General features: G+C 38.1%; 2 protein-coding genes across 3 annotated transcripts; one reads left to right on the forward strand and one right to left on the reverse strand.

Annotated features, from left to right (window-relative positions):
- Positions 1-947: 947 nt before the first annotated feature.
- chpfb (chondroitin polymerizing factor b) lies at positions 948-15,400 on the forward strand. The gene is made up of 4 exons (XM_079883755.1): positions 948-1,439; positions 3,105-3,672; positions 8,077-8,259; positions 11,399-15,400. Exons 1-4 carry the CDS (start codon positions 1,138-1,140, stop codon positions 12,659-12,661), a joined length of 2,316 nt encoding a protein of 771 aa, XP_079739881.1. The 5' UTR covers positions 948-1,137; the 3' UTR covers positions 12,662-15,400.
- Positions 14,846-50,284, reverse strand: asic4b (acid-sensing (proton-gated) ion channel family member 4b). 2 transcript variants are annotated; one of them, XM_079883756.1, is made up of 10 exons: positions 49,156-50,284; positions 25,344-25,488; positions 22,372-22,499; positions 21,933-22,086; positions 19,813-19,866; positions 18,091-18,244; positions 17,458-17,549; positions 16,593-16,672; positions 16,304-16,483; positions 14,846-16,218 (listed from the first exon to the last, which is right to left on the reverse strand). In XM_079883756.1, exons 1-10 carry the CDS (start codon positions 49,741-49,743, stop codon positions 16,117-16,119), a joined length of 1,677 nt encoding a protein of 558 aa, XP_079739882.1. In that variant the 5' UTR covers positions 49,744-50,284; the 3' UTR covers positions 14,846-16,116. The 2 variants fall into 2 exon arrangements, with proteins under 2 accessions (XP_079739882.1, XP_079739883.1); XM_079883757.1 differs by lacking the exon at positions 19,813-19,866 and having other exon boundaries at positions 16,084-16,218.
- Positions 50,285-72,089: the final 21,805 nt, after the last annotated feature.

Here is a 72,089-nt window from a genome sequence, read left to right on the forward strand (position 1 = left end):
TTATTTGCCTATATGTATCTGATTTTTGGGAACAATTGGTGTGTGTGCAAGGCATAGCATGATTATGATTGTGTGTGTGTGTGTGTGTGTGTGTGTGTGTGTGTGTGTGTGTGTGTGTGTGTGTGTGTGTGTGTGTGTGTGTGTGTGTGTGTGTGTGTGTGTGTGTGTGTGTGTGTGTGTGGTTTCAGGGAACCTGAATACACACAGACTCACGGGGACCTAAATTGAGGTTCCCATGGGGAAACAAGCTTATAAATCATACAGAATTTTTTTATTTTTTTTTTGAAAAATGCAGAAAGCATTTTGTGTGTGTGTGTGTGTGTGTACACATATTGCATTTTGTATTTGTAAGGAGCAGCTATCAATCACATTAATTCCTAATACAAGGTATCTTTTTCAGACACACACACACACACACACGCAAAACTTTCCCCTTAATGTAAAAAGAATCTGGACCCACAAACATCACACAAAATTATTGTAGCCTATAAGCCAACATTTGACAATTGACTAACACGCATTGTGTATTGTTATTTGTAGTAGTAGTATTAGCCAATGTTTTCTGTATTTGTCATTTGCTCAATGCTGTTTAACTTCTTTTATCTTTTAGAATAATTTTTCTTCTTTTTAAAATTAAAATGTTTTAAAAAAAAACTTTTTTTTATTATTTATTTGATGAATTATCTGTTGGTGAGCGCCCCTTCATTCTTTATGCGCCCACATGTAGGATTACAATTATAGTCTGAAACAGAATGATCGCCCTCTAGTGAAATAAAGAAAGAGCATAAACTTTCCAGGTCAAACGCGGTTTCCTCGCATTATCCCAGGGCAAACGACCAAATTCGCTTTTACTCCTAAATTATAGCTGCAGTTAATGATAGGTTTGCTGCGGTCTCCTCCCCCGTCCATGCCTCTGTCGAATGGCAGTCATCAGCGCTTCAGTATTTGCATTGACTGACGTCTGGTTACTAAAGGGGCGGAGTCCGGAGCGATGACACGTCAGAAGGCAACAGTCACGTCTCTCTTTATAGGTGCGAAGAGAGAGCGACGCAGTTCCTCAGCCTCGTTCTCCTAAAAGCATCTCCTCGTTGTGCTGAGGAGCGGACAGTCCACTATTTTCTGCCGACGACAGAAAGCATGAGAATTTCAATGTTAGTTTCTCTCATCAGGCCGACCGGGCCGATTATTGTGGGCATCTCTCTGGGATTCACTCTGAGCCTTCTGAGCGTCACCTGGGTGGATGAGTCCTGCGACTCTGACTGGATGGGACCCGCCGAAGAGATGCTCATAGGGCAGCCTGGGAGCTCGAAAGGGGCCCGTAAACCTAGTTCGATATCCACTGGCACAACTGACAACGGAAATGTCGAAGAGGATTTTGAGCCAAGAATAGTGCCTTATAACAAGCCTGCTCAGGAAGGTCCTCCCAAAAAGGTTTTCAGGTAGGTGTAGCTCCACCAGTGATGCTATACAGTGCCCAGCCTGAATGGAGCCTGTTCGGTCTATTTAGAGCATGCATGCATGAAAGGTAGTAATTAAAACATTAAAAAAGGAAACAAGAACTTATGATTAAGACAGAAACACTATTAAAATAAAACAGCATCCAGAGCACTTTTTTTTTTCTCTTTGTAGCTGTAGAGCTTTTCTGCAAGAAGTTTGCTGCTAAACTAAAGATGCCTGTGCACATTTGTGAATGGGGAACTGGACTAGGACTCTGTTTATTTATAGAGTAAAGCAAAGGCTCCTGATCTTGCCCCTTGGCCTCTGGAAGCGGATGCGGCCTAATTATGTCATCGGGTCACATAAAGTGTGCTGTCAGTCAAGGATCAGCAGTTCAGTAATCTGAACTAGCTTCAACAACTCAACAGTGTTCTTAAAGACACATAAACATAACATTCATGATGTCAACACATTGTAGAAAACATTTTTTTTTTTATTATAGTTTGTGCTAAAATGACAAATATTGTTTGGCCACTGTTAAAAATAGTTTTTAGTAAATAGTGTAAGAAGCTTCAATAATATTTATTTATTTTTATATTTACAGTGGTTGCTAATAAAGTTACCACAGTCTTATTTTAGTAACTTCGAGAGTAACATTTTAAGGGATTGTCAAAAGTGATGTGTGAAGCCCAAGTATGGTAAGCCTATAATTTGTCCTCTGCATTTAACCCATCCAAGTTAGTGCACACACATTAGGAGTAGTGAACACACACACACTGCAAACAGAGGACACACACCCGGAGCAGTGGGCAGCTATTTTGCTGTGGCACCCAGGGAGCGATTGGGGGTTAAGATGCCTTTGCTGAATGGCACATTAGTCATTTCATGCCATCGAACCCGCAACCTTCGTGTTACCAGTCTGACTCTCTAACCATTAGGCCACAACTACCCCCCTTTTCCAGGTAATATTTAGTATTATACACAGTATAAAGTGTTTGAGCATGAATATATCAGATAGGATGGCATCTGCATCCATCCATCCTTTTTCCAAACTGCTTGTCCTATGTAGGATCGTGGAAATGCTGGAGTCTTTCCCAGCATCTCGGACCATAGGCAAGGAAACACCCTGGATGGATGGCCTGTCCATCACAGGGACATGGTATCTGCTGTTTGAGAAGTCAGAAAAAATACATTTTGTGTGGAAAACATCTTTATTTCTCATATGCCTCGTAACTGAACGTGACATGCTTGTTCAAATGTGTGGAAAGGAGGTTTGAGACCATAGAGAATTTTCTTTTAATAACTTTGGCCTAAATTTTCCTCACACAAAGCTATGCATCATATGGTTTCAGATTTTGGATTGTCTTTTTTTTTTGCTTTTAACTGTCCTTATATATGCAAAGAGTTGCATGAATATCATTCACAAAATTATTTTGTGTTTCATGGGAAAAAATGACAGCAGGCAAGTTTAGATTGTCACCGGGGTGAGTCAATAATGACCCAACTGCTGCCTATTTTGGACTTCTGTGTGTGGTATGTTATAAATGGTTGGGTTGGTTTATTTGACCAACCCAGCTGTGCTTGTGAGTTCCTAATGTAACTGTGCTGTGATTCAAATTTCTTAACTCTTCATGTTAGTAATTCATCCTTCATCTTTTTCTTTTTAGATCCAAGTATGCCAGCACAGAGCTTGGAATTCGTGAACGTCTCTTTGTTTCAGTATTTACCTCCAAAACCACCATAAACACGTTAGCCGTGGCCATCAACCGGACCCTCAACCACCACCTGGATGGCCGGCTCATCTTCTTTACAGGCACTCGCAGTCGTAAACTCCCTAATGGAATGTTTGTGGTCGTCCACGGTGACGAGCGTCCAGTCCCAAACATGTACCAGTCTGTCCGATATCTTCTAGAACATCGCATTGCTGAGTATGATTGGTTCTACCTTGTCCAGGATGATACCTATACCCAGCCCGAAAGGCTGAAGACTTTAGTAAGCCACCTCAGCATTGACCTTCAGCTTTACATGGGCCACCCAGGAGAGTTCATTGGAGGTGAAACCCAGGGAAGGTACTGTCACAGTGGACCAGGATTTCTACTATCCCGTGCACTACTTCTGAAGCTCCAGCCTTTCTTGGAGCAATGCAGGACTGACATCATAAGCGTCAGACCTGATGAGTGGCTCGGCCGCTGTATCATTGATTATGTAGGCATGAACTGTGTGGAGGAATATGAGGTAAGAGTTAACTGGGACTCAAACATGCTTTATGACTTCTATGCAAGATTGGTATAAGCATTGAAATGAAAAGTCTGTCATTGTTTACTCACCCTCATGTCTTTCCAAGCTCGAATTGGCTTGCTTTCTTCTGCGGAACACAAAGGCAGATTTTTTTAAAGAATATTTCAGTTGTTTTTATCCATTTTGTGAAAGACCAGATTGAAGTTTCATTCCACAGAAGAAAAAGCCAAACAAGGTTGTAACAATCAGTATTATTTTTGTATCAGATTAAGATACTATTATAATTTATATTCATAGTTTGAATTAATTTATATTTTTCCTTTACATTTTAATAATTTTGTTGTGTTTTTGTCATTTTTATTAGGTAAAAACATATATCGCTTTTATTATTTTTTATTTAAGTTTTAGTTATTTTAGTACATCAAGTTAAACTAAATTAAATTGAAGAATGTTGCTTGTAGCTCAAATTAAAAAAAAGTTGTTTTGTATTTTATTTTATTTTATTTCAGTTATTTTATTTTATTTCAAGAAACAAAATGTTTTTTATGGTTTTAGTTTAAGTTAACTATAATAACCCTGGTGACCACATGAGGGTGAGTAAATGATGACAGAATTTTATTTTTTTGGATGAACCATGCCTTTAAATCTAGTGTGACTTGCTCTGGATACGAAAATGCTATCCAGAGCAAAACAATCAAAATTGCATTCTCTTTTCATTGTTTATATTCCAGTAACTTTCCATTTCATTAGCTTTGTTTCTATTTTGTTGCAATGCAATCTCATGACAGCATCTGCTTTTCCCCTGTAATCACAAAGGCAGTTACTTTTCTCACATCATGAGATTCCAATTAATCACAAGCTAAAATAGTATCTATCCCAGGGCAAATGTGGCTGAGAGAGCCGAAATGAGCTGAAGGAAGGGAAGAGGCGGGGGGATTGGGGGGCTCAGAGCCTGAACTATGTACAGATCATCCTGGCAAACTCTAAAAACAGGCCTGTGTTGATAAAGTAGACTTTTCATGTAGCTGGTTTTCCTTAGTTGGCAATGTTTATGCTGGTCACAAATGACTACATTTTCCACCTGGGGTCTCTAGTTTCGACAGGAAACCACATTACCCAAGGGCCCATGCTTTATTGAGAGGGTGCGCTGTTATATATTGAGAGGCTCAATGCACCAGGGAGGCCAAATATTCAATAGTTCACAGTATTTTTCAAATTCTGAGGCAGGTACATTGATATACTCAAACAAGCTCACACAGTCATGTGAAAATGCTCGGCATATGTTCAAAACATTTATTTCACGTAATCAGCACCGAAGGCAGTATAGAACAGTGTATATATCTGGTAAAACGTCATGGGCCCTATTTTAACGATCTATGCACATGGTCTAAAGCGCACGGCGCAAGTTCACTTAGGGTGTGTCCGAATCCACTTTTCCTAGTTTAACGGCGGGAAAAATGGTCGGTGTGCCTGGCGCATGGTCTAAAAGGGTTGTCCCTATTCTCTTAAAGGAGAACTCCGGTCAATTTTAACATTGAGCTCATTTTTTTGTACATTTGGAGTGCAGTCAATACAGAGAACAACGACAAAAATCGGTGTTGCCTACACCGAGTTATTCTATTTTTAAAATTTGCACCCTGTTGACTTCAATGGGGCAAGTACTAAACCTGCTTTTAGCCTCTTAACATCCTTGATGTGTCATTACAAGTGCACAGAAAATGTGAGTGATTCCTTCTGAGTGAACACGAGTGAGTCTGACTGCAGTAGATGTGAAAGATATGTATAAAAATGATGTTATTTAAGCCAGCGCAAATACCTTTGTTTACATCCTGTTTTTCGGTTGAAGTCCAAAGTAGTCGATTGCCGAGTTCACGCGCGTGATCATAGGTATTAAACCTATGCGTGTGAACTCTGCAATCGACTACTTTGGACTTCAACCGAAAAACAGGATGTAAACAAAGGTATTTGCGCTGGCTTAAATAACATCATTTTTATACATTTCTTTCACATCTACTGCAGTCAGACTCACTCGTGTTCACTCAGAAGGAATCACTCACATTTTCTGTGCACTTGTAATGACACATCAAGGATGTTAAGAGGCTAAAAGCAGGTTTAGTACTTGCCCCATTGAAGTCAACAGGGTGCAAATTTTAAAAATAGAATAACTCTGTGTAGGCAACACCGATTTTTGTCGTTGTTCTCTGTATTGACAGCACTCCAAATGTACAAAAAAATGAGCTCAATGTTAAAATTGACCGGAGTTCTCCTTTAATGAGTAATGGGTGTGTTTTGGGTGTAACGTGCAATAAACCAGTGTCATTTCCCATTCCCTTTAAAATCCAGTTGCGCTCGCATCATGGCGGATTCGCTATTCGCTACAGAAATTTGTAAGCAGAAAGACTGAACGCGTCTCCAGAGTGCAAACGGATCTGCTAGTGCGCGAGGTTAAAGCCATCTATGGGACAAGCTGGATTCCACCATATCTTTATGTACACAAGATTAATATTTTACATTGTAATCCTTTTATTTTTAATATTTGGCATATTTGTGTGCTGCTGCGTGTCCCTGTTTGTGTAATAAGCAGAGTGTACGCGCGTTGTAACCCGCCTATAGGCGCATATTACTAACACGCCCTTTAAATAGCAAAAAAAAAAATTGCGCCATTGACTTTAGACCAGATTTCAGTTGGTCAATGGTGCAGTCTATTTCAGTTGCCTCCAAATAGCAACGTGCAAAACAATGCACCTGAACACACATCGTTTTCAGACCAGCATGGGCGCACAAATGGGCGCAAATGCATTTGCTATTTTGCAGGACGTGAAAATGATAACTGCGTCGGGCTGAAACTAGCAAAAAACACTTGCACCGAGTGTATGATAGGGCCCCATAAGTGTGATAAGCAACGGTTTGTGAGATGGTGTGTTAAATGGGATTGGACATGGGTGCTGGCTGCTGGCTCCTTAGTGGATTATACCCATTTCAATGATTTGGCATAGAGTTGAAGGAAGACCTCCACACTCTTAATAGCCTGATCTGATTAGATTCAGGTTTCTGCATGACTTAAACTAACGGTCAAAAGTTTGCTGTCTGTACTTTAAAAAAAAAGAAAAGAAATTAATGCTTTTATTTAGCAAAGATGCATTAAATTAAATCAAAAGTGACAGTGAATATATGTTAAAAAGTATTATTTTTATAAATCAAATGCACTTATATTTTAAATAAATGCTGTTCTTTTGAACTTTCGATTTATAACAAAAATCCTGAAGAAAAAAACTGCATCACAGTTGCAATACTACTGTTTTCAACATAGTAAAAAAATATTTCTTGAGCACCAAAGTTATCATATTAAGATGAATCCTGAAGGATTGTGTGACAGCAAGACTGGAGTAAAAATCAGCTTTGCAATCACAGGAAAAAAATGCGTTTTAAAATTTATTAAAGTAGAAAACAGCTACTTTAAATTGTAATAATATTTAATGATATTTTCTGTTTTTACTGCATTTTGCAGCTTTGGTCAGAGTAACCCAATGTCTCTTGCAAAATAAATCTATAACCGAGACAGGGTGTATGTTACAGGGACACAAAAATATGACCATACTTTAATTCTACTGCAAAAGCAGTCATAAATTATTAAATGAGGTTTGTTTCATTGACAAGCAGTAAGGGTATCTATCAGGATGTGCTACCAAGGTTAGGGGTTAGTATTTGTTTCAGCAGGCAATCAGAACGGTTTGCACTTAACTGGTTTAGGGGAAAAAAATAATGCTGGAAGCAGATAAAGCTAAATTATTATCACTGTAAACTGTATGAACATTAAAATCAAAGAAACAAATAATTTCTGTTGCTGGAAATAGCAGAAATAATGATTTCTCCTGTGATCCACAGAGAAACAAACTCACTGGCTTTCATTAGGTGAGCTATCAGTCTCATGCAGGGGCAACATATCATTAAACTAGGTTTAGGACAGTCTAGTTAAGTTTGGACCTTTTGAACAATGACATAAAAGCAGTGACCTGACCATAAAGCATCAGTAATTCACACAGACCTGAACATGCTGTTTGGATCCAGCATAAAATAAGTGAGTGTCCAGACACCAGGATTACTTGAATGGAATGATGTACTTCTTCCTGTTCTCGGCAGGCCAGCTGCAGACATGCTGAGATTTGTGCAGTTAATTAGCATGGTTACAACAAGACATTAAACGGCTTTACTGCAAATTGCAAGGGTCTGCTGACTAGAGCTGACCAGAATTAACCTAGAGGTGCCGTCTATGCAACTATGACCACATTCTTGTTATTGTGCCAAATGTTGAACTTGAAGCCTAAAAAAAAAAAAATACATGTCATTTATATTGTATACAATATATTATTCTGATCTAATTTCAATCTTGCTTTACCTTAGGGGCTGAATTATAATTATTTTACTATGGAAAACCATATGGACCTTCCCAGAGTGGGGAATGATGGATTCCAGAATGCTCTCACTGTTCATCCAGTGACCAGTGCAGAGCTTATGTATCGTCTGCACAAACATTTCACAGAAATAGAACTGCAGAGGACCTATGAGGAGATTGAAAAACTGCAGGTTAGATTGTGCTGAATTCTTTACAACTTAACAAATGCATGCATATATGTGTGTTTTATTTAGCTCTTTATTTTGTATACTTTATTCATGCATGACATTGCTTTAATATTGCTTACAAAAGGCAATCAAATCCAGCATCAGTACTGTTTATTTTTTTTTTCATAATTTTTTTGAAAGCATGCATGCTACATTATACCTTTACCTTGTCACTGCATGGGGCAGTACCCTCAAAGGTACACCTTTTTAATGAATCTACCCCTAAATAAGTGGTTCTCATCTTTTTTGCCCTAAAGCAATGTTTCTGAACTCCAGTCCTCAGGACCCACCTACCAGAATGTTTTAGATGTCTCCCTATTCAACAAACTAAAAAGGTAATAAGTTTAATCAGGTGTTAATTAGTGAAGCATCAAAACATTCTGATATGGGGGTTCGCCAGGAGTGGAGTTGATAAACACTGCCAAAAAAGTACCCTAATGCTGAGTTCAGACTACATGATATCAGCTCGATTTTGTTTTGACGTAGTAGAGTATCATGGTGATTCATAAACGACAAAGGCATCGGGACACAAGAATCGACCGTTTTATCTCGTAAAGTGAATCATAGTAGACGATAACCGATGTCGCGTCTGTGACACTTCATGTCACGACAGAAAGACTAGCATGTTTCATTTTTTTCTGTCCTCTACAATGGGTTCTGTCACATCTGTGATGTTGACCAATAGGAGCACAGAAGCTCTTCCGTGCACAGCTTTTAAACATGGCGAAACGAAAGAGAGACAATGGTATTGGTAAAATTATGCAATGGAGGAAGGTTTGTGGAGCTATGGAAACTATACTCCTACCTTTATGATGTTTCCTCAAAGGACTACCACAACAGAGTGAAAAAAGATAAATGCTGGTGAACTAGTGGTGAGTACTGGAATTAGCATTACGCTAACATGCCGCTTCGGTAGCCATTATTTGTTTACGCTCTTGTTTCCGGAAGTCAGTCGCTAGTTCCACCTTCTCCATGACATCATGTAACATCTAGTCAAAAATGTCAGACAAAAATATTGTGCAGTCTGAACGCAGCATAAGGTACTATTCCTGCTGAAAAATCCAGAATTGCTGGTCACCAGCATAAGGTATGTTTTGCATGCTGGGATGGGTTGCTGGTTGCTGGTTTGCTGATCCCCATAATGGGAAGCTGGAGTGCTGCACCAACTACACCAGCTCAATTTGTTTGAGAACAGCATGATAATGCTGGTCCTCCAGCTAGACCAGCACTATACCAGCTCTAACCAGCATAAACCTACCTGGACCATCATGGAATTCATGCTGGTTTATGATGTATTGTTCAGCAGGGATACTATACCTTACAATATTAATATGTAGGGGAGACCGGGGAAAGCTGCAACACTTTTTGCTTTTCTCTCAGTTACTCAGAGACTATTTGGACTAGACCATCTGTCTGCTAATTACCCATACCATTTAAAGATGATTACATATGACATATCGTTCACAGTATTTATTTGAATGGAAGAAGCCAGATGATGCAACTGACCCCAACCCAGGGGACAGTTGCAACACAACCAGGGATGGTTGCAACATGTTAAAAATACCTTAAATTTCACTAATTAAATTTAGCTTTTTGTCTCAATGAGCATAGAATTCTGAAAATATTAACTGTTTTAGGCCTACTATAATATTATAGTATTATTTATTTATACAATGATATTATTGTAGCCTATTATTTATTTAGTCATATTTATCAAATAACAGTTATTGAGTTTTGTTTGTTTATGTGTAGAACATAGATCTACATAGATTCAGTGTGCAGATGTTACAGATGCTATTTAATCTCTACATATTTCAGTGTCAGACAGGAAGAATTGAACAATTTGCTATGCAACAAACTTTTATTAAACATGCCATTTATAACTTGTTGCAACCGTCCCCAACCCTATCAGCCATGACAGAACATCATATGCCTGCTAGACACACTGACTTTGACACATGCTAACCATGTCACTTAGAAGTCAACAAAACAATAATTTAAACTAAATAAGTTTGGATTAATTCATACAAAATGTCAGGACAGTATGACAAATGTACTTGCATACCTCCAAAACAATTTTTGTTCAATGAATGCAGCAGCGGATGTTGAATATGTCTTCTGTCTTCTTGGTGGGGGGAGGGTCTAACTGTGCATGTGCAGTATGAGTGTCATCACTCTAGCATGTTTCTGATTGGAGGAATAAGACTTGTTGCAACTGTCCCCGGTCTCCCCTACCCTTAAAGGGATAGTTCACTTTGAAATTAAATTTTGGTATGTTTTAGCTTACCTCAAGGGCATCCAAGATGTAGGTGTCTTTTTTTCCGCAGTAGTTTCAATTTTGATATTTTTAGGTCAAACCGTTCTTGTCTGTCAGTCATATAATGCAGGTCTGTGGTCACTGTCTCAAAGAGCATGCACAGAGTCCAAATTAAAACAATTCCCCATCGTCCAAATTAAACAATTCCCCATCGTAAGTACACATTGATGGCCTAAGACACGAAACGAGCGGTTTGTGTGAGAAAACGAACAGTATTTATATTGTTTTTACCTCTTGTACACAGCCACGTCCAAGTGATCTGAAGGTGCGGGCGCTTCCTATTGTGTGACGTGTACGCAGACTGGTGCATAGATATATACAATAGATGCCGCCTTGGCTACGGCGTAAGAGGTAAAAACGATATAAATACTGTTCGTTTTCTCACACAAACCGCTCGTTTCGTGTCTTAGGCCATCAATGTGTACTTACGATGGGGAATTGTTTAATTTGGACGATGGGGAATTGTTTTAATTTGGACTCTGTGCATGCTCTTTGAGGTGGTGACCACAGACCTGCATTATCTGACGGAGAGACAAGAACAGTTTGACCTAAAAATATCAAAATTGAAACTACTGCGGAAAAAAAGACACCTACATCTTGGATGCCCTTGAGGTAAGCTAAAACATACCAAAATTTAATTTCAAAGTGAACTATCCCTTTAAGGTGCTAATGTGAACCCTTCAAGATGAAAGTGACACACAATACAGTGGATTGTATTTTGATTGTATTTTTTTTAAGTGTAATGGCTTTTTTTAACTTTTCATGCACCTTACTTTTCACCCTCAGTCTGAGATTAAGAATGTCAGTGAAGTAGCAGCGGATGGAAACAAGAGTGCTCTATGGCCCATTGGCATCACTCCTCCCTTTGAACCCAAAAGCCGCTTTGAGGTACTGCGTTGGGACTACTTTACCGAAGATAACCTTTTCTCCTGTGTTGACGGTTCCCCTAAATGCCAGCTCAATGGCGCCGATCGCGATGACGTGACTGACGTCATCAGGGTCGCTGTTGAAGAGCTCAATAAAAAATACAACCCTTTTGTACAGTTGAGCTCTCCACGGCTGGTGAATGGTTACAGGCGCTTGGACCAGACACGAGGGATGGAGTACACCTTGGATCTGCAGGTCCAGGCCACGACTGAGTCTGGTCACCAAAAATCTATCGCACGCCGTGTACACCTTGTGAGACCCCTCAGCCAGGTAGAGATTATCCCCATGCCTTATGTCACCGAGGCTACACGAGTTCACGTCCTCCTGCCCCTCACTAGTTACGAGTCCCAAGTAGCACTGCACTTCTTAGATCACATTTCATTCAATTTGTTTGAGACTGGTGAGAATGCAGTTCTTAATTTCCTGTTCACTTACGAACCCGCTGAGGCCCAAAAAGTGAGTACAAATGATGTCTTTTCAGAGGTCAAGGCTAAGATCACCGCAGTTGAGCGCAGATATCCCAGCGTCAAGGTGTCTTGGATCAGCATAAAGACAGAAAATCCTGGCGTCCTGCGGATCCTGGACATTGTTTCTAGGAAGCACCCGGTAGAAACACTCTTCCTCCTGGTCACAGCTGACACAGTGCTCAACTCCGAGTTCTTGAATCGCTGCCGCATGAACACCATCAGTGGCTGGCAGGCTTTCTTTCCCATCCATTTCCAAGACTTTGACCCCAGTGTGGCTTATCCAGACCAGGTTCCCCCTGCCTCACACGACCTGGTCCGGGAAGCGGGCCACTTTGACCGCAACACCTTCGAGGAGGCGTGTTTCTACAACTCTGACTACATGACCTCGCGCACACGGATGTCCAGGGATTTGCAGGAGAGTGAAGATCTGCTGGAGAGCCTGGATCTTTATGACATGTTTGTGCAGTACTCTGGACTGCACGTGTTCCGTGCCGTCGAGCCTGCTTTGCGCCAGGCTTTCCGCAACCAAACCTGCGATCCTCGGCTAAGTGAGGACGTGTTCCGCCGCTGTCTCCAGAGCTCTCTGGAGGGCCAGGGGTCACGTTCCCAGCTCGCCATGCTAATATTTGAACAAGAGCAGGGAAACAGCACCTGAGGAGCTTCCAAAGAAGCAACAGTGGGGTAACTGTAGACTGGCTAACCGCTAGCAACACTCCTCCTTCTCCTAACATCTGTCTCTAGTAAAAGCTGTTTGATTATCTTACTGAATTCAAAGAGAAGTGTTCTGAAAGGAATATTTTAAGACATTTAACAAAAAATATTTAGAGACATCTTTCTGTGAGTACTTGACTCGCAACTGTTAATGCACTACAAAAAAATTATACTGTTCTTTCACTGTGCTTTTCTGAACAATTTTACAATTTTGTATTGCAGCACGCCACATGTTGCTGCCTGGTTAGAATGGATTGTTTTTAATGTTGTATTCCTCATTTGTAAATGTTATTTACCTTACAGACTGGTGTAGTTTAACCCAATGTATACTTTAGTTTTGACACAAATGCTAGCATATGCGTACCGCCAAACTCATAGGCTGCGTCCGAAATCCCATACTCTCTGAGTAGGTACTTATTTTGAGTAGTTACTTTGCGACCGCTAAAAAAAGTATGTTCTATATAGTATGTGTGTAGTACGATTGTAATCCGGAGGTAGTACATTCACCAAGTTGCCACTGTCATGTGACCTACCAGCATCAATTGCGTCACTTCACTGCCATTCACGAATCCTCTCCCACGGGCTCATGGGATAGTAAAGTATTTTTTGTATCATCTGGGTCATCTGTGTACTTTTTGCCTACTCTTTTATGAGTACTGTGAATTCGAACATACTACTCTTGTCACGTACTGTTTTTTGTCTACTATATAGTAGGGAAGCATGAGATTTCGGATGAAGTTATAGCCTTTCAAAGTACTCTTCACCTGTTTTCTCGTTCACCTTGTGGACAAACTAATTACTGCAACAAAATTCAAGGCACAAGCATGCAGAGTATGCACAGTTAAAAAATATGGCTGTGTACTGTACGCACAGTGTATGCATGCTATTCTAATGATGAAATTTGTCACATGCATTGTGCTTACAGCACGATTTTTGTCCCACAGCAGATTCTAAAGTTTTCATTGGTCATGTCAATCACAGTGCTGATTGCCTACATAAAGCCACGGTCACTAGACCTGTGCATTGCATTTTTGTTTGGACACTGTAGTAGTTTTAATATAATTCGCATGCACATATGGAAGTCTATGGAACAAAAAGTGTAGTGTGACCGCCCCTTAACGCTGAAACAAATACTAACCCCTAAACATAACCTCAGCATTGGGAGCACATCCAGATTAATAGCTTTTTTTTTAATTACTGTTTGCTGTGATAGGATTGGATGATATTCTGACCTCTCGACTGAATCCATGAAGTTTGAATTTTTCTTTACAATTGACCACGTGACTGAGTTGACCAATGAAATCATCTTAACTGGTTTAGGGGGGAAAAAAATCATGCATACGCATAAACTAGCATACATGTAAAAAACGAAGTATACTTTTGGCTAGTGACGGAGCTGGGAAAGAGAATGTGAATAGAATTTTTTTCAGTGATTATAGTGTATTTTTTTATTGTGACTGCAGCTGATGGAAGAGAGGATGAAGAATGTTCACAACAAAAATGGACAGTTCTGAAAGGGCGAATGTATAACAATGTATTTTGTATTATTCCAGACTTCTGAATCCGCCCATGCTAGAAATGCATTCCAGTATTCCACCCACACTTCCTTTTCCCGTTAGCTTTGGCTGTCTGGGGCAACCTAACTATATTGTCCATGTAAAAATCTGTGCCTTTAAATCTGTTCCTTCACAGTGGAATGCTTCTCAACTATGCAACCAACCAACAAATGAACACAAAAACACTTTTTTTTGTTTTGTTTTGCACATGAACCTAATATTTAAGTATATTTATAATGTCAGAATTATGTTTTGGTGGTTTGTTTGTTTGTCTTCCTTTCCATATTTCCTCTATCAAAAAGATGTTTGTGAGCAGAGTACCAGTTGTTGGGCTCTGTGGAACTGACATGTTATAATGAGATTATAGAGTTAATGCATCACACTGCAGATATTTACTGTGTGCGTCGTGCTGCTGCTAACAGAAATGGTTTCAGATGAAGAGCCTAAGAGGCTCTAATTCTATTTGTAGAAAGTGTGTCAATATAAATAAGGGTAAATTGTCATTATTATTAATATTATTGTGTAATCACAACCCATTTGCTCACAACAAATCATCATATCCATGTGAAATTCAGTTAAAAACAACTTTTATTCACCAAATATTTCCACAGTAATTTGCAGAATTGTATTATTCCATATAACATCTCTACCCTTGAATGTCCGCCATTATGGAGCCACCAGACTTGAGCGGGTGTTACTAAGTTCATACAAAGTGGTGTTGATGAAACATGATAGGTGTTGGTGTTTTAGTATTAAGCCCACTAGGTGGCAGTAAAAGCAGTTTTTCTCTCTCTCCTTGAAATGCTGTCCTCATGTACAAGGTTAATCTGTGGAAATGCAGAATTACGCATATTTAATCAGAAGGCTCTGGCTTGTGACCAATACATTATTCAAGACATAAAAATATAAGAAATAAAATAAAGAAGAGCTTATGGTGGTTTTTAAGGTTATACTCTGACATTTCTGTTTTAGCTGCAGTGAGTATTATTGTGTTTTAGTCCTTTCCACACCTTTTTAGACCGGATGGAAATGATGGATATTCAGCTAAATGTTACTACAATTTTCAATGTGTTTATTGTATTTGAATGTGCTTGTATTTGAATACAAAATAAAAACTCTACCACCTATTTTCATACAAAGGATATTATTTAATAGTGTTTACAGTTATGTATGTATTTATTTATTTATTTTACTAGAGATGATCTCAACAAACAGTGTGTTCTAGTGGTGTTTTCCATGTTTCAAACCTAGCACAGTGGAAAAGTTACATAAGACTGAAAAAGAGCATAACACCTACTCACAGAAAAATGAGTGGTATATATTTTAGTTTTTCTCCTACTGAGAAGTCTCATTATGTTATTAAGAAACGTGAAAATGTGAAATGGCACAAGCACTGTACATTACCGCAAGAAGAACCACGCAGAAATCTTTTTCTGCTCTTAGCAAAAGGTGCATGTTTGCTTTAACTCTCTGTTTCACTTATAACTTTCAGCAAGTTCCTGTTTGTCCAGTCAAATAGGATATTTATGTGTGAATGCGATATTTTCACAATCTTTCTTCTTTTAGGCCCATGATAGGTCCATCCAAAAGGGGGAAAAAAACACACAAATCAACAAAAGCACATGTGGTTTCTTCATCTGATATTGCCTTGAAAGAGTGTGAGCGGTGTGACTGGTTTGAGCCGATTTCACATGATGAGGTCCTGGATTAGGCTTTGGCTGTAGCTTTTATAAGTAAAAAAAAAAAAAAACCCGAAATGTATAATTCAGTGCAGGGTCCATTCAGGATCCCAATTTTAAGTTCAGTGATATGAAAAAAATAAAGAGAGAAGAAGAGGCGTCCCTTAAAAAGCAAAGTCCTGCTGTACGACCGGTTGTGCGTTGTGATGATTTGGTAACATTGAAGTTGGATGTGCACTGTGCGGTTGAGCCACGTCATTAGCTGCCTGTTGACAAACATATCGCATGATGCAGATCTTCAGATATTAGGTGCAAAGTTTAGAAGCCATTTCAAAAACCTCTCTGACTCACCTTGACTTTGACTTCTTCAAATCTGACTGTGGCTATAGTTCCGGCAGCCAGCTGAGCTTGCAGGTTCTGTTCTCGCAGGTTCTTTGTTCTCTGGATCTGCTCTTGAATTAAGTTCTGTTGGTTCTGTTGTTTCTGACTCTTCTTTGGTTTCAGGAGTTGCTTGATTTTGTGTTTGGCCACCTATAGAGATAAAGATTAAAAGCAGACTGAAAGGACAAGAGATGTCTGTGCGTTTATGTCAATGTCAGGGGACTGTCCTATTTTCTCACAATGAAGTGAAGATACATACCTCATAGATATAGTCAAGTATTTCCAGGATAGTAAGAATACTGGCTCCAATGAAGAGCCCCATTTGTCCACCAATGTCTCCTGGAAATGAAAACCAAACAGCAATGACAGAAATTAGAGATTGAATTGTTTTGTTTTGTTTTCCGCTAGGACCCATTTCTCAATACTTAGGTCACATTTTCAAAACTCTTAATACTGTTCTCCTTACCAATTTTCAGCTTGGCACAGCAGTCAATTTTGCATCCAAAATGCACTAAAAATACCGAAACACTTCAATCATGTCTCAAGTCACGCTTCTATAACACAAGCAGAGGTAATCACCCAACAAATGCAGTTTCTCACTCATAAAACAATGACCAAATAAACTGTACAAAATCAGAATGACAAAAATTCACTGCAGTTTACATGGTCAATGTTTACATTGCAGTAGACAATTATACCTTAGTTGTCTCCTTTTGTATAGATGGTAATGAAATTTATAATTGTTTAGATTATTTCATATTTTTTAGATTAGGAATATATTTCAATACGGTATTACTGTAGAAATCGTCTTATTCAGTTTTGTATTAAGCTTAACAGTTTTGAAAGTATGTCAACATACAAATTGGCCTGTAGGTACATTTTGGTTGTGGAATCTTAGAGAAAAATATAATTCATGCAATTTGAAAGATGTAGTCATCGAAGGTCATTTTGTGCCAAAGCAATGGAAAATGATAGTTTTGTAGTTTTGAGAATTTCAGTTGTGATCTGAGAAATGAACCAAAGCGACTGAGAAAAAAATTAACACACTTTTTGAAAAGCCAGACTATTATGATCATAATAGTTATAGTACAAATTGTTGTAGTGTGGGTGGATTGCAAACATACCTAACAGACCAGCAATGTCGTATGCTTTCTTCTGTTCTATTGTCTCATAGTTAAGGGCCTCAAAGAAAATATCCAAGATGAGAAAGTTGTCTCTGCACAATAAAAAAAAAAAGTTTAATAAAAATGTTTAATTCCCTGCAGGGAAACAGAATGCAAACTAGCCCATTATGATTTGTATTATGGAAAGAAAAGGATTAGCCACAAAAATGGTTAAAAAAAATTATAATTAGTGGAAACCACAGAATGTCATTTTACAGCAGTCTATTAAATAGTTTTTTCTATTATTAAGCCAGTGAATGGAGGACCACAATTACATTTTTCATCCCATTATATAACTGACAGAAACAAGCCTGAAGTTTGGACAATAGAAATCCTGCTATAGTTATTAGAAAAGGCTGATATAAGTTGTGGAAGAAGCATGTTTTGCAAATAAATACATTTTTCAAAAATGCTGAGCAGGTATCCTTGCAGAAGCATATTTGGTTTTCTATGCAAAAAATGCTGGGTATGTTTCCTCTTTGGTCTGTCTGAGGGTTTAGGCTAAACTATAATGTTGAAATATGTTCAGCAGCAGAATAAAAACTACCCCTGAGATAGTGTGTGTGTGTGTGGACATTTATGCATTGGACTTACCTAATGTATTCCTCTGATTTCCGGTATTTGCGAGAAAGGTAGCGAGCAGAGCCCCTGCTGGGGATTTTAACCATAGAGAGCTCTTTTCCATACCGAGTCAAATTACAGGGTGTCTCACAGGGACATGAGTCACCCGTACTCTTCTGGAGTAAAGCTGGAAGTGTACAGGAAATATTGATGAATACATGCCGGTGCGGACAAGTGGGCTACTGTAATGAACGGTGCAGTAGTCATCATCAATAATCGAGCTCTCTGTGTCGCTCAATAGTTTTAAATGCATTAGGGTGTTTTTAAATCCTCAATTAAGTGAAATCATTAGAGTTGTCAATGATCACTGTTTAGAACTTGTCATTGAGCATGATTACATGCACACCAATAAGCAGTTTATTGAAAAAAATAAATCCAGTTTAAATGCAGACCCAGCAACACAAGACAACTGCATTTACAAGACTTTAAAAAAAAAATCAGGTTATTTCCCGGTGGCGACATCAAAACTTAAGCATCTGTGTATTCCTCTCACGATCTGCTCCGAGACACAAATTGATTGAGAATCAGTGTTTATTTTGAAAGGGTAATCCAAAAATGTAATCCAGATAACAGGCAATAGGTCATAAACACAAAGTAAGGCAGGGGACACAGGCAAAAAGGGGAATCCAAGAAACAGGCAAAGATCAAAAACCAAGAACACGGGAAGAACAGAGAGAAAGCTCGGAATTGCAGAGACACTAAATAAGACTTTGCAGGGAATGAATGTGAAAACCAGGTTTATATGGGGTGAGCTAAACGAGATAATGACATACAGGTGAATGTGAACATGGCTGATTAGTCTGGGCAAAGGATTATGGGAAATGTAGTTTGTGGATGTGTGGTGATTGTCTGGGTTGGAGTGCCCTCTGATGGTTATCCCGGGACTCTCACTGGTGATCGTTACAATTCCACTCATAGTCTATTATATGCGAGTTGTGATGCTAAGTAAAACATTAAAAACCCCATAGTATTCCGAAATTGTACAGACTCATATTCTCCTCTCATAATTTCAGTTTCTATGACTATACCACTTCTCCTTTGGAGGTGAGATCACATTTTTATCATTTCTTGGTCAAGAAAGAGTCGGAGTAAATGGTATATTTGCTCTTCCCATATAGCGAAACACACGCTCTGGTTGCATGCCCTTAAATCTGCAGTAAGGATGCTTTCCTGATACACATGCACACTTCATCAAGTTCAAAGAATGCAAGTTAGGGTGTTTTCATGCCAGGTGAAATCGGGGTAATGGGCAAAAATCTAGCTGTGTCGATCAGTTTATTCTTAAGATGAGTTTGACCTTAATTGTGGTCATGTAAACCGCTTTTCTTTATCGGCCTTGTCGGTTTATTTAGCATAATCGGTGAAAGAAAGTGCATGTATGCATTCATTAATCACTCAGTCTCATGTCGCTTCAAGCCTGTAATGCATAAGATATATTGAAAAAATGTCTCTGTCTTAGTATCTTCTTTTTTTTGTCCATACAATGAAAGTCAATGGGGTCCAGTGTCGTTTTGGACCTCAACGACTTTCATAGTTTGGAAAAAACAGTTCTTCAAAATATCTTCTGCAAACGAAAGAAAATGATACAGGTTTGTAGGAACATGAGGTAAAAAACTTGAGGGAATAAAAAGGAAAGCATATTAATTGTGTTGATCAAACTGCATCAGTATTTGTATTTGTCTGGGATGACCTTACCTAACGCCTTGTCAACACACTTGAATTTACTCGGTGTGCAGATAACAGCATCACCTGTAGAGAGATATTTGATGTGTGAAAAATGTAACCAACTACAGTATGAAAGCTTGTTTCCACCAAGGAATAAAAAAAAAAAAATTCAAACAGTAATTTTTATTTTACAATTGACCCTTCGCAGGGAGTTTGATTGACAGGCGATCTGACCAATCATAATCTTTTACTGTCTATGATCGTAATCCGCCATCCGCCATTTTTGACCGAAAAATCAGTCAGGAGAGTTATTAGATTAACGTTGGAAGATTTGAACTTGAAAAACGGAATATACTGACGTCTTTTCGCGGTTAACAACATTCCTTCTGATGTTCATTCATGTTTATTTGATGCTATTAATTAACTAGAAGGAAGAGATGATCGGTTCACGAGAAGCTTTAACTGAGGCGCCACAGCGATCTGTCACGATACATTAAAGAGCCACAAAACGGTATTTATTGTTTAAATTTATTTAAAAAATGACCAAATTTGAAAGTTGAGACTTTGTTTCATATCAAAAGTAACCTGGTCTGCCCTTTCTGTCAGCGCCATAGACATTATATAAACGGTCAGCGCGTTGTCAGTGTCCCCTCTGCTCCGCGGTATTTTTCACTGTGTGAGAACATGGAGAGCGGCATGGCTTGTCGGACATAGCAACAGTAAATATAGGGGGCGGGTCTTTGCGAACAGTCAATTGTGACGTTTAAAACTTGCAATTCCGACTTTTTTTCTCGCAACAGCGAGTTTATATTTAAACTTGGAATAGTGAGAAAACAATGCAGAATTGTGAGATAAAATTTCACAATAGGTTTTGTGAGAGGACGGAAATATCTTCCCTCGCAAAACTTTTAGTCCCTTCGGACTTGTCTCTCTCAGCCGCCTGCTCGAGATCAATTTATATTGTAAAGCTCGTTTTGAAAAAAATTGGGTTGTAGCCTAGCTCGTTGTCTTACTATGTTTGGATGTTTGGAAATAGGTGTCATTTGTGTTTTAACAAAGTTAGCTCACGAGTTATTGATCCATGAAGTTCGAATCTGTGAATATATTGCCAGCTTTACTGAACTCCTTGAGTTCTGCCAGTGGACATTAAACAGCAAGTATTTTTGCGAGAGAACGCAAAAGATTTGAAAAAGATTTTTTTACTCCCATCCCAGATGTGGTGGAAAAAATATGGGATAGGAGGAAAAAAAACGTTTGCGTTCTTTCGCAAATATATTTGTGTTCTTTCAAAATTTGTTTTGAGTTCGGATAAACACTTCCTGTTTAATGTCCCACAAGCAGTGTTTCATACAGCTCCGGATGTTAACAATGGTGCGGTTCATAGAGTTTTATTTTGAACTTGGACTAAAATATAAAGAAATACGGTCAGTGCTTACCTCAAGGAGTTCAGTAAAGTTGACAATATATTCACAGATTCGAACTTCCCGAATCAGTAACTCGTGAGCTAAATAATGTTATAACACAAATGACACCTATTTCCAATCTTAGTAACAAAGACAACTAGCTACAACCTAGTTTTCCTCAAAACAAGCCTCATAACATAAATTGATCTTTATGAGCAGGCGGCTGAGAGACAAGTCCGAAAGGGAAATTTCCAGATATGCAATTCTGAGAAAAAAGTCCTAATTGTAGCTGATATAAAATCGCAATTGCGCATTATAAAGTCAGAATCGTGAGATACAAATTCGCAATTTTGAGATAAAAAAGTCGAAATTACCTTTTATATTTGTAATCCTCACTTTTTTCTCAGAATTGTGAGATTTAAACTCACAATTGCAAGTTATAAAGTCTGAATTGTGAGACAAAAAGGTCACTTTTTTATTTTTTATTCAGTGGAAGAAACAAGCTTTCATAACCAAAATATCAGTAAGAGGGCTTCTTTATTATTTACAGAAGTCTGCTTTATAAAAGCCACTGTCTCAACAGTGAAACTAGAAATGTTGGGATGCAGCTGCCAATCTGTCAGCAGCATTAAGAAGAATTATACAGATGAACTGTGTGGTGGCGTGATAAGTACCAACACGCCACATTTGTTCTTACTGATACAGACAGATTTTATGACAACTCTCCCACTTACATACAACACGCACCTGGCATATGCACCATCCTGCAGTTGCACTCTCTCTGCACCTGCGTGCTCTCACAGTGCAGTCTGCAAGCACTGACGCTGTAGGTGTCGTATCCTGGGATCACAGGCTCAGATGAAGCCCGGCAGTTTCCCCACGGCTGTGGCAGGTACGTTAGCTAGAAAAATAGCAGACATTTCGAGAAAAGGTCTCTGTCTCTGCTTCTTTGTCAGCTTGAGTGCACCCTATAGCTGTGAAATACTTGACACATGCAGTCTCAATAGAAAACATCTCAGTCAGCCTTGAAATCTTTGCGACTTTTTGTAAATTAGCTCCTAATTAAAAAATGTCTGGAATTCAAGAGTTTAGAACAGCCTGGTATTGAATTAAGACCTATTACAATTTTTTTTTTGTGCACTGCCAAGCAACAGGAGTGTGGCTTTTTTACTCCAGTTAAACTTACCCTCTGTTCCTGACAGGAAACAAATGTCTGGAATCCTGGAGAGACCCCAAAGCCCAGCTGGTGGATGTAAGGGGGTTCATTCTGACTGTGAATCTGAACCCGAATACCTGCCTCCAGTGTCGTCTCATCTAAAGATGGACAGATTGTATGGGTAAAAAATTACATTTGACAGACACTTTATTTGTTTGTTCTTTTGAAGGTCAATTTATGCAATTCCGCTCTGTTTTGGGGTCCTGTTCACCCTGTTGGGGTTTATTTTACGATCCCGCTTATTGCATGACTATTCACCAAATAATCGTAATTATTTTACCTCTAATTTTAAACAGTACCGTTCAAAAGTTTGAGGTCAGTAACATTTTTTTTAAAGAAATTATTCAGCAAGGATGCATTAAGCCTTAGACCTCGGGTTTTTAGTGACCTGGGATCTCATTCACTACCCTCCTCCTTATACATTTTTTAAAGATAGAAATCAACCGTCTTAGTATTTCAATTCATTAAGAACAATATAACAAGAAAAAAATAATGAAATTATAAAAGAATGCCTGTTTCCATTCATTCATTTCGGTAACGATCCGAGGTGTGTAACAGTGGCAGGTTTTTGAAAATGATAGTTTTGAGAATATGTTTGAGATCGCGAATATGAGCTGATGCTGAATGTACTGGGAATTGAGCTCTGATGAGGACAGGGTTGATGGTATAGATCCAAGCTCCAAAAGGTAAAAAAAAAAGTGCTTTATTTTATTCTTCTGTAATTGTTACTCTAATATCAGGAGAGTTTTATATTATCGCGACCGGCAGAGATCCATCCGTGTTAGGTACAGATAAGGGTAGCTAAAGACCCAAATATGTAATAATGACTAGCAAAACATTCATGCATTTAAAGGATTAGTTCACTTTCAAAAAAATTTTTGCTGATAATTTACTCACCCCGATGTCATCCAAGATATCCATGTATTTCTTTCTTTAGTCGAAAAGAAATTAAGGTTTTTGAGGAAAACATTCCAGGATTTTTCATCACAGAATGGACTTCAATGGCAACCAACTATTCCAATGTTCAAAGAAGGTTCAAATGTCCGTCTCAATGCAGCTTCAAAGTCTCTACACGATCCCAGTTGAGAAATAAGGGTCTTATCTAGCGAAACGATCAGTCATTTCCTAAAAAAAAAAAAATATATATACTTTAACCACAAATGCCCATCTTGTACCATCTCTGAGGTGCCCCACGTATTACGTCATCACGTTGGAAAGGTCACGAAAAAAAAATAATAATAATAATAAATTAAAACAAAGATGTCGAACGATTTTGAAGTTGGAGGAGAAAATGAGATGGAATTTTTCGCCCTTCCCTACCTTTTTGAACCGGAGTACACAGACAAATAACTTAGATGACGTGATGCTTGACCTTTCCAACGTAATGACGCAATGCGTGGCACATCTCAGAGATGGTACACAGCGAGCATTTGTGGTTAAAAAGTATGTATATATATATATATATATATATATATATATATATATATATATATATATATATATATATATATATATAATTTTTTTATATTTTTTTTTTTTGGAAAATGACCGATCGTTTCGCTAGATAAGACCCTTATTTCTCAACTGGGATCGTGTAGAGACTTTGAAGCTGCATTGAAACGGACATTTCAACATTCAAACCGTTGGTTGCCATTGAAGTCCATTATATGGAGAAAAATCCTGGAATGTTTTCCTCAAAAACCTTAATTTCTTTTCGACTGAAGAAAGAAAGACATGGATATCTTGGATGACATCGGGGTGAGTAAATAATCAGCAAACATTTTTTTGAAAGTGAACTAATCGTTTAAGGGTTAAATTGATCAAAAGTGACAGTAAAGAAATGTACAATGTTACAAAAAAAATTGCTGTTCTTATGAACTTTCTATTCATTAAAGAATAATGAAACAACTGTTTTCAACTGTGGGTAATAAGAAAAGTTTCTTGAGTATCAAATCAGCGTATTAGAATGATTTCTGAAGGATCATGTAACACTGAGGACTGCAGTAATGGCTGCTGAAAATTCAGCATTGTCGTCACAGGAATACATTACATTTTAAAGGGATAGTTCACTTTGAAATTAAATTTTGGTATGTTTTAGCTTACCTCAAAGGCATCCAAGATGTAGGTGTCTTTTTTTCCGCAGTAGTTTCAATTTTGATATTTTTAGGTCAAACCGTTCTTGTCTGTCAGTCATATAATGCAGGTCTGTGCTGTGGTCACCACCTCAAAGAGCATGCACAGAGTCCAAATTAAAACAATTCCCCATCGTCCAAATTAAACAATTCCCCATCGTAAGTTCATTGGAACGAATGGCGTAGCCAAGGCGACATCTAGTGTATATATCTATGCACCAGTCTGCATACACGTCACACACCAGGAAGCGCGCGCGCCCTCAGATCACTTGGACGTGGCTGTGTACAAAAGGTAAAAACAATATAAATACTGTTCGTTTTCTCACACAAACCGCTCGTTTCGTGTCTTAGGCCATCAATGTGTACTTACGATGGGGAATTGTTTAATTTGGACGATGGGGAATTGTTTTAATTTGGACTCTGTGCATGCTCTTTGAGACCGTGACCATAGACCTGCATTATCTGACTGACAGACAAGAACGGTTTGACCTAAAAATATCAAAATTGAAACTACTGCGGAGAAAAAGACACCTACATCTTGGATGCCCTTGAGGTAAGCTAAAACATACCAAAATTTTATTTCAAAGTGAACTATCCCTTTAAGATTAAATTGTATTTTAAATTGTAATAATATTTCACAGTATTACTGTATTTTTAATCAAACAAATGCAGCCTTCTTGAGCATAAGAAACAAAACAATCTCCTTTGCAACAGTATTACAGTAGCATAAATACTAAAATCATTCAAGGTCATTTACACTACAATCTATAACTGAGACGCCAAATAGCAGCAGTTGCATTAATCACTCACTGGTTTCTCTCCAGATGGGCAGATACTCGTCCTGTTGAATATCCAGCATCAGCTCCAGGCCGTTTCCAGTGCCGCCTTGCCTCACCCGCTTGAGTGACGTCTTGTTTCCATTAAATGTGTAACATTTCCCATACCGTGTATAAACCTGTAGATCACAAAACACAAACATGTATTAAACATGTTTGCACCACTGAAGTTTCATTTCAACACTTGCACTCCTCAGCCTAGCCCTCTTTACACCCACCAAGATCTTCATTCGAAAGTGCTACTAAAATCTTCTTCAGATTTCCTAACCATACCAACACCTAATGATGGATCTATTATCGAAGCAGCTGCATCAACTGTTGCATTTTTCTCTTGTTTTGACTCTCTGTCTTGTTTCCACCAAGCCTGGTCCACATTTCCATCATAATGGCTAACAGTATGTCTACATTAATCCTGATACATTTGAAAACAGCATTTTTCATTTCAAAGCCCTCTCCAGCCACACTTGCATTTTCAAGTGTTTTCCAAAAGTTTCTCATTCACACTGAAATGTCGGAAAAATGCTAAAATCAACTTACTGCGCATGTGTAAAGTAATAAAAGCTCACTGTGAAGAGACCAGCTATTCTTTTGGCGCAATCATTTTATTAGCAAAATATTTTACCACTTACTGGGGAGTCAAGCTTGCACTCAATCACTATTCCATGTATGGTCTAAAACGCAATTTCCCTCATGTTTTGCTGCAGGGCAGCAATTGCAAGTAAATTTTCTGTCATCTTTGCAGGAATGTAATATGAAGGTTTTACAAAGTTATGTCAGCAACACTGTGAAAGTGAATAGCACTCAGCACGCACACGGTATAAACATAGATCTCTGTCAGTGCAATATGTGTCATATGACCAAACATGCGTCACCTCTGTTTTCACAGTCCACACTACAATGCGAAAACTTCAAATTCATTCACTTGGGAGTGCGTCTTCAAAACATTCCATTTTCGCTGGACAAAAACGGCATCTCAATGTGAACGGAAGGCCAAATATATAGAAAAGGATGCGATTTCAAATGAAACCGTATAACCAGCAGGGCTCAGATAGCACATAAGGGAACTCCAGATTACTGAGCCTCATATTCTGAACTTGAAGAAGAGCTATGAAGCAAAGCTTGATGCTGTTGCCCCAAGGAAACTCTCCAGCACCTTTTACTCAACCCTCCACCTACGCTTTCCTCTCTCTCTCTTGATGACAAAAATAAATTGTGAACTTCCAAGTACTCCCACATTACAACGCTGCTAGACTTCCTTCACTGGCTCCCTATAACGGCTAGAATCAAGTTCAAAACAAGGCAGTGCACAACCTAGCATAAAGGCAGTCAAAGGTCAAGCTCCTTCGTTTATCCAATCCATGCAGACCTGCAACTCAACTTTTATCTTGTATTTTTTTTTCTTTATATTTGTATAGGAACTTCTTTTCCAACAGATAGCATTCCAAATTCCATGCATGGCATGTGTAGAAAACAATGGTCTTGTACGAGATGTAAAAGCAATATTGTAAGTTGCCCTGGAAAACAGCATCTGCTAAATGCTTTGAATGTAAATGTAAGAGAACACCTTTCCTTTTTCAAAAGACCACTTTAGTCTCTTGAAATGGCTTTAACGTTGTACAAAATTGTCACTCAAGCACAGATTTCAGGTAAACAAACACGTAAGACATCAATTATGTTATATCTACCTAGTAGTGCAGCAATTTTGCCATGCTGGTTAATGGTTTTTTTTTTTTTTCATTGCATGAAACCTCTCCCTTAGAGAAAATAAATCATAAAAAACAAATCAGAAGCCTTCCCACAAATCATCCTGATAACAGACATGGGGGTGGAAAGGTCTGATATGACCATAGACTATTTACAGAACAGATGTTGTGGATAGAGGAGACACTATTATGTACGCAAATATTGTGTAGAGAACATGACTAACAGACCAGTAAGAACAAATGTAGTACAAATGTGAACCCCTTAGATAGACAGACAGCTAGATAGATAATATAGAATTAAAAAAAAAAAAATTTAACCTTCGTTCTGACCCTCCTTCTTAAATGATCCGTTTTTAAGGGACGGCTCCTTTAAGGCTTGTCAGTAAACGGCCACTGTTATGATTGGCTAACATCTTTGTATAGGAAACAGTATCAACGCCCACTCTATATTGCATGTGAGTAAGTGTTTGGAAAACTTTATCCATATAAAACCATAATTTACAGACAAAGCATTATTAAATCATTTACTTGCAGTTTGTGATTAGGTTAACATTTTGTTAAACACAGAAAGAGAGAGGATAGCATTTATATGAGTTTTTTTTTTTTTTTTGTAGTAGCCTACAGTTGGGATGTCCACACAGAAGAACGCGTTTTCCATTCAACTGTGTTACTTTTCCATTGGTCAGTTCTATCGCAACATTCTAAAAATGCTGTGCTCAAGTTAAAAGAAGTACAACTTTTAAAAAATGTGTCTGTATACCTTGTGCTTTTTTTGTTCCACTGATCTGCGTCTCGCAGTTTTAACAGCCAAAATGCATTCTGTGAACCGGCCCTCTGTGATTATGGCAAATGTCAGCCATTAAGCGACTGAATGCCAGTGGACGGGGCCTATGGTGCGATCTTACTATTCTTACTATTTAAGACATGCTTTTTTTGGGCGGTAAATAATGGCGCAAATATTCTCCTCCCATAAAATTTGCTCTTGAAAGGGAAACTCCTACAAATGCAATAAGGTCAGCCACAAAAATGATTGTCCACGTTCAAGTTCTGTTAGTAAATCTGGCCCTTGTTGTTATACCATTTAAGATATTAAGACTTTTTATGACCTTAAATGTGTCACAGATGACATTTTAAGACTTATTAAGGACACGCGGGGACCATTGAAAAAAAAAAAAAAAACTTTAACGCGTAATCAGCCACATGACAAATGGAACCAGGAACACATACCTCTGAGGGCCCCTGCGATTGGCTGGGCAACTGCCTTTAAGATGAATGGGAATGTTAATGTAAAGCTTTCTTCAGGCATTACAGACTTCCTTGGTCAGTACATGTGAAATGTGTACAAAAAAGTATTTTTGCTCTCTGTACATAGCTAATAGTCTCTTGTGGGTGACCCGTGTTTGTGTATGTCAATGACCTGTGTGTATGAGTAACATATGTTTGTGTGTGACCTGCATGTGTCTAGGCAGATAATTATGGCCATCTGTTGTAATCCAGAGTAAGACAGTGGGGATTAAAGCAGGAAGCAGGAAGACAGAATATTGACCCAGCTAAGAAAAATCGTCTCGGTTAAATATGTAACCCTAGTTCCCTGAAGAGGGAACGAGACGCTGCATCGAAACGCTGTGGGAACGCACGCCTCTGGGACATGATTTACATTTATGCATTTGGCAGGCACTTTTATCCAGCGACTTACATTGAATTTGAATTTCAACGTACACATTTACATTCTTATCAATTCTTGCTTTCCCTGGGAATTGAACCCATGACCTTGGCGTTGCAAAGCACCAACGCTCTACTGTTTGAGCTACAGGAAAGATACCTCTTCATTGCGTCATGAAACACGTATGAAACCAGTCCAATGGCGTGACGGAACGTCAAACAGCGTCAGCTTCTGATAGGCTGAAGCAAGTCGCAGTTTTTTAAATGTTTTACAGACTTCTTGGTTATATGAACGTTAAGGGAACATTTAATTTTATCATTTTACAAACATAATGGGAACGTTACTTTTGAATGTTCCCTGAACTTTCTGAAACATGTAGTAACATAAAAAAAACGTTAGGTGAACTTCCAAATAAACCTTTCAGGTGAAAACGGTCCATTAATGATAAATAATGTTCTGAGAACCTTATTTAACACAAGATAACTTGTTTTATTGAACAAATGTTTTATTAACGTTACTGGAAGAATGTTGATAACTTTGAGAGAACCTTGCCACAACGTTAGCTAAAGTTCTGAGAATGCTCCCTGTTCACTGGGAACCTAAAGCTACATTAATCTTGTACCCTTGTATCAGCCTTTTCTCAAACAAGGAAATATTATATGCTTTTTCTGCGGCCCAAAATACAGAGTTGAGTTTGTGATATGTATCTAAAGTTATATATTTTATCAGTTTTATCTGTCCATCAGTTTTGATATGTAGCTGTCATCTCCCATTTCCCTGAAACATGTTTCAGTCAAACTGCAGCTGATTTTCATTATAAACAGTTCTTCTTCAGGGTTATTTAAAGGACAGGAAAGAGAAACTTAACCTAAGGTTTATTCTAAAGGTCAGGAAAAGAGCCTCTGTACTAAAAAAATAAATAAAAATAAATAAATAAACCTTATATAAATGCTATCCCCTCTTTCTCTTAGTTATGCACAGATGAATGTGAGATGCATATTTCATGAGTAATCTGCTAAGTGGATAGAGGTAACATGTATGCCAAAAGTTCATGTTCAAAGAAAAGAAGAAATAAGAGAAAATAAAACTAGGGAGATTAAGAAAGAGAGTGTGACAGGGTGTGTGTGTGTGTATGTTCTTACATTAATTCTTTCTGACAGCATACTTACGTGTAGACTTAAATTGTGCCTGTGGCAACGCTTGTTATTGTTACTGAGTAATTTTCCTTTCGGGTGTTTGTAAAGGTGCTGTTGACGATAACTACTATATATCACAACACAAACATGTCACTACACACTGCCAAGCCTAGTCTGCCTTGTTTTTTGAGTCCTAACAACACAAATATCTAGGTCTAAATTTAAGATTTATGTAATCGAATTGCATGTTCCATCCACCAGGCTATAATAAACTTAATGTTATGCATACAGATTTGTCAGCCATACGTAATTAAAACAAGTAAGATAAGATATCCAAATCCAAAGCACAACATCAGCGTAACTATAATCTTATTTGGTACCTTTTACTATGCTGTATTATCTATTACTGTTATGTACTGTAGATCATTTTTTATTAATAAAGTTTTGTCCTGTTTTCATGACAACTTGTGTGCTGCAATGAATAACCACACAGAAACAAATAAAATAGTAACTATTATTAACTAACAAAAAAACTCTGATTAATAAATTAGTAATTAATACAAGTTGAATAAGGTATAAGCTAATCAGTAACTATTATTTTTTTCATACTGGAATACTACTAAGAACTACTACAGTATATACAAGTTCATAATTAAATGTGAATAATGCATAGTGTGTAATTCATTCAAAAGTAAAGATCATGGTAACCCACTAGCGATGACTGAAGTGAGACCAAATCCTTCAGAAGGAATTAGCTACTATCCAAAACCTTACAAAAACCTCAAGCTTTACAATGACTTCAGTCATTACTAGAGAGTTACCATGCTGCTTACTTTAGAATGAATTATACATTGTGCATTATTTGCATGAATTATTAACCTGAAGTAGTTCTTAGTAGTCCTCTTGGAGGTATGATAAAACGTAAAATTGATTAGCTAATTGATCAGAGTTTCTTGTTAGTTAATAATAGTCCGTAGAATGTTAATATTGCGGCACTCATTTGTTCCTATGTAGTTATTCATTAATGGTGGAATGGTATTCTAAAGTTTTACCCAATTGGCTAAATAAAAGCAGGTGAAAGGGAACACAGGAGACATGGATTCACAGGGCACTAACATTGCCAGTAGGCATCATTAGTTCATTTTATTCTTTTATTTTCTTGGGACATGAGGGCAGGAGTTCAACCAAAAATGAAAATTCTCAGCAATCATTGACTCACTCTCGTTCTGTTCCAAACCCATTAGACTTTTGTTCATCTTCAAAACACAAATGAAGATATTTTTAATGAAACATTAGAAATTTCTGTCCCTCCATTAAAAGTCCAAACCGTTGGTGCATAAAATATCGTAAAAGAAATCCATATGGGAAAAAAAGGTTTGTTCAAGCAAGTATGGCTGAGCTTCCATGTACCATATTTGAAGTGCACAATATATGTGCAGTGATCAGTGTTTACATGTGAATAAAAGCCTACATTAAATGTTCATCATAAAGTGACTGTTTTTCTTCAGAAGACTTGAATTAAACAGCTAGATTCATGTGGATTGCTTTTACAGTGTCTTTATAAACTTTCTGAAGAGTCAAATTTTTGGTGGAATGGACTTTCAAAAATCTCTCAGGTTTAATAAAAGAAATATTACATTCCTTTATTCATCACGTCATGAAACTAACTAAGAAAACTAGAAAACAAAGAAATGCCGATTTCAAATAGCCTTGGTCCACATATTCTCCTAAAACAGTTAAACAAACAACCGCAGGGATGTACACATATCCACAGCCATGCGGTCTTGCCTCAGGTTTTCTGCTCCAGTGATCTGAACAACTGTAATGAAATTGTAGTTCTGTTCCATGTTCTCTGAAACCCTCAACAGACAGAGATATGTTCGCCAACTGCTTGACTGCCCACAAATTTGTGGAGAGAGACACGTTATCAAGCCCTGTGATTCTAAAAGAACTTCTATCTTTCTCTCTTTCCCCTGCTAACGTATACAAGTCACGAGGATGCCAGAAGGCACCCAAACAAAAGCATTCATCACCATTCACAGCCTCAATTGGATGCACACTAAGGTACAGACCAAATTTACCATGATGGAAATGAATGTGGATGTGCAATTAAAGTTTAGATTTGTGAATGTTCACGGCCATGCAGTAGTTTTGTAGTGTAAGCAGAGTCGGGTAAATGTAAATGTAAAAGTAAATGTCTATTTATTACTAGGCATATCTGATTAATTAAAGACTATTTTAATTAATGAACACCATTAGAATGTCTCTCTGATGGAAAAGCTGAGGAGAGCAACATACAGTAGACTGGAGGTGAACCAACCTTTTCGGAGTTTACTCCGACTCGCACCGTAGGAGTCGATGGAATCGATTCCTCGACTCCATTTACTTTACATGTGAACAGGGTCAGGAATAATACACGACTGCAGTCATTATATAGTGCACACACTATATTTGCTCCTTGACACAAAGCCTTAAATTCAACTTTTAGTGGGACTGTCCAAATTAGCGATCACATACATTGAAATGATGAGTAGCTATCAACGTTGTTACCTAGTTGTTGACAATACCTAATTCTACAGAGGTAAAAATATAGAAGAAACAGTCGAATCATTGTAATGGTGCTAAATGCACATGACAACGTTGTCTCTGCGACATCTCATGCTCTTTGATGCATGGTAATACACTCACCTAAAGGATTATTAGGAACATCTGTTCAATTTCTCATTAATGCAATTATCTAATCAACCAATCACATGGCAGTTGCTTCAATGCATTTAGGGGTGTGGTCCTGGTCAAGACAATCTCCTGAACTCCAAACTGAATGTCAGAATGGAAAAGAAAGGTGATTTAAGCAATTTTGAGCGTGGCATGGTTGTTGGTGCCAGACGGGCCTGTCTGAGTATTGCACAATCTGCGCAGTTACTGGGATTTTCACGCACAACCATTTCTAGGGTTTACAAAAAATGGTGTGAAAAGGGAAAAACATCCAGTATGCGGCAGTCCTGTGGGTGAAAATGCCTTGTTGATGCTAGAGGTCAGAGGAGAATGGGCCGACTGATTCAAGCTGATAGAAGAGCAACTTTGACTGAAATAACCACTCGTTACAACCGAGGTATGCAGCAAAGCATTTGTGAAGCCACAACACGCACAACCTTGAGGCGGATGGGCTACAACAGCAGAAGACCCCACCGGGCACCACTCATCTCCACTACAAATAGGAAAAAGAGGCTACAATTTGCACGAGCTCACCAAAATTGGACAGTTGAAGACTGGAAAAATGTTGCCTGGTCTGATGAGTCTCGATTTCTGTTGAGACATTCAGATGGTAGAGTCAGAATTTGGCGTAAACAGAATGAGAACATGGATCCATCATGCCTTGTTACCACTGTGCAGGCTGGTGGTGGTGGTGTAATGGTGTGGGGGATGTTTTCTTGGCACACTTTAGGCCCCTTAGTGCCAATTGGGCATCGTTTAAATGCCACGGCCTACCTGAGCATTGTTTCTGACCATGTCCATTAGGGGTGGGCAAAAAAATCGATTCACATATGAATCGCGATTCAAACTTTACCGATTCAAAATCGATTCATAGAATTCCAAAAATCGATTTTTTTTTTATTTTTTTATTGAAATATATATTTTTTGATATTGTCCTGAAATGAGTTTAGCTTGCCATTCCCTTAGATGGCGCTGCATCGAATTCACACTTACGCCTGCACACTCTTGTCATAGCCAAAAGAAGTGCAGCAGAAGCGGAGCAGAAGGAAGGCTGGCTGTGTGGCGTGTCTGTTTTTATTTCGCATATTTTCTGTTTTGCACACAGCCTGCGTGACACGCGCGTCTCAGGTGTGGCCCGAGTCGTGCGGAAACCGCGTGCATGCTAGAAATAGAACCGACGCCTATTTTTCTCGTGACACGCAAGCGTGTTGGAAGCGTTTCCAGGCAAAATAGAATGTTTATGTCATTTTGACACGAATATTCATATTAATAAATGACATTTTGATGTTTGAAAGTCTAGGTTTTGACATAAATGCAGATATAATTATTGTATTTATTGTTTGTTAAATGCAGATATTGCTTATTGTATTTTTTTTAATCGATTTTCAAAAATTGCACCTGTCAATACAGAACGAAATATTCTGTAGCCTATTTTGCCGTCAATAGCCTACTCCTGGCTTAAACTACATTTAGCAGTATTGTTTTTTTGATCTGACTACAGCACTTTAAAGCTAAATGTAAAAAAAAAAAAAAAAAAAAAATATTTAAGTTTTAATTTAAACTTGAATTAAATGTATTTGAAAGCTGGCCAAAGCTTGGCACTTTGCACTGTTTAGTTGCAAAAGTTTTTATGAAGACAAAGTAATATCAAACTTCATTTAATTTGTTATTTCTTTTCTTTTAAATTGTATGTCTACTGCAATCACACAGGAAAAAGTCAACTACATTTACATACTGTGAATCGTTTTTTGAATCGAGAATCGGTTTTGAATCGAAAATCGATTTTGAATCGAATCTTGAGACTAAAAATCGGTATCGAATCGAATCGTGAAATTTTCTGAATCGTGCACCCCTAATGTCCATCCCTTTATGACCACCATGTACCCATCCTCTGATGGCTACTTCCAGCAGGATAATGCACCATGTCACAAAGCTCGAATCATTTCAAATTGGTTTCTTGAACATGACAATGAGTTCACTGTACTAAAATGGCCCCCACAGTCACCAGATCTCAACCCAATAGAGCATCTTTGGGATGTGGTGGAACGGGAGCTTCGTGCCCTGGATGTGCATCCCACAAATCTCCATCAACTGCAAGATGCTATCCTATCAATATGGGCCAATATTTCTAAAGAATGCTTTCAGCACCTTGTTGAATCAATGCCACGTAGAATTAAGGCAGTTCTGAAGGCGAAAGGGGGTCAAACACAGTATTAGAATGGTGTTCCTAATAATCCTTTAGGTGAGTGTACATCAGTGTCCGAATTCTTTGCTTCATTTTGTTCACTTCTCGCTGATAGTGCACTCAACTGTCATGCTAGAGAATGAGCAAACAAGTAGTAACCTGTGCTATTCTGCTGTAATCTTCATCTAACCTATGCAATCTTCATCTGATCCTAAGCAATTTCGGAAACAGCAACAAAGTCAGCAACGAGAGTCGATTCCTGTGCTAGAATTGACCCCAACTCTAGGGCTATTCAGAGTTGAGGAATCAACTTTTTCAGGAAAGTGTACACACCCATTTCCTTTCTTTGTACAATTCATTAGATTTTTTTTTTAAAGCCAATTCTTCAAAGCAAACCAGTAATCAATTTCAGCACACAACTGCAGCACAAGCCTTCTGCATGGCCTCATTCTTCTTGAGTGGGCTAGCTGTCAATCATGTCTGTCCATCACACACACCATCTGTAAAGTATGTATGTGCCTGAGAATCTGTATATGTATATGTGTGTTTGCATTGCTTCAGGTTAGCTAACATTGACCTGCTTCATTTTCCACCTGTGTGTATATGTTTAAAGCTGAAGGTTATATGGAATCTGTTCCATCGCTTTCTCGACCTCATGCTGGGGTTAATCAATGCACAACATCACACTTAATGATCGCTTGATTGATCCCCTGCTGAGGTTAAAACCTCTCTGTCTCTCTGCCATCCTGACTCACACATCACGCTGTGTTTAGCACCGCATCTGCTTGCTTTAGTATGCGCTTTATGAGTTATAATACAACTACAGAAAATTCTCCTAATGATGCTGGAGGTTGTTTTGTCTAAAACAAAGTACAGAGTTTATAGTATTTAGCATTTAGTATTTTTATAATTGCACTACCATTCAAAGGTTTAGGGTTGGTAAGATTGTTTTCTATTATAATATATTTTAAAAATCAAATTCATTCCTGTGATGACAAAGCTGAATTTTCAGCAACCACTATTTCAGACTTCAGAGTCACATGATCCTTCCGAAATAAATCTAATATGCTGATTTGGTGCTCAGATAACATTTTGCATTTTTATCAATGGTGAAAACGGATTAATATTTTGTTCAGCCCAGATTATCTGGTATTGTGAGGTGTTTACAGATCAAGCTTTAAACATCCCAATCTGCATCGGGGCAAAATGACATATTTAAACGTTTTTTCCTTGAAAAAAAAAAAAAAACTTCTTCATGCCTTAAAATAGCTTGAATGTAACTCTACAACCTTGCCTCATTTAGTATACAAGGTCCTATGAATATGCAAATTAGCACCGCCTCCACTGACTCACACCAGCTCAGAGATCCACTTGTTGATGATCACAGGTTGACGTGATTGGTTACAAGGTAGTTTGTGACATCAGAAACACCAGCGATTCCAAACCGTGTTTTTGAGACTGTCTTTGGTTCACTGCAGTTTTAAAGAGAAAATACTCAGCGATGGTGTTGACTTGAATTTGTACATGGTTTGTCTTAAATCATATTAAAAACACCACATAGTCATAAACAACATTAAAATCTTTATTTTCGCCACAGGGGGACTTTAAGAATATCTTGTAGTGTGTGATGCACCATGATTTCCAAATCTTGTAGTGTGTGCAAGTTTGAGATTTGAAAGAAGAAAATATGTGAAGATTCTCCGTTTGTGCGTGATGCAACGAGATTTCACAATTGTTTAAGATTTATAAACTCCTGTAGTCTGAGCCCGGCTTAAAGGAAAGATATCACTTTAATTTCAACTTGTCATCTGGACAACACAAACAGCATGTGCTTTTGTATTTATTGACAATCATGAACTCCCATTGCTCCCATGAGACTATGCAAAACACTGATGGATTATCACAACTTAATAACAACAAATGTCTCAAACTGAGTCTAAACACCTAATAATCAACATGTGATTATACTTGTCTGATTGTTAATGAGTTTGTCAAGCATGCAAGCATGTGTGTGTGTGTGTGTAGTTTCTTCATCTCATGGTGGGTCTGAATTTCTCTGCATGCCCCTGTCCTAGAGCTGAATGTTTTGAAAGTGTGCTCTCATCTTGCCTTGGGCAATGTAAGACATCCTGGAACTCATAGACAAATGTTGCATCAGAGCTGGAGGGCTTGTCTTTGGCTCATTTTTACCACTCAAAAACAGGCAGGTACTGACCAAATTGTTTGTCTAACATCAGAGGTTTGGATACATGTTTGTCCTGTTTTGTTGTATTCACAGTAGGCTTTATTTGCAGAATAAAAGTATAACAAGAGATTTGTTATTCTGCAAATGGAAAGATGGTGAGATGTACAAAAACACCTCAGTGTCCCACTTTGAAACCACCTGGATCTCATTCTCTTTCTTTTACCCTCTCTCTCTCTCTCTCTCTCTCTCTCTCTCTCTCTCTCTCTCTCTCTCTCTCTCTCTCTCTCTCTCTCTCTCTCTCTCTCTCTCTCTCTCTCTCTCTCTCTCTCTCTCTGTCCTTATAATGACCTCTCACTGGGACAGCTTGCCATTACACATTTATCCATCTCTATTTTTTTGTCTGTGAATTTGCTTCTTTTTTTTTGGTCATGTTCCTGGCCACAAAGATCAGCAATCATCTCATCTGTCAGTCTTAGCCCTCAAACCTTTCATTAAAGAGATAATGCCTCATCGATTGATGTAAAGGTTAGACCTAGCATTGTGTCAGTTACATCTCAATGTTTACTGCACACACATGCTGTAGTGCAGACCAGAAACAGCAAAAAAAAAAAAAAAAAAAAAAAAAATCTGCACATGTACTGTCCTGTCTGTTGGGAACATCCATTCGGGACACTGCACTGACATCACAGAGAATCAGCCTAGAGTCAAAAGAAATGTCAGCACTTCTGTCCTGTTGCTGGGAGAAGAGGAAATGAGATATGGAGTGAGCGCATGAATCACATCGGGACTTACATATAAGACCATAAAATCTCCAAATATACAGCTGTACGTGTAGAAGATAACAAAAAAGAGAGCTCTGTATTGCTTCAACCCCTTGAAGTGAATCACATGCTCACGTCCGTCTTGTGTTGCAGAGCTCTGAACACTAAAACTGTCTGAATTTGTTTTAGTCTAAAAATGATTTCCTTCAGCAATTTAAAACCTGTCTGAACAAGAGTGTTTTCCACCACATATCAGGATACAGATCAAAGCACCCAATGACAGTGTGGAATCTTTTGTGTTTGTGTCGTGCATAATGTGTCTGCTTGGTGACAGGTCATTTCTGTGTAATTATGACAGCTGTGGTTGATTACAGCCATTTGGGTGACAGAGGGTGTCAGCATACCATTGCACCCGAACTGCCATATCTGTGATATAATGGGTTATTTACACTGATATCTTAGAGGGGGAGATAAAAAAGATGATGAGAAGCAGAGAAAGAAGAAAATAGATAAAACAAAGTAAAGGGAAAGAAAGTACACTGTTTAAGTACACATTTTAAAAGATAAAATGCTCATCGAACTTAACTGAACTGGCTTTTTGGTTGTATTTATCTACTTCATCAACCATTAATTATTTTTCCCTTTATTCACTCACTACCATTCAAAAGTTTGGGGTCATTACAATGTTTTTGAAAGAAGTCTCTTATGCTCACCAAGGGTGCAGATTATCAAAAATACAGTAAAACAGCAATATTGGGAAAGATTATTACAATTTAAAATAGCTGTTCTCTATTTTGATTGTGACACTCAGGCTGAGACGCAAATGACCAGGGGTGCGTTTCCCAAAAGCATTTAGCCAACTTTGGTCGCAAGTTCCGTCGTTCCGTCAGCATAGTTCAGCGAGTCGGTGTTTCCAGAAACCATAGTTCGAACGAACATTCGCAAACAGCATCGCAAAGTCGTGTGGAACGACATCTCTCGACCTGTGGTTAGAAGCATAGTTTCTAGTTTGCATGTCATGTGGACATAAATCCTTTTGAGCCAAATGAGCAAGCTAGCATTCAGTACAATCTATATCTTGTATTTAGAATACATACTAATGTAATCTACGTCTTTTAGTTTGTCAAGAGATTTAAAACACCGTTTTTGAAGAGTGCGCATGTGCTAACGTGCTCGATGTAGTAGGCCTATGTAAGAACATATGATTGAATCTGGAAATAAAGCAAAATAACTGAGAAAAATAAGAGATAGTCCTCAGATGCCATGTCCGTAATTCAAAGTATGGTTTCGGGAAACAGTCGTGACTAGCTAGTTGGTTTCTTCAACGACTGTGGTAGTTAAGCAGCGAGTTACAGTAGGCTACGTCGTTGTACGGGAAACACCCCCCAAAACATGTAGGTTTAGTAACAGATATAACAGGAACACAATGGATCAACAGGTAAGTGGTGATTCTTGAAATTGTTAGCAGATTTGAATTGTTAATTTTGCGCTTTTGGCTTACAGAACTGTTGGAGCACACACACACGAGGGAACCAGTGTTGCCAGATTGGGCGGGTGGACAAAATTTGGGCTTTTTAGGCACGTCCGAATCCAATGTTAGCTTCATTTCCTGTCTCCTGAGTTACATTGCTTCACTGCCATTCATAAGTCCTCTCCCGTGGCCTCATGGGATAGTAAAGTGTCCATCTTATGCACACTTCAGAATCTCGCCCTAAAGCAGTAGGTCATCTTAGTACTTTTTGTCTACTCTTTTATCAGTAGCTACTGTGAATTCAGACATACTATTGTTGCATACTCTTTTTCGCCTACTATATTGTAGGGAAGTATGCGATTTTGGATATAGCCAGTGTGTGCGCTCTAAAAAAGTGCTGTTGACGACTGACGAGGGCTAGATGAGTGCCCGGTGTGTGTGGTTATGTGCCTGGGAGGATGATGGGAAATGCTGTACATACTCATTGACTTCTTTTGATGTTACCAAAGTCCATATTTGACCTACTGAACATATTTCTGGCCAAAGAGTACTTGACCTTGAACTTTCTGTGACATTAATAAATGTTATGTATTCCTGTGATGGCAAAGCTGAATTTTCTAAATTTCTCCAGTCTTCAGTGTCACATGATCCTTCACGATAATCATTCTAATATGGTGATTTGGTGCTCCAGAAACATTTACCATTATTTTCAATGTTGAAAACAGTTGTGCTGCTTAACACATTTCTTTTGTGGAAACTAATACAATTTTCTTATTGATTCTTTGATGAATAAAAAGTTCAAAAGAACAGCATTTATTTTAAATAAAATAATTTGTAACATTAGGCCTATAAATGTCTTTGCTGATACTTTTGATTAATTTAAGGCACCCTTAATGAATAATAAGTATTAATTTCTTTCAAACATTTGAATGGTAATTAAAAAGACAGAAGAGACTCCAACTAACCTAATATGCCTGTTGGTTCAACCGAGAGAAAAAAGAAAGAAAAGAAAAAACAGAGTACGTCCTATATCTCCATAAAAATGCTTCATGAATACCAGTAATAAATCTTTAGTTATTTTATTAGCATTATTTACTAGTTCTAATAACCATCATGTACCTATAAGAGTACAAAAAAATAAACTGAAGCAAACCTGCCATATCACTTATCATTAATTAATTATTCTAAGTCAAACATATAGTGGATTTTTCAAGCTCATCACACTAAACAAATATGGTTAGACCACGGATAATATAATTAAAATGTTTTGGGGTTTTTTGGGAATTTGAAGGACAGTCTTTAAGTTAATCTATAATTATCCTTTTCATGAAATTATAGGATGTTATTTTTGCATGCTAATAAATCAAGTTAATATTTAAGCAAATTACATTTACTGCTTTGTTCTTGGTGGTTAAATATCTTCTCTTATATTTGTGATGTTGACAGCTTTGGTGCACAACCAGATGAGCATGTTTGTGTGATATTTATCTAATAAGTCTGATACATCTTGCTGTCATTACATTTATTTTCGAGTGTGTGGTTTAAATGCTTGCACATGCTTCATCAAACAAGCAATCAGAATTGAGGAGCAGAAAATGTGTTCAGGCAGTTAGTTTGCGCATTCAGACTGTTTACACAGAGAATGTCAATAAACCACTTTAGATGACACACAAAAACAATCCACTGATGAGTCGTGAAAAAAAAAAAAAAAAAACATCAAGTGTTCATTTTCGTCAATATTCCATAAAAAATATCAATGTACCAAAAAAAGCCTTGAACATTGCATTACAGAATAAAATCTCTGGACACCTCACATAATGGAACATGATTAGATGTTAATGAGATGCCATTTGAAAGTGATTGTGTTAATACAAATGAAGTGATTTCCTTTTATCTCAAGCGGTCTTTGATGGAGATGTGATTAGTGTTTTAAATCATCTAAAGGCAGTGGTAGAGTTCATCAGATCTCTCTCTCACACACTCGCTTAGTATCTATCTATCCATCTCTTTCTCTCTCATCCTCTTGATGCCCCGCAATTTGCATGTTGCTGAGTAATGGGAAATGTTGCATTCATACTAAAGCAACTTCAAACACGCAATTGATTTCAGTGCAAGCCCAGAATGTAATCTCTAAATCCTGTTGCTATACCGAGTTTGCCTTTGAAGTTGACACGAACGAAGAAAATCTAGCAGAAATCATCATAATACCTATAAGTCTGAGATGGAAAGGATGGGATTGGGGATTCACTGCTGCCCTGTTGCCCTGACTCATACAGCGACTAAAAAAGCCAAACAGATACATTATGTGAATTTAGCCCTAGAGCTATTATCATAAGTACTCTGTGTTTTTTGCCATGATATATTTCCACAACTATCACGAGATGAAATGACCGCTGTGTGATCTCAATTATATTATTAAAGTCATACGGCATGCATTTTGCAAAACTGACCTGTATTTAACCTCTTGAGAATTTGTGCTTTATTGCTCTTTATTGCTCCATCTCTCTAGATCAGTTTATATTTATCAGCTCTATCTCAAATTTAAATCACTTTTTATGAAGAACCCATTGCATGCAGAACCCCCACCCCCCACCCCACAAAATTGCCACAATGCTCAGTCGAGAAAGGAAAGAAGTGGGTCTGAAAACCAGGTGAGATCAGTGTCTCCCTCACAGGTGTAATGCAAAAATAACTCTGTAATTCAATAAGCCTGTCTCAGGGTTTTAATGCTATCATAGATCCTGCTAAACCAATCAGAGACACAATGAGTCAAAACACCAAACATTTACCACATCAGAGATTAGATTCTGAAAACAACACGAAATTCAAAGGTGTGCAAAGATATTCTCACTTCAGTCCACAAGTTATAAATGCAAGAATGATTTCAAGTTTTATGATATGAAATTAGTTACAAACTAGTTGAATGAACTGTGTTTACACTTGTGATGTGCTGTGGAAATAGTGTAAAATAGATGTGAAACACAAAATGTTTCAGTTGTGTCCGGCCTGTTGAAAAATCCAGCAAAAACCAGCATGAATTCCATGGTTTGTTAAGTGCTGGTGCTGGTCTACCTGGTGGACCAGCATAGTCATGCTGTTCTCAAGCAAATCTGAAGAATTTATAATTTAGTAACCTACCATTTTCAGGTTCGCCAACGAAAATAGTTCCAAACAAAGTCAAGAACCGTTGTGTTGCAACACATTCAGAGTTTTTAACAAATCGTTTGAGTGAGTGATTCAGTGACTCATTCATAAAGACACTTGTTTTGCTCCTGAATGATTTTTGAATAGATCATTTGAATGAATGATTTTGTGAGTAATTTCTCAATCGGAAGGCTGCACTGATGCTGCGTCCTTCCTAGACCGGTCCTTCCGAGGCTTCTAGGCTAGAAAACTCCTCAGTACTAAATGCTAATGAGACAATAAATCCAAATGCAATGCCTATGAAAATACTGTTAAAAATGAGTTTGGAAAAAATTCTTGATATTAAAAATATTTAAATCTGACTTTCTATTAATGCAATGCAGTCAATGAGTTTGACTCATTTGTCTCCCATTGTTTTTCATGAATTGGAAAGTGTGGAAAGGATTGTGGGTGATTGGAAGACACAAAGGATACATCCTTCCAAATTCGAAGGATGCGGGTTTCCACAATCACCTGTTTTATTTCTTAACGAATCAGTATTTTAAATGAATTGGTTGAATGTATTATTCAGTGACTCACTCTTGCCGCCACCTACTGGCGTAATGACGTAACCTGATTACTTGTGATACAAGTATTACTTGTGATTACTGATTACTTGTGATACAAGCAGTGCTGTTGGAGCAATCAGGTTCGAGGACCAGAATTAATTGTTTTATAAATGGTGAGCTGTAAAGACAAGCAGTCTTTTTCTTTTAGTTTCTTGTGCATTTCTTTGGCTCACATTTTTCACTAGATTGCTACTGTATGTTGCTGTTAACACTATGATAATTAAAGATCTTAAAATATTTCATCTGATCATCTTAAAATGATCACTTTTTGGTGTTATAATTAGAATGTATGATGGTGACACTTTAGAATGACAAATAAAATAATTTACTTTAACAACAGTAAATTAATGCAATAAAGTATGTCAATAATCCAGAATCATGTAATAAAATTACATTTCACTTAATCAAATCAGTTGTTTTATACACATATTTCCGGCAAATGTACCATGGCTGTATAGCATTTTAGTTTGTTAACAATGGATATTTAAATCTCAAACTACATATGTGGTGTAAAAATGATCAAGAGTGCCCCTTTTTTCATATAAAGAAGCAGAAGTGATTTTGCTATGTGAAACTCATAAGTATTCAAAATCAAAACATCACAGAACATTTTGCTAAACCTCCTCTGCCAAATAAAAACAAATAAAGAGCAGAGAATTAAAGTCAGAGAGATAAGCAGTCCAACACAGTTCACTTTCGTGACGTTAATCGGAAGAAATGATTCACATTCCCTGGACTTAGACCAGAAGCCCTCAATTACTCCTCCATGTAAAACCTGTTTTTGAATTTAAAGTCAAATCTGTTTCTTGGGTGAGAAAATTAAGAAGAAGAAAAAAAACAATATCTCAGTTTGATGTCTCATGTTTGAACTAACTGAACTGTAAAAGCTCAGTGAAAGCCAAAGAGTTTGTTAACATCACCCACTGCGTAAAACATTAGTCATAAACGCAGTCTGAGACTACAGCTGACATATCTGCTGCTGGGAGATTTTGTTGTTTTCTTCTTTTTTTCTTAAAACTACATTAGAGATAAAGTAATATATTTGAGGAGAATATAACTTGAGTTTGTGGTATATCACATCTATAAGTTATTTGTTTTTGTGTTTACATTTTTGTGCATGCATGCATTGAGATTTTTCTTGAATGTGTGAGAATCTTGCTTTTCACTGTCGGGTGTGTGTGAGTGATTAGCCAAATCCAGTGAGTGGCATGCAGGAAGGACCCATCCATTGCCATCTCAGTGGCAGGGAGGTCTGATGAATGTTTCATGTGAGTTTCACTAATCTTTGCCTCTCTATTGTGGAAAATCAAGCATGCAAAATCATTACCGAGCTAAAGGATGGAGGGGAAAGTGAGAACTGATCCATTGACCTCCACTGAGCTTGTTTATTCCTGTTCCTCCAAGGTCGCTGTGTGGTCATTATTTACAGAAATGATTACTGCTGACTTTCTTGTATGCTAAAAATAGTAATTACATTTATCTCTGACAACCGGGATGTTGCAACCTTCGCACCTGAACCACTGGCTTCTTTAAAAATGTCAACCAGTCTGATTTGAATGGAAATAGAATGGAAATGCAAATTAGAATTGTTTTCTGAGTGACACTGTATAAGCAAAATGGTTTGCATATAATGCATTTTGACTATTGGATGAATAATATTATACCATTATAAAGCATCTAATTATTGTTGAGTGCATGAAAATGAGATTTGTATCTGTATGGGGAAATTATAAGTTTTCATCTCTCAACAACCATGTACAGAGCTACATGAAAACACAATGGTGACATTTAGTGGTATAGTATTTCAGGAGCATCAGTAGCTACATTTACGTGGAAACATTTTGTTCATGTAAACACTATGTTCAGATTCATCAGTCTGAATTATTTCTGGATAAAGAGATCAGATTGATGTGCAAATTGCACACACTGCAAATATACAGAGTTTCACACTGTTTCAAGATGTGCACACTAGCCATCCTCCTGGTTCTTTTTTTTTTTTTTTATGGCCTAATGGCCTGGTTTCACAGACAGGACTTAGATTAAGCCAGGATTAGGCCTTAGTTCAATTAGGACATTTAAGTAGCTTTTATAAACATGCCTTAAAAAAACATTACTGGTGTGCATCTTGAGACAAAATAAACATTTAAAAAATATGTCAAGAAAAACAGTACACCATCAGAGTAGTAATGTATGTCCGAAAAACAGTGATAAGTGTAAAATGTACCCAGATGACCTATGCTACTTCTGCCGAGATTCTAAAGTTTGACACTTTGCAATCCCACGAGGCCAAACACACTCTTTTATTGGTTGGTGAGGGTGTCAATACACAGCTTGTGGCCCTTAAGCTTATGTAGCAGCCTGGTACTGAAACAAAATAATTATTTTTAAGGCTCTCTAATAGCTTCATCCTTTGAGATGGACAACTAGACAGGCACAGTTTTTGTGTTAGAGCCATAAAAGGACCATTATGATCTCCGGAGACAGGAGAATAGCAGTGAAGCGACACAATTGACATCATAGGTCGCATAACAATGACAACATGGCGGAAAAGCTGGGACCGAGATGGGTCTTGTGCATGTTGACTGTTACGGTCATGGGGTTTAGTTAACGTGTTTGTTTTATGTATTTATTTTTTTGTCCCTCACTTTGTAATCGTTAATCTTTTATGTTGTATATCATTTGTAAATAGATGTTCATTGTTTTGGAAGTATATTTGGTTCACTGTTTATTGTATTATTGGGTGTTTTGTTGCATCAAACAATTTTTCTTACTAAAAGCAAGTACGAATTCAGTTTTGGTCTCTGCCTGTTTCTTAATTTCACATCACATTTCCTCAATAAAGTAAAGTATCTTACTTTAAACAACATTCTATTGGATGTATTGTCATTTTTTTGTGTGTGTGTTACGTCGCATAACCTCTAGATGCCAAATATGTGGACGTAACATTGCCCACTTGGGTCCCACTTAGTGGCAGTTGCAATCCTGCATGAAATCCATCTGGGCAGTTAACATGGGGCCATTATGGAACCCGCGGACAATCCCATATGGGGCCCATTTTTCAGCCAATTTCATACCCATATACAAATGTTGGCTGGGATGTAGTACATCTGGATTATACACAAATTCATACTATATGTAGAACACGGTCGCAAAGTAAGTTTAAAACCAAATGTAGTACTTACTATAAAGTATGCGATTTTCTGATAATTCCGTATGCTCAACAACAACAACAGCTCGTTCCATGTCATATTTCATTTCGCCATTTCTACACGCTAAGAACTTTCCTACACGCTAAGTTTTTGCATGTCCTATCGAATGTATTATTAAAGGTTTAACCACCACTCTTCCCAATCCAAATAAAATTTCAGTCAGATTAGACCAATTCACTCTGATTGGCATGGTTACATTTGACTTTTTTATTCTGAATGGGCTACTAGTCTGATTACAAACTGATTATTAGGGTCCATGTGTCTACAATAAGGGATGTACTGTAGATTGCTGGTTGTTCAGTTGTAATGTAATGTTTAAGATTAAGATGCATTTTAAAATGAATATCATAGAATCAAGAAAAAGATAAAGACTGATCCTATTTGAACTCGCATAGTTATTAGCTTTTCATTTATTCTATTGATGTAATGGTTGTGCTTTATCTGTGCCAGATGAATTGCAGAAGGATTGATTAAACACACTCTTTTATTGATTGGTGAGGGAGTCAATACACAGCCTGTGGCCCTTAAGCCTATATATGTAGCAGCCTATTTTTGGTGCTGAAACAAAATAATGTTTTGAAGGTTCTCTAATCGCTTCAGATGGACAACTAGACAGGCTCAATTGTTGTGTTAGAGCCATAAAAGGGCCATTATGATCTCTGGAGAAAGGAGAACAGATAGATCAACTTGTAACTTGTGTTTGGCTGGGGTTATATTTTAACCGTGACCCGGATGAGAGTGAGGTTTAGTGGGTTAAGTGTAGCAGAGGACAGCTAGAAAGAGGCGGTTCGAATCCGGCTCGGAGCAGTGTGAGTAGAATCGGAGGGGTTACATTGGTGCAGTGTCTAAAGTGGGCCATCAAAATAAAGTGTAACCAACAAAGTACTATTCTCACCAAGAACTGTCCACTTCGACAGGAAAAGGCTGATCCAATACTGTATCAAAACCATAAGTCACTGTTCATGTTTTACATGACATGCAGGTACATTTTAAAATAGACTGGCTGGCCTAACTCATTCCAATAATGGCACAACAACGTAAACAAATGACTGTATTGACAACAGAATATTCTTATGTTCCGTCTTTCTCATCTTACATGTTGCTTCCTTCCATTTAAAGCACTAATTTACAGACACTATTCATTTAGCATGCATTCATATTTTTAAATAACATATAGTACAGTTGTAGCACTACTTAATTTCTATGCCAAAAGATGTCTACAGGTGCATTATTGCATCAAGCAACCTCAAATTCCACAGACTTTAAGACTTCTATAACATCCTGTTGCAATGTCAGTACATAACAAGGGCTTTATGTCAAAACTATGATGTGTTAAACTCACAGGTACTGTACTAAATGTATTTTGGCACTGCTGCACAGCCTTGACAAAACAGGAAATCATAACTGAGCAACAAAGGAGCCTAATAAGGATGGTTCAAGATCTGAAGACATCACAGAGAGAGATCACAGCCGCTAGTGACTTCTTATAGATCAAAGAGCATGAAACGTTTAACTAAAGAGAATGTCAACAGAATAGGGGGGAGGGGGGAGGGGGGGTGTTGTAGTACAGGTGATGTAGAAATGTTGAATATTAAGTCAACACCAAATTTTCCTACTGGGGACAATAAAGTAGGCCTATATTTTATTATTTAATTCAAATATCTTAAATACAGTCTGGCTTTAATCATTTTCCCCCAAGAAAATGGTTCAAAATACAAGCTCAAAATGATGACTTCAGAAGTGCATTACTGTAGGAACTGATGACCATTGCATTATTTTATCTACATGAGCAAATCAAGCCAAAGAAATATGGACAGTAACTGTCTCACATTCAACCCAGAAATCTTTTTTTCCATTATCCTTGTGGCAATATTAATATACTACATATATAGTATATTATAGTTATAATACTACTATTTTTAAAAATAAAACATAAAGATAATAAAAATTAACCATCTAAAATTAAAATACACTTTTAGAAGATTTAGAGTTTCGCTAAATGTGCACTTTATTTGAAAACTGTAGATTTGTAGGATGTTAGGATATTGACTCTAGCTCTCCTAAATGCAAATGGGAAAATATTTGTATAAGGGCAGGTTACAGTGTCAATCACTGACAAACAGACTGTCTGTCAGCAATAAGCACAAAAATGCAGCCATTTGAATGCACACAACCATATATACATTATACATACTGGCAAACTAATTTGTGACCAGGATAATGCAGTAAATCACCATTATTAGCCTATATTTCAAAACTATGCACAAGAAACCAAGACTAAAAAGGTGAAGGAGTTAACAGAGAAAAGGAGTAAATTAGCTATACGAGGAGGGCTCGAACTCAGAGAGAGCTGATATCCTTGACAGAAGTCTCATGGTCTATATCATGGAAAATCTCTCTTATCTGATCCTGTGTAGAATGATAAAAGAAGCCCTAAGAGGAAATGACTGACTGAAATTACAGCAACAACAGCAAAACTGAAAAGAATCACGCCATCTTGACAAACAAAAAATGTCAATGTAAGCGAGGGAACTTTCTTTTGAGAGTTGAGCGTGTGTCTCCTCAAGGCTGACTAATGCAGGAATCATGTCGCTTGTCCCTCTCCTGAATTTTTCATCCATTCTCTGGCCAAAATAAGACTCAGCATCAGATGGGACAGACTATGATGTAACAGGAAAAGAAAGGGATCTAGAAAGTGGGAGAGAAATGTGGCAGATCTCAAATCGAGATGGCAAATAACTGCATTGTTCTACAGTCTGTTGCCCCAGCATGGAGGTTAGACACAGATGGATGGGGATTCATTTCCTCTTTCCACACAAATCAGTGATGTTAGCTGTCTCTCATACTGAAAAGACTAAAGGAGGCATTGTGAAAAATTCCTCAAAGTCACCAAACAAAGAAAGCCACGCAAAGAGAAGACTTTCAAGCCAAACAAATGTCCTTATCCCATCACAATTATATCTTTTTTGCATCTTGTAGTAGCCATACATAGCTTGCGCTACTCACCACACTGAAGTCTTCGCTTGAGCAGTTCTGCCCGCTGAAATTGCAGCTCTTCAGCATGTCTTCCAACTGGTGGCCAGTGCGCTGGAAAATGTCTAGCATGTCTGGGGGTGGGTACTGGAGCTCACTTGGCCGGTGTCCTTTACGGCTCTTGGGCGGCAGGCCGGTGAGGTTAGTCAAGTGGTAGATATCCGCATCTGTGAGGGCAGAGAAGCGGAATCGGTTGACGTTACAGAGTGTGATGGCCGGGAAGGTGAGCTCACGGTGGGTTTCTTCCCTCAGTGATGCGAGGTGGGGATGCTCCAGATAAGCTGCCGCGCTCCATGTCGCCTGGTACAGGAAGAGGCAGAGCGAGACCAACAGTGCCAGTCCCCAGAGGGTCTGTCTGAAGCCCAAGCGTCCTGACGTCCCCAATACCCGAGCCAGACCGTGTAGCGAAGAGGAGCTAGCAAAGGACGACAGGTCAGCCATGCCTCCTTTTCGCCGCCGTAGGCCTTCATCTAGCATGCCGGTTCCGCCTCCGTCTGTCGAGGCCACCTTGGCTTCGTCGCCCTCAGCAAACTTGATTTTACAAACAAATTCGATGGGCATGTGGTTGGCCAGGGCGGCGTGTGAAGAGCCCTTTGCAAATTACTCTGATCCCCCCTGCTGATCTTTCCCTGAGCCTTTGCTCTTTTCCGTTTCGCCAGCTATTCTACCGCAACGTGGCTGTTTCTCTAAGGTTGTTATTCTCTCCCGTGCCCAACCGCGTCCTATTTATAACAAATATTACTCTTATCAGTCTCACCTCTTATATTTTTCTCTATCAGCTCTGCTTTCCTCACTTCATCTCTGTTTCTTGCTTCCAATACGGTTTCTTTACACACTTTTTCTACTCTGTCCATCTACTCTCAGTCAGTCTCTCCTACCTCTGCACTTTTCCCTCAGATTCTCATCTCTCTCTTCGTCTCTTCCATCCTTTGCTTCCACTTTCTCCTTGGTTTGTGCTGTGGTCTGCTGCTGTTTGAGGATCAGAGTGCAGATGGTGAGAGGAGGTGCTTCGTTCGCCGTGTCAGTGCCCCAGGATGTGCCACAGCCGTAGACTCCAGAGAGAGTAGAGGCATGAGCTGGAGACTATGAGAGAAGTATGAGAGAGAGAAAGAGAGAGAGAGAGAGAGAGAGAGAGAGAGAGAGAGAGAGAGAGAGAGACACACACACACACATACATGCGAGTTCCACAGCTCTCCTCAGCTGCTCGCTGGCGGCTGACGTAGCTGCTGCCTGAACTCCTCTCGCACACTCCGGGAAAGAGAGCGAGAGAGCGATGGAGAGAGTGAGGGAACCGGAGAGAGAGCTGAAATGAAAGACAGGGTGTATGAATGCTGCCCTCTCTATATGCCCTACAAGAAAGAGGAGGGGAAAGAGAGAGGTGGAAGGAGAGATATTTAATATTATATGAGCTGAGAAGGCAGGGGTTATTTCCCCTTCAGTGGAGAAGAGCAGTCCCAACCCACACCAGCTTTTATTTCTCTCACAGCAGCAGGTTGTTACATCCACTTACAGTTGTCACTCACTGTCTCCACCACCAACAATCTCTTTCTACCTCTCTTTGTTCTTACTTTACCTTCTACTCAGCAGGTGTAAACGTGACTATACTGTAGGTAAGTAGGATCAGAGATTGCTTTTCACAAGTTTTGTGGATACATATACATATTTTATGCAGTTAACTAAAGTGAACTAAAGTTCAGGAGCAAGGCCGCCTCAACCAATCAGCTTACTACATATTTATACTAAACCAACCTGCACAACACTGTTTGTCTCAGATATTTGAAACCACCCACCCATAACTCATCCCTTCAACCCCTTCCCCCACTTTCTATCTTGAAATATCCCCTCTTTACTCCACAGGCTGCATCGGGGGGTTTTCAAACCACATGGCTTACTACCTCCCCAGACGAAGCCCTCACTCTAAGTTTCCACGGTCAAGAACCTCAACATTCACTCCCCCCCCCCCCCCCCATATTTCATCCAACCTGTACTTATCATAATAAACCCATTCTCATCATTGTTGTGGTGTGGTACTTGCTAGTGAAAACCTATTAATTCCATAAATTCTATGAACTTTAAGTGATTTGCACACTTTACACGTGAATATCTATGATTACTAATGATATCACACTGGAATAGAGCATTGTAGGTCATAACTTTTACAAATTAGATTTTAAATCACAGACAAAAAAAAAAAAAGAAGAAGATCAATCTTGTTCAGTTCCGCTCTTGCTTGTGTACTAATTAATTTATACTACTTTGCACTGTGTACTATAAATATTTTTGCTTCTTATGACAAATTGCTTTTGATGTTCCTCATTTGTAAGTTGTCTGCTAAATGAAAAAAAAATGTAATAAATGTATCAAATAAAACAGTATGCTGACTATGTTTTTCGCCATCTGTTTTTATATACATATCTATCTGTTTTTTTGTTTGCATATGCACATGTGAGTCAGTCTTCCCAAGTGGCATACTATAGTCTATTCCACTCCATACGCGATGCAGCCGAAGTGTTGTTTGTGTTGTTGTGTTAAAGTGTAACAATGTGAGACTAATGGTGGTGTTAATGAAGACTGAGAACACTGTAACGAGTGTGGGGCGACTCCTGAGGATCAATCTCCCTCCCTGCCGGAAAAGAGAATGACAGAGAATTGATTAGATAGATGCGAGAACAAGTGATTAAGGAGTAGTGTGACCACACACAAACAAACACATGCGCACACACCAACCAAACTCAGCAGCACATACTTAGTCCCTTTGGAAAAATTGTTCATAAGCAGTTAGTGTAATATGTTCTTCATCACTCTTTGAACTGAAGCACATTAGATAACATCCCTAACACAAGGATAACTGCAATATTCATAAATACATTAAATACAAAGTCTTTTAGGGTGCGTCGGTCCGTGTTGCGTTCATATTTCAGTCAAACCACACCAGAGTTTGTTTGGACCACCTTTTCAGGGGTCTCAGTCCGCTTGTTTGATGCATGTTCGTATGGCAGCATTCACACTTTTTCAAATGAACCGCACAAAGGGTGCTTTCACACTAGTGATTTTGGTGTGCATCTGGGTTCAATGGATTGATTCATCCAAATTGGTTTGTTTGGATGGATGTGAACGCTGTTTTCCGAACTTGAACTGTAACCGAGTCTGCATAAAAAGGGTAGTCTGGGGTACGATTCATGTGAACTTAGGTACGGTTCACTGTTGACATGAACACAATCGTACTAAAGCGCAGAAGTGAACAGCTAATGATGAGGTATGATTCCATAAAACTATGTGATTCTCACTCACTTTCCTGACAAGTGTGACTAACGCACTGCAAGCAGAGAGAATGTATATCTAATTTCAGCTCGCTTTCAGCAGAAATGGACTCCTGCATTATTTAGAATATTTTCAGAACATTCATGACAGATAGACGCAAGTTCTGATGCTTTGAAAACAAACCCAAAATTTTAAATGTGAGCAACGCTATGCATTTTACCCCCTTCTCCTGCATCGTCGGTACCAGAACAAGGGTAAACAGCTGCTGCTTTGATGATGCAAATGCACCATGGTTAGGAACCAAATAATATAATGTGAACACAGTCCAGCGGGCGCAGGGGGAGGGGGGAGCAATACTCGTGTTCGGACCAGGCAATAGAAACCAAGTGTGAAAGCACTCTAAAAGAGCAATCGCACCAGAGTTAGTTTTAATTGAACCAAACCTGCAAAGTGTGAACACACCCTTAAACTCAAATATGAAATGTCATGTGAGAGGGAGAAAAAGGAGTAATAACGAGTTGGCCTCGTCATCCGTCATCTAAAAGAAAATGCTTTGAAAAATGTGTAATGTGTATTATATACTGTACTCAACAGAACTGCCTATCTGACGTTTTATTCTGAACAAATGCATCTATCTCAACAGAGAAACCATTAGAAAAATAGAGGGCGTTGGGGTCTGCTTTCTGATGACCGGTCTTTCAAAAGCAGGTATGCGTTTTGAACACAATTGGTACTGTGAATCATAAAGTAATTTAGTCTGACAGAATTTCATTGAAAGAAAAGCAGTGAGGTGGGTCTTGGAGGTCAATTTCTGAGGACATTTTGACCTTGTCCCAATTTTGTTTCGTTTGAACAATAAAACTACCCTCGTCGACTTTTTCTTTGAAGAAAAAAAATCTGAGTAGTAGCCTGTCTACTCTGGCCACTAAATCATTCGAGACATTCCAAAACTTCAGTGGTGAAGGACCTGAAGTCAGAAAGTCCATCTCATATTTATGAAGACATCTGAGAGCAAAAGAGAAGTGGTCTATCATTTATCCTTGCTGTGAGGGAATGTTACGTGTTGCACTGCGGTACTGAAACATTCAAAGTCATGTAACGAAGTCTTGACACACCAGGCGAATCTTTGAGTCTCACCAACAATATCATGAATTATTAATCTCCCCCCAGGTAGCATCACTGACAGTGATCCACACCCCCTCCCGCAACAAACACACAATCATGCACACACAATCACAGCTTGAGAAAGATTTAAGGTGAAAATAAGTGCTGCTTCACTTCTCCTTCTGATAGTGCCCCACTTCTGACTTCTTTCCACGCATCAACCACTCTAAGCCACTCAGAGTGACAGAGGAGAAGTTTTAAATGACTCTCACACTTGATTTGCTCTGCAATGACTCTCCCTGAACAGCTGTTCTCAAATATATTTAGTAAATACGGAGTGAAAAAACATCAGCTCTGGAGTGTAGTCTGATCTTTGTCCTTGTACTGTACCTGTACTTCCTGTCCTAACAAGAAAACAACAAAAGAAATATAGCTGCGAGCAACAATTATCAGGGTTCAAACGGTTAAAGGCCTTTAAGCACATGCGTAAAAAGATATTATGTTTTATTTAGCAAGCCTGTTATCATCTCAATCATACAGATGGAAATGACCATTTACAGCCAATACAAATTTACCATAGGAAATATATGGATTTAAAGTTTTTTAACAGTTAACAGTAATTTGTTAGCCGATGGCGGATATGTCAATGGACAAAGACACTGCACGACAACTTTCAAGTCAATCAGACTAACGGTTGCATAGCTATAGCTGCTTTTAGTTCAGCTTGTTTTTTCCATATTATAGCACCACCAAGTGGTGAATCGCCGCAGATTTTTTGTTTTTTTTGGCACAGTTCGCCAAAGTTGGTTTTTTAAATAATCCCCAATATTCAATGAACGATTCGATGGACAGTGGCGGTCCTAGAAGCAAAGTAGCTCAGATTGAGTTCTACCATGCGGTATGAATGTCGTGGGCGTGTGCGAAAAATCGTGCAATACACAATCCTTTACGCACATGAAAAACGTGAAGGTGCCCCCCGGTGGCCGATTTCTTTCGAATTTCTCACAGGCCTCTAGGGCCTTGAGTCAAACAGGCCCAGCAGGTTTTGTTCCGATCGGCCTCCATTAACCTTGTCTGATAGCTGCTCAAACTTTATTGGGCGATGGCGGACATGTTTTATGAGATACATTAATGTACGCAAAGTCAATCGGACTAACGGTAAAGTAGTTGTAGCCGTTTTCATGTTTTTTTTCCTGTTATAGCACCACCAAGTGGCTAGTCGCCGTGTCCTTTGCAACGCAATCACAGAATGAGCTCTTACATACTGTAGGTGTGCTGAGGTTGGTGAAAGCCATTTTGTACTTTTGACCGCTGCAGCGCCCCCGTCAATTACAATTGTTAAATTTTAAATTTAAATTTAAATGTTTTTGTTTTAAATGCTACGCACTTGAACCCCTAATAATAATAATAATATATACATATATATATAAAATATATATATTATTATTATTAGGGGTTCAAGCGCGTAACACAAATTTTGTATATATATATATATATATATATATATATATATATATATATATATATATATATATACACTGTCTGTTTCTAAAACAGTTATCTTTTTTTTTTTTTATCAAAATCATTTTTGTCAGCATTAACTGAATCTAGGACGTGGCTTTAGTTCACGGCATGCTTTCCACAAAAATTGATGCACTTATGCTACATGCACATACGCTTTCTATAACCACATTACAATTATTTATGTTTCATGTCGCTTCTAATAGGGTCTGTGTTTATAATAGCCTAGTGAAACCAAAGTCCATTTCAAGGAAAGTCTGTTCACTCGGTGGCCATATTTGCAATGCTTCCGGGCATTCAAGACCAAATCCTGAAATCTCAAAAACTGCTTGCCGAGTCAAATCAGCATACATATAAATCTGACATGAACTGTCCCATAAATGTTGTTCATTATGCTCAAATACCATTAAGACAGGCCAATGGGCATGTGCAGTCCTAAACGCGAGTTTACCAATCAACGATTGGCTCTTTTACTTAGAAGGCGGGACGTATTCCGCCATATTGCGCGTTGCAGTTTCTACCATTCAAAAGTAATAGGAGTGAACTGTCGCCCCCAGCAAATAACGAATTGGTCATTGCACAGGTGTAGTCAGAAGTTAAGAAAAGACACTCTTGAATAACAACAGAAGTGGCTCAGAATTTGTTTGTGCATTAGATTACAGATAGACCGTTTGTGTATTTATAGTAATGCGATTAATACAAGTATGTGCATGTGTGGATCCAATGCTTGCTTGTGATACTGTTGAATAAAATTTTAAATTAAATAGAAATTCAGAGCATTTTCAGAGCTATTTTTTAAAGAGGTGCATATCTGAAACCATCATACCCACAACCTATCATTATTGATAATCTGAATGACAAGTGATCTCAGTCGTTGCTCTCTTTTTGGTACTTTGCTTTTTCCGTCATGAAGAACAGCGAGATGACTCAGAGGGAAGTAGCAACAGGAAAGAGATGAGTGGCAGAGGGAATAAAGGAGTGGATTATGAAAGCAATGAATGAGCATTGGGGAAAGCAGAATGGTGTGTCCTGCTGAGTGCTTGAGTGGATTGTGGCCCTATATATTAAACGTCATTTACAAAACACATGAATAGGCTATAGAGCAGTTACGCAGATGGCTTTGCTGTAAGAAAGAACCTGACTTCCTTTTTGCATCATCTGGGTAATTTGGGGGCGTTGTAATCACTTTGATCACTTGAGACGGCTCGCATAGTAAATGTATCGGGCTTTGGCCAATTCTTTGATCAGGGAATGTGCAATTCTAAGCTAAGAAAGTAGATATTCATGTCTCCTGGGAGAGAATTTCAGTTACTATCAATTCCATCTGAGACAGCTATAGGGAAAGGTACTGGATTTATATGTACTTGTGATCTGTAACTGCTCCCTGCTCATTTCCAGGTGTCTAGGTGTGAGATCGAAGACATCAAATGCAGTGAGCTGAAGGATGTCTAGCGCTTGCTGGTCTCCCTGAATACTAGAGTAGGGAACTGCAGTACAGGGTGTACAGCAAGAGCACTTTACAAATGTATCACCAAGAAGAGTTAATTCATCTTGAGGTAAGTTAAAGTGTTGGTGTTTAATATCGTGCAGCTTTTATTTGTTTGTTATCAAGACTAATACACTGCATGGTTGATTAAGAAGGCATTTTCTAGTCTGACCACTGTTTTGGAATGCTTTCATGATAAAGACGCATCTCTGCTCAGGCAAAATCAATATATTTCTCACACTTAAGAAACGCTCTATACGACCGCCTCAGTCAAAGCAATAGAAAACAACCTGTCTGTCTAATTTAGGAATCAATCTCCTTCTTTCTTCACACAGGAGAAAGAGGGTTCATTAGATCACCCCATGCCACTCCAAAACTGAGGTGTTTCATATTTATGCAAATGATTTCTGTTTATCGGACTGCCTCAGGCACCATGTCTAAATGAGAAGATGAATGCCATTATTGATGCTCGCAATGCAGGAAAAATAAAGAGGTGCTGAAAACACATGAATATATTAACTAGAAAAAATCCTTTAGCTCTAAACACACTTCTAGCCTTTTCCTGTCAGAGTGACAGAGCGCTCTGGAATATGATGAGAAGTTTGTGATTCTAGAACAATAGCTATTGTGATTAGTGTTCATCTTTTCTCACTCTGTAATTAAAACCAGAATTTATGTTCCTGCCTGTTTTCATTTGAAAATAGTAATACTCTGATAGAGAGAACCCGGGAGGACAGTTGACTGAACATGCCATGGGTATATATTGTGCAATGTTTGCTCACACTCATCAAAATACTGTAGTTCTGTTTTTTTGGGGTTTTTTTTGGAACCGCATCTGTAACCTACATCTTTCTGCACCTTGGGGGGACCATCACATCATCTTTTAGGTTACAGAAGAAGATGAGTAAGATGATTTGGCCGCACAGAACCATTTTGATTTATACAAGTCTGTGCAGGGCTGGCCTAAAGCTTTTCCCTGGGGTATACTGTCAGTTAAAATGTATTCCCCTCTCCATCTATCTGTCCATATCTGTCTATCTCCTCTTTCAACCTGCGCATAGTCTCTCCAAAGTTAATTTGTGTGGACACGACAGGCATAGAGAGGATATTTGACTTTGGACAAAGTTGATGATGAAACGGTATTTTGCAGTGGTCTGTTGAACGGCAATATTTTCTGGCCTTGGGCATACCCTCATGCAAGAATTTTAAATCATTTTAATGAATTGAGCTGTGTGAAAAGCTGTTTTACTTATTGAATCAATCTTATTGTTTGTCTTCCATATCTAACTATGTTGAGAATTTTTTTTTATTTTTTTAGGAAAATAGCAGAGTGTGTATCATGTTGATGCGAAACAAGTGAATAAAATTTAATTAACCCAACCAATGACCTTTGAGAGATAACAACAATACACAGTCCAATGCATAATTTATGTTCTGTGCACTCTAAGAAAATGTTTGCTTCTTTTCTATAATGTACCTTAAAAAGTAAAAAAATAAGAATAATAATGTTCCATAATTATTGTCATGTAAATGTAGCCTTAAGGGTTAGTTTACCCAAAAATGAAAATTATCCCATAATTTACTCACCTTCCAGTTATCTTAGGTGTATATGACATTCTTCTTTCAGCCAAACACAATCTGAGTTATATTAAAAAATATACTGGCTCTTCCAAGCTTTATAATGGGAGTGAATAGTACCTGAGATGAAACTGAACACACTTTTAGTGAATGTCACCACAGGCAGGTAGGCTATATTTCCTTCAGAACTATTTACTACACACATCTCTGCAGATTTACCTCACTGTGTTTGCATGGGGTGTTTCAATTATGTCCACTTTTGTAGACTTTTAGAAAATACATTTACAATTATGTTAGTGTATTATTTATACACTAACAATTATGGATGCACCGATCCGATATTCAGTATCGGTACAGATACAGATCCAAATTCAAAACTCTCAGATTGCATAGCTATACAGGAGAATTCTGTCATGAACATTTCCACCACATTTTAAATTATGTATTGTGTTTGACAGCACATTTCATCTCATGCATGCTCTTTGCTGACACTTTTTGTCCTTGATAGCCAACACTAACTTCTGATAAAACTTGACTAGTGGCATGATTGTTGGCCATGATGGAAATGAGGCCTGAAGGACAGCCATGATTTGTGTAAAAAAAAATCCTTTTCACTCTTTAATGTTTCATGCTTATTTTACTCTTTGTTTAGAATATAGTTTTAAAATGTAATAATTGACATTTTTTTATGATGGATTTTCGTATTTTAAAATGAAATGTCAAGGGTCAAACAATAATGTATATAACATGCCCTTGAAAAGTAAATAAAATAAAGACCAAGTTTCCAAGGCAATTTTATTGTGACCTTCATAAAAAAGTAATAAAATGAATCATAACAAGAAAAAATAATGTGGGAAAATATGTTAGTTTTAATAAAAAATCTGGTAACTTTCTGATCATATAACCAAATATCAAATATAGGTTTCTCTATATGTGTGGCTTTGGCGTGAATACAAAATAGCTTCCTAGTAAATCTGCTTCTCAAATAAAGCTGTTCTTAGCACTACCAGGACTCAAGACAAGCAATAGAGGGCAATGGAGAACATAATGACACACCTGCACACTAACAGGCACCCAGGTGCAACTTCTTACATCTTCTGACAATCCATTCCCACTCGCAGTCCATCCACACTTCTCCAGGCACCTTGAGCTGTAAATTGTAAGTTATTAAGTGAGTCTGCCTGCTCTGATCTCACTGACATAAAGTCAGTCTATGGTCATGATGAGGAAAGCATATGCACAGGAAGACTGTTTCCAGATCTGTAACCTCTAAGGGAGAGATTCTGGCTTCAAGCCCCCAGATTCTCCCAGCGTCCTCTCTGGTAATGGCTTTGACACTGGGTTCAAAGACACAAAGCAGACATTGCATAACACAAGCGCAAGCACTTCATCTCCATCAAACACCTATGAAGCCAAACCAATTGCAGCGGTTGTGAAACCCAGACAATAAACAGTATAGTCCACTAGTTCTACAATGGTTACAGAAGCAAGAAAATCAAACAAATGCTAAATCAAGCACACAGAGTGCTGTGTTTTGAAACGCTCTTGAACAACAATATCTGTCACTGTTAAACGTCTTCTCAAACATGCCTCTGTTAGACCCTTAAATCATTTTCAGAGAAAAGCAGCTATAGTCTTGGCCTGTTATTAAGATAAAAAAAGAAGGAGTGAAGGACAGGTTGGAAGGAGGCAGAGAGCACAGCATAATATACCTGTGGAAGATGTAATTAAGCTGCTGCGTTTATCGACCAGAATCAACTAAACTTGTTCATGGTCCGTTTGTACTCAAAGCACTTTGTGCTCCATTTTAGAAAAGACTGTTCTGTTCTGTTTCTACTTATTTGAAATGTGAAACTTTCATGAGTCTTTGAAAAATTCAAGCACATTGCCGTTAGCAAACTGCTAAAGCCTTGTTATACCACAATGGACTTCACTTTGTTCTCAATAGATGTTGATGTTGATGGATAACCCTGCTGAATAATCACCAGCTTAAGGTATGTTGTGCATGCAGGGACCAGCATAGGATGCTCATTTGCTGGTCACCATTATGGTAAGTAAGTGGGAGTGCTGGTGGACTACTGTAGCTACACTAGCTCAGTTTTGCAACCAACATGGAATTCATGCCAGTTTATTTCTTATTTTTCACAAACTCTTGATCTAACGGGTTTGACCTCTTCTCTATGTGTCTTGCGGCTGGGCTTCAGTGCTGGGTCATTGACTAAAAAAGACACCCAGTTTTCACAGCATGCCGCTCTGACTGTTAAACAGTCACTGTAGGGAGAAAGCCATTGATTTTCTGTCACAGAAACACACAAACAGCATCATCTCAACGCCCTGATGACTGATGGATGCTCTCAGTGCCCGGAGGCATGGTGTGCAGAATCATACACCTTTATGTACGCATACGCAAAGGTACACAGAAAAGGATGTGTAAAACTTCTCAGTCATTCCCCCCCCCCACCCACCCACTATTATGATATCTGATTTACCATTTTCTCCTGTTACTGCTAACTGTGTCTAGAGGAGGAATCTTTTGTCTACTAAAAACTCCTGAAACACCAAACATATGATAATTTGACATTTTATGCCTGCGATGCAAACTGATCTATATTGACATTTGCCATGAAATGTTACGCAAACATGGGCACAGCCAGACCATCCATATCAATGCAACTGTAGATTCAATTAATTTTCTCATGAATAAAACTGATCTTCACCCAAGATGATAATGCAGGGCTTCAAGCCACAAGCAAATTAGAGGTTGTTAAAACACTTTAGAACTTGCAATTACCTTCATTAATTATGCCTATGGGCAAAGGCAACATTGTGTGTGTGTGTGTGCGTGTGCGTGCGTGTGTGTGTTCCTTTTTAAAATTATATATATATATCACACTGATGAAACTCCTTTATGCAAAAGGTCAGATTTCAGGTTTTTGAGGAGTCGTCTCAAGAGTTATATTAAGTTTGTTCACATCAGTGCTTTTGCTAACCCAAAAATCCCTTATGTTCATTTTGCTTTCCTTGCTTGGCTGCCGTTCTCCCACACCTTCCCAAACATTCAAAAAGCCATACTGGTGGGAAATCCTCCTAATCCAATAACAAGTTGTACACTAGACCAAGGCAAATACTTAGTAAGCTCACTATCAGATGTTTTGCTTTAACAACATCGTCTACATGGTTTTTGGGGGATTGATTTTTGCTCTAAAACTGGATACTTTACAACCAGCTCCTTAGTATAGTTGTCATTGCACTGGCTAGGGAGCCATCTAGTACATTACTATGTCAGAATTATTCCAGGCTACCGAAATGTTCACCTCCTATAGAAATTCTCAGAATGCACCTTAAAAAAATGAGCAATGCATCAGCTTCTCCTTTCGTTCTTAGAAATGTCATAATGCCTTCAAAATTGCAAGTGTAAATGTATATACAAAAGACTTCAATTTCTGTCAATTTCTGAGAATTTGTTTGTTTGCTATCTATTTAAGTAACATACAGGAATTAGAGAGTCTTTTATTTTGAAATTCTCATGGCATGTTTCCAGGTTTCTTGTCATGTGACTTCCTCGCCGTCATGTGATCATGTCTTGTGCTTCCCTTGTCTTAAGTGTCATGTGCTGATTGGTTGATTGTCTTGATTGTTCACAGGTGTTTCTTGTTAGTCATATTAGTCTTGTATAAATATCCCTCATGTTTCCATTGTATTTTGTCTAGCTTTGTTTTGTGTAACCACTGTTTAGTGAGTTGTATGTTTCTGTTCATGGTCAAGATTAATTTAGTCAAGCCAAGCCTTTGTTTATTGTGTATCTGTTCATTTTTGGATTTAAATAAACTGCACTTGGGTTCTTCAACTTGCCTTCAGTGGACTAAATTACAGAAATCAAAGACATGAACACAAACAAAAGACAAATCAACTTGACTATATATATATATACAGTATATATATATAAATATATAATTCTCACTATATTAACTTGTTGCTCATTGGCTTGCATATTATATTGACTGTTTATTATAAAGCATATTAATGCCTTATTCTGCATGACTGTATTCTACATCCCTTAATCATACCCCATACTTAAGCTTAACCTCTACAACAACTACCTTACTAACTATTAATAAGCAGTAAATTAGGAGTTTATTGAGGCAACAGTCATAGTTAATAGTGAAGATGTGTTCCCAAACTAAAGTCTGACCATATACTTTATTATATATATCAGCGCTGGAGGCCTTTTTCAAGGAGGCCTTTAGGAAGTTTGCAAAGGAAACTACCTTAAAATGACCTTGGTACAATTCAATTTAAAAAAGAACCTAATCATGTCACAATAAGCAGCAAATTGCACAAATGAACACAGGCGTTTAATTAGTGATTATGATTGCAGGGGGGAAGAAGGCCAAACACCCGCAGCTAATTACAGAAAAACACAAGAAGCCCTGCAGCACCGCTCAAAGGGAGAGTTTCACAAAAAACACAGAGATAACAACAACCACAACAAAATATGTACATCAGAATGAAGTTGTGTTAATTAAATTTGATAAGGTTTTGATTAATAATGTGTTGATTAAGTACAGGAATGAAATGCAGCATTTTGTAAGGGTTTTTTTTTTTTTTTGTGAGGGAGAGCTGACCATTGTGTGCACAGTTTTTTTCTTTTAGAATGAAGAAATGTTTAAGTTATTTTTTGCCTACATGTGAGTTCCTGTAGGTTTGGGAATGTTATTGAATAGTTTGGGTCAGTTTGCATGTTGTCAGCATTATATTCAGCCAACACAGCATTCAGAACTAGCAATGGATAGCTTTTCTCCCTGATTGAATGGTGGTTCATTATGCATCATTAAAAATATGCTTTGCATGCATTGCAGAGCATTCTCATGAGTCGTTTTTGAACGGTCACCTAACACCACAGGTCAAAGTTCAATACTAAGATCAGATCACGTGGTTTTTCAGCATCCTCGTCATATAATTTATGCGTTTCCTTTGTTTTTCAGGTTGGGTCTGTCAGCTTTCAAACAATATTTATAATTAATAAATGTTATTCCAGTACAGCTGGTAAAAAAAAAAAAAATATATATATATATATATATATATATATTATAAGGGAGAGGGAGGGGGAGGGGGAGGGGGAGGGGGAGGGGGAGGGGGGGTTAATAACATTTGAGGTGCGGGGACATCTTTTGGGCAGATTCTTTATTGTTAGGACATATGGTTTCAGTCGATTTAGTCAGAACACTCCATTAACTGGTGATAACCATCTATGGCAGTTTAAAAGAGAAGAAAAGCAGGGTGAGTACAAAAAAAAGGAATCAAAGAGACATTTCAATTTTCATTGGATTTTCATAAAACTTGATACATAAAATTGATACTAAATTTAAGTAACAGATTTTCACTGTGTGACCCAACCAACACAAGTGAAAAAGGCCAACACAATCTCAAGACAATTTGTATCTATATATTTGGATTTATTGCAAATTTGAGCTATTGAATCAGCAGAGCATTGGTGACTTTTACACACCATGAATGAAGTATACCATGAAAAACCTCGACCTCCTTTTCATAGAAGAACTTCCATATGCAAAGGGAAAAGGATGAATCCAACTCAAGTCATTAAAGTAATATTGAATGCACAGAGTGAACAAGATCACTCAAGAAATAATACTGAGGTTAAAGGTCAGGTCTCATGAGGAACTAGAAGACAGGCTGAAGAAAGGTTTGGGAGCATCTGCATGTGGCCTGTAGTAGAAGCTGAGCAAATTATGTGAAAGGTCAGAAAGATCCCAGGGTAAATTGTGTCCAGTCAGGGCAAAGCTAGCCAGGGTATTTCTGGTAAATTAGCTGCCGCAATAGTTTTTGGAGCTCTGAAAGGGAGGACAATTTGTATAAGATATTGGTACACAGTCAGGTAATTATAAGGGAAATTTATTTCTCCAGACCAACATATGGTACTATAATCAAGAGATAAATTGCAAAGGGAAACACTATCACTAAGATAAGCCAGATGCAGTCCCGCCGGAACAAGACTTGCAAGCAAAACAGCCAAACAATGAGAAGATGGCAGGACAAAGCTCTACGACTCTGATACTGGCCCCATTCCAAACTAAAGACAAGGCTTAAAGTTCTAGCATGGCTAAAAAAGTTCTAAGCTCTTGGCACAGTGTGAATATCAGACATGTAAGGGATTATCCACGGCTAGCTGTGCATTAAACGATTTTAATGCATGAGGATGAGGCAAAGAACCATACGACGCGAAGGGGAGTGCATTCAAATCATTTGATGCACAGTAGCCATGGATTATCCCACTTATACTATGGTCATTTGCCAGCATTGACAACTCAAAGCTGTTATTGATGTTTGCAGCATGATATTTGTTATCATCATTATCGTCATTAAACGGTTTTATTGCACACCTTCTAGCCAATCAGAATCGAGTATTTAGACTTGAGTATAATAGAATATAAATTGTTCCACAAGAAGGAAGCACAATGACAAAATGCTTTATTGAGGATTTGACCCCTGTAAGAATAAGAGCTTTTACTTTCACAAGGGGTTGGCAAAGAACAGGAGAATGAAATTGTGTTACACATAAGGAACAGAACTGCACTGATTTTAATATGCGCACCCAAGGCACGTTGTAAAACGCACTTCCTTAACAAATCTGTCGGCAGACTTGTGTCTGTTAAAAGCGTTCGGTTTGTTTAAGAGCTCAGAGCGTACAAAGACAGGTGAGGCATGAAAAAACAGATTGTATGAATCTCAATCTTAGAGGATTAATTAAACAACCCGACCTGTTCTCTTACGAAGAGACATTTGCTCTTATTCTACCAGCTTTCCACTTAATGCATAATCATTTATGAAAAATTAGATTATAGGGTGTACATTTGTTTATTTTACATAACATCCTGTTTTCACCAATCCCATCGTCCTTCTCACCAACAGAGGAGCATCTGATAAACTAAAGACTGCAGACCTTTATGAACACAGGCTGCACTCGGAATTTAACTTACCAAAAGAATTTCAGATAATGCGCTTTTTTTTTCTTTCTTTTTTTTTGGACTTAAAAGGTTTTCTGATGGGTTAGATAACATGTTAGCAGAGTGACAGTCTTTAAATAGTAATAGATGTTTCAGAATTTCAAGAATTATTTCTCTGCTTCTCAATAATGCTTTAAGTGTACATTAAGAGGATTTTAGAGTGGTGGAAAAGAACGTTAGGGTAGAAGATTATGCTGAAGATGCCAAGTCTGTAGAGTGGGGTGTTAAAATGCATTGAGAGTGCAGATTCTCGGGAATTTTCACTAACACGGATTGCCGTTGAGTCTGACTGCAACAGTCAGATAAGTCTATAACGCAAGATAAGTCTAGAGGCTAATTGGTTGATATGCGTGCATGAATACGAAACATCGCAGCAATCTTTCATATATCATTTTACATCCGTTGCTCATTCAAATGGAAAAAACGTAATGCTCATGTTGTGTGTATTTAGTGCTAATGAATGTATTATTGATAGGTTAAGTTTTTAAATTGGGAGATTATTGAATATTTCATAAACCATAGGCACAGTTCTCAAAAAGTAGAGGGAATGTCACTAATTTGCAAATCTCTATGTTATGCAAGCTATTAGATGAGCCAGTTTAACCTTAGGCGGTCCTGCCTGCCGTAGAAAAGCAGACAATGCTCTGTAAGTTAGGCCCTTATGCATCACTGCTCACTCACTCTCTCTATCTCTCTCTTTAAGTGCTGTCACCGCTTTAAAAACACATTATTTTCTCGTCAGCAGACAGACTGACACAATTTATATTTCGCCATCTACCTCCAACCGAGCCATTAGGAAGGGCAGTGAGTGGGCGAGGCAGGAACTACAGTTAATGCTCCATTTTAAATCTTTTAAAGCTTATGTGTTATGAAACAGTCAAGACAAGTCCTTTGTTCTTCCCTCCTGCTAGTTTCTTAAGGGTTACTGCTGAAGTACTTTATTAGATGCTTTAATTCCTCTGATTAAAAGTAAAACACAAAAGTGATGGCTGAAGATTTGTCTCAAGGATGTGATCATACAGTAGTCATTTATCTTGTCACATCCATTGAGCCATTGTGTTTGAGAGAAAGAAAGCAAGTGCTGTATAGTCGGGAAATCCGGCAAAACAGTGGCAAAGGAAGCTTGTTTCCGCCACAGTATAAAAAAAAAGGTAATTGCGACTTTTTATCTCACAATTCTGACTTTTTTTCTCGCAAATGCGAGTTTACATCTCGCAATTTTCTATAAGGTCGCAATGTGAGTTACAAAGTCAAAATTGTGAGATATAAAGTCGCAATTATGGAAAAAAAAAAATCGCAATTCTGACTTTGTTTCTCAAAACTGCATGTTTAGGCTATATTTCGCAATTCTGACTCTATAACACGCAATTTATAACACTTTATAACACACATTTATAACAATTTATAACACAAAAAAATTCTCAAAATTGCGAGATATAAAGTCAGAATTGTGTAATATAAAGTAGCAATTGCGTGTTATAAAGTCCGAATTTCGAGTTTATATCTCGCAATTCTGACTTCATAACACACAATTGTGACTTTATATCATGCAATTCTGACTTTATATCTCGCAATTGTGAGTTAAAAAGTCGCAATTATCTTTTAAAATGTTTTATTTCGTGGCAGAAATAAGCTTCCATACAAAGGTGTTATAGTATGGCTCATTAGATTCATTTATAGCTGTATTTTAACCAATTAAAGCCCACTGACTCATCACAGTAACAAAAATGTGTGGTAGCTCAGAGTATGTGACTTATAAAGCAAATGATGCCTGTGACCTAAATCAAAATGCTCACAGGGGAAGGGATATTATGTTTCTGCTAATCATAATGAACCACTGAATACAGGATTAGAGCTGATGGATAAACAAACTGCCAGTGGGACAATATAAAGGCCTCACTAAAGTGTTCACCGTTGCAGAAATGTCCTCAGATAACATCGTATTAACATAAAATTCCAATTAATGGAATATGTTTTTCTTTCTGTCTTTAAATACAAATCATATCAAAGATAATGGATGAGAGTGGTGGGATGTGACGTGTTTTGTATGTTTACTGTGTAGGTAATGCTTAAATAACAATTCATAAAATCTGTCGTATAAATGTCTATATTGTCCCTTGAATATATTTAGGCCTCTATAAGGATATTTCAACAAGTGCTCAAACTGTTTACTATATTTTTGTAAGTTTCATTATACACTATAGCCAAAATGTGGACACTCACACCCAACCACAGGCATTAATATAGAGTTGGCCTTGCATTTTCTGCTATACAACTTCTTCTGGGGAGGTTTTCCAACACATGTTCAGACGCAAGATCATAGGGTCAGGCATTTGCGTTTGGCAAAGAGACCTGACTCAGTGTTCTAAATCATTCAAAGGTGTTCAGTGCAGTTCAGGTCTAGGTCTAAGTTCTTTCACATCAGATTCTTGAGCCATTTTTCAAAATATATTCTTTTTGTATTCTGCTGAAAAAAAGGTTTGGAGTGACATGAGGGAGTAGACATTTTTGTGTGTGTATTTTGTTAATATCGAACCCCACAGAACCTTCATAAAAAATTAAAATGGAAAAGGGATAGAATATATAAGGCTGCATTTATTTGATCAAAAGCACATAAAAAAGGAAATATTTTGAAATATAATAATAATTTTTTAGCTGTCATTACTCCAGTCTTCAGTGTCACATGATCCTTAAGAAATCATTCTAATATGCTGATTTGGTGCTCAAGAAACATTTTTTTATTAACATGTTTTTGATTAATATTCTTGTGGAAACTGAGAAACGTTTTAGTTTTTTTTTTTGATGAGTAGAAATTTCAAAAGAACAGCATTTGTTAGAAATAGAAATCTTTTGTAGCATTACAAATGACTTTACTGTCACCTTTGAGACTTTACAACTCATCCTTTCGTAATAAAAGTATTAATTTCTTTAAAAAAATTACTGACCTCTAACTTTATAAATATACTGTTATACCCCCCACATTCTCTTTCAAACCGTATTATTTTCATTTATTTCCTCTCATGGTGGATTGATTTACTTTCTATTATCAGAACATATAGAACTTGCCATAAGAACTACAAAGCTGGGAGACTCTAATTAAAATTCAGGCTGAGCCATGGAAAGTAAAATCCTTACAACTCAGAACTTGGACATGGGACCACTGATGGGGGTGAGTTAAGCACTGAAGACTAAAGTTATTTACACCGAAAAGAAGATAATCACGCCTTACACCGTCAGATCTCTAATCAAAGAGAAAGAGATTGTAAATATCCTGATAAAGGAAGATTCCCCACCCAACTTCCCACACCCTGACGCTGTCAGATTAAGTGAGTGTGAAGAAAAGTGCTTAAAAGAAGGGCAGAAAAAGCTATCTCATCAAAAGAGGACAGTGAACCCAAATGAGGACCACTTTACTAAGCCAAATGCTAATAAGTTCACAGGCTTAGGATGTTAGCTCGTGTGAACTTAGTTTATATGAAAAAAAAAGGATGATGAAGAGTGCTGATACCTCAAAACTTGGGTTGCAGATCATTTTTGGTTCCAAGGGGAAACTAAGGGAAGAATGCTAATGTTACGTACAGTAGCGCAGAGATACTTAATGTGCATACCAAGCTCCCAAGATTCATGCTGTAATTTTAAGATGTATCCTTATAAGATCTTTTTGTATAATGCATAATGACATTGATTTGTTATTACCTTGATTCTCATACACTGTAAAAAGTGAATAGTTGGATCAACTTAAAAAAATTACTTCAATTGGTAACACCTAAAGAAATTAAGTTTTCTCAACTTAAATTATCACGTTTTATTCTTTAGGTTACCAATTGAAGTATTTTTTTTAAGTTGATCCAACTATTCACTTTTTACAGTGTATAAACGTAACATTTATAAGGTTTTTTTTTAACATCTGCCTTATATGACATGAAACACTCTTAGAAAAGCCATAAAGGTTCCAGGATATGGAGAAATGTCTTAAATGATTGCATAATACTTTAATTTTTAACTTTTTTTTATTTTATTTTATTTTATTTTGTATTTACTAAAGTATGTTTATAGGCTGTTTAATTCATAATTAATTAATTAACTGCTGTTTTTCTCAACTGCTAACACACTATTACTGGTTCAGTTGGCCCAATTTTCCAAATCATTCATTCATTTCTAGAAACAAAGACACATTTCTCAAAACGTTTCCTGTTTTCACGCACATTTCAATTTTCTCAACGTTTTCTTCAAAACTCTACACAAAAAATGCCCTCATTTTGCACAGGTTTATGCATGTTCTAATTCAAAAAACACAAACGCATAATATAATTACCTCAAGTGTCACACTGTGAACTCAAATAGCACACATTTATAAACATTAAGCAAAACTGATGACACACAAATTAGAATCTCAGGATAATATAAATAGGGCCATGGGGGATTATGTGCTCTGGAAAATGAATCCTATGGGTTACAAAGAGGAAGAGAAAGAGGCACAGGAGAAGGAGAGGAAAAGAAAAATGAAGAGAATGGGGTTAAAGGACATTTGTTCCTGATGAAATAAAAAGCACTACAGACTATGTTCTTCTGCAGGGAAGTTGGTCTACAGGCTCATCTCCATGGTTTTTATACTCACACATACAGTATAATTACAGTACAGTAACAGCACATTAAATGAGATAAATTTCACTATTCTATGTACAGTAAATACTGTAGCACGTTGTACACCCTCAAACTCATAATTGTCAAATCGATTTGTAGCCACGTACTTCTTACATTATGTATTTTTGCAGAACTGAGAGACGAATGCCTAGGGGAGGGAGAGAAAGTCTTGTCAGAAGACTAAGAAACTGCTCTAGTATGGCATATATAGTCATTCTCAGTAATGCAATGCAATTTTGCGAGGATGCTGAATTTATTTATTTATTTTCACTGTACTGTATAATTGACAGTATACTGTATTGTATTGCAATTCCAAGTTCATGTTCAACTCTTTGGTATTTCAACTTTTCTTTTCTAGTGCTTTTCATCTACTGAAAGATCTCTTTACAGTAGTGTAATGAAGATAAACTGTTCTTAAAGATTATTGTTGAATTTCACTGTATCTGCACATATACATTGAACTGTAAAATGACCTGATTGCCAAAAGGAGGTTTTTGTAACAGTGTTATGAATTAATTTCACTAGTGTGTAAGACTATGTGTGTTTTTGAAGGCTTGTGTGTCATGTCTGAGGGAAAAGTTTGTTTGTTTTTCAGTAAGATTGAATGGTTTTAAGTGGAGAGCTTCATTTTGACCTGCAAAATGGGGAACGTGAGAAATTATGGATTTGTTTTTAGAGTTTCGAGAAAAGGATGCATAATTTCAAGAAACGTGTTTAAGCAATCGAGATAAACAGTAAAGCTAAATCCATAAAATGATCCCATGATTCTCGTGGGAAGCTCTAAAAGGTTCTATATAAAGCGCCTGACAGAAGAACCCTTTAAGTTTCTATAGGGCCTTTTCTTCTAAGAGTGTATAATAATTTAGAACTCTTGTCACATTACATGCATCACAAAGTTTCAAATATGAATGTTTCAAATGCATGTTTCTTCCTCAAATATGTTTCAAATATGCCTGTTTAACGCATTTTTGTTTCATGAGGAGTCCTTTTTTGGCCATGTGCACCCAAAAAAAAAAAAATTAAGATTAATATTTTGTAAATAATATTTTGTAAATAAATTGTTTGGGGATTTTCTTGCGCAAACAAAGCACTTGCTTGCTTCATAAAATTCAGCTGAAATACTGGATACACATGGATGATTACTTTTATAATACCTTTCTGTGGCTTGAAAGTGGTAGTTGCATAGGTTGTCAATTGTATTATTGTTACGAACTGCTCGGAGACACGAAGGGAGAGATCCAAATGCAGCTTTATTTTAAGGGTTATCCAGAATCGTAATCCAAAAACAGGCAATGGTCGAAACACAGGTAAGCAGTCCAAACAAACAAATAAACAAACAAACAAAACAGGCAGGGACCAGAGGCAAGAGAGTAATCCAGGGAACAAGGCAAGATATCCAGAAAACCAAGAAACATGAAACCAGGGAAAATGCTCGGAAATGCAGACTAACAGTACAACAAGACTTCGCGGTGAATGAATGAATGAACATGGTATAAATAGACAGACTAACAGGATGAGACACAGGTGAATGCAATCAGTGAATGAGGTACAGGTGAATGTGATCAGTGATAAGTGATGAGTCCGGGCAGTGAGTTATGGGAAATGTAGTTTGTGAGTGAAACATGATAGTCTGGTGTGGAGTGCCCTCTAGAGGCTTTCAAGGGCACTCCTGCTGGTTATCATTACATAGCCCCTCCCCAAAGAGCGGCTTCCAGACGCTCCAAAACTGTCCAGGTGGGAGGTGGCCCGGAGGCGGATCCGGGGGCGGGATGGAGGGCCAGGTCCGTGGAGCGGAAGAGGACCTTGAGACTGCAGTAATACAGGAGGCCAGGATGGAGCAGGTAGTGCAGGCGACCAGGGCGGAGCAGGCAACCAGGGCGGATCAGGCTGTGCAGGCGACCAGGGCGGATCAGGCTGTGCAGGCGACCAGGGCGGAGCAGGCTGTGCAGGCGACCAGGGCGGATCAGGCTGTGCAGGCGACCAGGGCGGAGCAGGCTGTGCAGGCGACCAGGGCGGAGCAGGCTGTGCAGGCGATCCTTCAGGCGGCCAAGGCGGAGATGACCCTTCAGGCGGCCAGGGCGGAGACGACCCTTCAGGCGGCCAGGGCACAGGAACAGACACCGGCTCAGGAACAGGAACAGACACCGGCTCAGGACCAGACACCGGCTCAGCGGAGACCATCTTGTCCGGAGACACTGGTTCGGCGGTGGCCATCTTGTCCGAAGACACAGGCGTGGTTTCGGCCATCTTGTCCGAAGACACAGGCGTGGAGTCGGCAATCTTGTCCG

This window comes from Squalius cephalus, assembly GCF_949319135.1.
Source record: "Squalius cephalus genome assembly, chromosome: 10".
Taxonomy (NCBI): domain Eukaryota; kingdom Metazoa; phylum Chordata; class Actinopteri; order Cypriniformes; family Leuciscidae; genus Squalius; species Squalius cephalus.

Bases quoted from the DNA above. Each gene is read 5' to 3' on its own strand.
- chpfb (XM_079883755.1), top strand. From the start codon at position 1,138: ATGAGAATTTCAATGTTAGTTTCTCTCATCAGGCCGACCGGGCCGATT. The intron at 3,673-8,076 runs GTAAGAGTTAAC...GCTTTACCTTAG, and splicing joins ACTGTGTGGAGGAATATGAG to GGGCTGAATTATAATTATTT. The intron at 8,260-11,398 runs GTTAGATTGTGC...TTTCACCCTCAG, and splicing joins AGGAGATTGAAAAACTGCAG to TCTGAGATTAAGAATGTCAG.
- asic4b (XM_079883756.1), bottom strand. From the start codon at position 49,743: ATGCCCATCGAATTTGTTTGTAAAATCAAGTTTGCTGAGGGCGACGAA. The intron at 25,489-49,155 runs GTGAGTAGCGCA...TGTGATCTACAG, and splicing joins CAAGCGAAGACTTCAGTGTG to GTTTATACACGGTATGGGAA. The intron at 18,245-19,812 runs GTAAGGTCATCC...GTACACTTCCAG, and splicing joins GTGTGTTGACAAGGCGTTAG to CTTTACTCCAGAAGAGTACG.